The 71,383-nt window shown below is 49.8% G+C and overlaps 2 protein-coding genes across 2 annotated transcripts in view; one reads left to right on the top strand and one right to left on the bottom strand.

Moving 5' to 3' along the window:
* Positions 1-13,278: 13,278 nt before the first annotated feature.
* On the top strand, positions 13,279-29,225 carry LOC147125402 (uncharacterized). The gene is made up of 2 exons (XM_086002526.1): positions 13,279-17,563; positions 25,072-29,225. Exon 2 carries the CDS (start codon positions 25,086-25,088, stop codon positions 27,438-27,440), a length of 2,355 nt encoding a protein of 784 aa, XP_085858652.1. The 5' UTR covers positions 13,279-17,563; positions 25,072-25,085; the 3' UTR covers positions 27,441-29,225.
* Positions 29,226-59,799: 30,574 nt separating this feature from the next.
* Positions 59,800-71,383, bottom strand: part of LOC147125400 (glypican-4-like) — a 263,841-nt gene continuing 252,257 nt past the window's right edge. The window contains exon 4 of the mRNA XM_085995209.1: positions 59,800-60,272. Within this exon, the coding sequence (XP_085851335.1) occupies positions 59,800-60,272 (473 nt within the window). The remainder of the gene's footprint in view (positions 60,273-71,383) is intronic.

Below are 71,383 nucleotides of genomic sequence, written 5' to 3'. Positions count from 1 at the left end.
CTGGGAAATGGGGGAGGGGATGAAAGAACAAAGGGGAGGTCTGAGAGGTGAAGAGACATTAAGAGATATTCAAGACGAAACAAGATAGTAATAGGACAGGTAAAGAGACAAAAGATGGCTCTAGATGAAGTGTGAAATGCGCTGGCAGAGTGAGAGACAGCTGCCATGTGGGAGAAAAAAAAAGGAAAAGGCACAAACCGAAGGTGTGGATAAAAAATATATAAAAATATAATAGGGGCCGAGGTTATGGTCTGAAATTGTTGAACTCGAGATTGAGTCCAGAAGGTTGTAAAGTGCCTAGAGTAAAGTAATATCCCAGGAGGTGGAGGAGCCTCGGCCTTTGCAATTGTCCAACATGTTTGAGATTTCTGCGGCCTATATGGATGAAAGCGGTAGCTGCAGGGTGGATGAGCAAACTGACCATGGCACTGAGGTACAGGAAGCCATTCAAGCGGGGGGGGGGCTTAATAGGAATGTAGTGGTAATTGGACAGCATAGTCAGGGGGATAGATACAGTTCTCTGCGGCCAAGAGCGAGAGTTCAGATGGCTGTGTTGCCTGCCTGGTGCCAGGATTCGGGACATCTGCTCTGGAGTGGTGAGGAACATGCAGTAGGAGGGGGAGGAGCCAGTGGCCGTGGTCCATGTAGGTACCAATGACATAGGTAGAACTAGGAAAGAGGTTCTGCTGAGAGAGTATTAGCAGCTAGGAGCTAAATTAAAAAGCAGAACCTCAAGGGTAATAACCTGAGCCATGAGCAAATTGGCATAGGGTAAATAAAATTAGAGATGAATATGTGGCTCAAAGACTGGTGTGGGAGAAATGGGTTTCAATTCCTGGGGCACTGGCACCAGTACTGGGGAAAGTGGGATCTGTATCGTTGGGACGGTCTTCACCTGAACCGTGCTGAGACCAGTGTTCTGGCGAGTCATATAACTAGGGTGGTAGAGAGGGCTTTAAACTAAATAGTGGGGGCATGGGATCAAATTTGGAAGATGTGGTAATTCAAAGATTAGAGACAAGGCAATAAAAAAAGGTATTAATATGGGAAATGATAAACAGACCGTGACAGGAAGGGATAGAGAGTACAAATCTAAGAGTAAATCAACAGATAAGGCCAGAGGTTACAAAGATAATAAAAGGACAAAACTAAAGGCTCTGCATCTGAATGCACGTAGCATTCGAAACAAAACAGATGAACTGATAGCGCAAATAGAAATAAATAAATATGATCTGATCGCCATTACAGAAACATGGCTGCAGGATGACATAGATTGGGACCTGAATATTGAAGGGTACATGATATTTAGGAAGGTGGGAAAAGGTGGAGGGGTGGCTCTGTTAATTAATGATAGTATTAGCACAATAGAGAGGGATGACCTAAGTTTAGGAAACCAGGATGTAGAAGCGGTTTGGGTAGAGATGAGAAATAATAAAGGCAAGAAGTCACTTGTGGGAGTGGTGTACAGGCCCCCTAACAGTAACCACATGGTAGGATGGAGTATAAAGGAAGAAATAATGGGAGCTTGTCAGAAGGGTACGGCAATAATCATGGGGGATTTTAATCTGCATATAGACTGGAAAAATCAGATGAGCAAAGGTAGCATAGATGAGGAGTTCATGGAATGTTTTCGGGATAGTTTCTTGCAACAGCACGTTCTGGAGCCAACCAGAGAACAGGCTATACTAGACCTGGTATTGTGCAACAAGATAGGATTAATTAATGACCTCATAGTGAAGGTGCCCCTAGGTAGCAGCGATCATAATATGATTGAATTTTACATTCAGTTTGAGAGAGAAGAGTGGGTCCAAGACTAGTATTTTAAACTTAAATAAGGTCAATTATGAGGGCATGATAGCAGAGCTAGCTAAAGTGAGCTGGAAAATTAGGTTAAGGGATAGGTCAATAGAGTTGCAGTGGCAGACATTTAAGGGGATATTTCAAAATACACAGAATATATACATTCCAACAAGAAAGAAAAATTCCAAGGGGAGGACCCACCATCCGTGGTTAACTAAAAAAGTTAAAGATAGTATCAAATTTTAAGAAAAAGCATATAATTGCGCAAAGATGGGTGGCAGGTCAGAAGATTGGACAGAATATAAAAAACAGCAAAGAGTGACTAAAAGATTAATAAGGAGAGAAAAATTAGAGTATGAGAGAAAGCTAGCTAGAAATATAAAAACAGATAATAAGAGTTTCTATAGATATTTTAAAAAGAGTTAACAAAAAGTGAGTGTTGGTCCTATAAAAAGTGAGTCTGGGGAATTAATAATGGAAAATAAGGAGATGGCAGTTGAATTGAACAGGTATTTTTCATCGGTCTTCACTATAGAGGTTACAAGTAACATCCCAGAAATAGCTGTAAATCAGGAAATGGAAGGGAGGGAGGAAGTCAAGAAAATTACAATCACCAGGGAAGTAGTACTGAGCAAATTGTTGGAGCTACGGGCTGACAAGTCTCCGGGTCCTGATGGGCTTCATCCTAGGATCATGAAAGAAGTGGCTAGTGAGATAGTTGATGCGTTGGTTTTAATTTTCCAAAATTCCCTAAATTCGGGGAAGGTTTCATTAGATTGAAAAATAGCAAATGTAACGCCTTTATTCAAAAAGGGAGGGAGACCGAAAGCAGGAAACTACAGACCAGTTAGCTTAACTTCTGTCATAGGGAAGATGTTAGAAGCTATTATTAAAGTCATTTAGAAAAGTTCAAAGTAATCAGGCAGAGTCAACATGGTTTTGTGAAAGGGAAATCATGTTTAACCAATTTATTGGAGTTCTTTGAGGAAGTAACGTGTGCTGTGGATAAAGGGGAACCGGTGGATGTACTGTACTTAGATTTCCAGAAGGCATTTGATAAGGTGCCACATCAAAAGGTTATTGCGGAAAATAAAAGCTCATGGTGTAGGGGGTAACATATTGGCATGGATAGAAGATTGGCTAGCTAACAGGAAACAGAGAGTAGGCATAAATGGGTCATTTTCTGATTGGCAAGATGTAACGAGTGGTGTGCCGCAGGGATCAGTGCTGGGGCCTCAACTTTTTACAATTTATACAAATGACTTGGATGAAGGGACCGAAGGTATGGTTGCTAAATTTGCTGATGACACAAAGATAGGTAGGAAAGTAAATTGTGAAGAGGACATAAGGAGGCTACAAAGGGATATAGATAAGTTAAGTGAGTGGGCAAAGATCTGGCAGATGGAGTATAATGTGGGAAAATGTGAAGTTTTCCATTTTGGCAGGAAGAATAAAAAAGAAGCATATTATCTAAATGGTGAGAGATTGCAGAGCTCTGAGATGCAGAGGGATCTGTGTGTCCTAGTGCATGAATCTCAAAAGGTTACTATGCAGATACAGCAAGTAATTAGGAAAGCTAATAGAATGTTACTGTTTATTGCGAGGGAAATCGAATACAAAAGTAGGGAGGTTATGCTTCAGTTGTACAGGGCATTGGTGACACCACATCTGGAGTACTGTGCACAGTATTGGTCTCCTTATTTAAGGAAGGATGTAAATGCATTGGAGGCAGTTCAGAGAAGGTTTACCAGACTAATACCTGGAATGGACGGGTTGTCTTATGAGGAAAGGTTGGACAGGCTAGGCTTGTATCTGTTGGAGTTTAGAAGAATAAAAGGTGACTTGATTAAAACATATAGGCCTAGAAATTGGGTTGGGGCGCCAAAGTGGTGCAAAAGTCGCCTGAGCGCAGGATTTAGCGCAGCGATCGGAGTGATACCGATCGCCAGAAATTCAGTTTCATTGCCCCTCGAGGGACACGGGGCGGGGCTCGAGGCGCTCAGCGTCCCTCTTAGGGCGCTGAAACTGATTATCGCAGCGCAACGTGCCGCAGCGCCACATGCTGCGGCACGGCACGCTACGGTACTGCAGGCCTTCCTCCCACTGTTAAGGGGGAGGTGCCTGCAACAGCACGATCCCCGCTCGCGAGTGCCGGCAAATGAGCCCGGCACCAAGGAGAAGTGCCGGGCTCTCGGGAAACAGCCGGCAATGCCGCGGGGGGGGGGGGGGGGGGGGGGCGGTTAGGAGGCCGGGGACGGAGGTGCTGGCAGGCGGCCGCCGAAAAAGCGGCCGCCCCGCACCTCCACCTTAACTTGCGCCGCTGCCGGCACAGTAAAGCCCCGTGTACCGGGCGCGGGTAGCGAACGGCGCAACTGCTACCAAATATCGCGAACGGGGCACGAATGGGGCGCTGCGCACACCGATGACGTCATCGGTGGCGGCGCAGCACAAATGCCTAACGCCACCATTAGCGCCCCTACTGAATATCGCGGGAGATGCAGCCAGTGGCGCTACAGCCACTGACTGCCTCTTTAGGCGCTAACAGGTGGTGCTACTCACCCAATTTCTCCCCCATAAGATCCTGAGGGGTCTGGACAGGGTGGGTGTGGAGAGGATGTTTCCTCTTGTGGGAGAATCTAGAACTAGGGGTCACTGTTTAAAAATAAGGGGTCGCCCATTTAGGACAGAGATGAGGAGGAATTTTTTCTCAGAGGGTCGTGAGTCTTTGGAACTCTCTTCCTCAGAGGGCAGTGGAAGCGGAGTCTTTGAATATTTTTAAGGCAGAGGTAGATAGATTCTTGGTAAGCAAGGGGGTGAAAAGTTATCTGGGTAGGCGGGAATGTGGAGTAATCAGATCAGCCATGATCTTATTGAATGGCGGAGCAGGCTCGAAGGGCCGAGTGGCCTACTCCTGCTCCTAATTCCGTATGTTCCAAACTGACCCAGCACTTTTTAGAGTGACTACTTTACAACTAGCTGTTTTCTCACTGTAGAGATTTGCAGTTTCTCCTCTCTGATGTGTTAAAATATTCCTATAACCCTGCCATACTAATGTACTGTTCGTCTTTAAAGAGACAACTTAATGTGAAGTAGAAATGGTACAGATAGTTGGTCCAATTAATTTACTTTTCCCAGAATCTGAGTTTTGAAAGGAAACTAGAGGGTAAGGAAAAATAAAATCACCTCAATGTGCAACAGAAAATAGAAATTAATAAATCATTCCCTTCTAATATCCCCCATGACAACGCAAAAGGTCAGTACCAAGACTCCACAGGTGTACCACCTAGGAAAGACAAGCTGCTTCCATGCTTCGGTCAACACCACGAGACAGTGTAGCAGCAGATTGGCCAAGTAGAGTTGATTGGCAATTTTCTATCGCCCGTGAGGAACTGACTGGCCTCCTCTCACAATCCCCGAGATTGGGAATTAATCTGTGAACTGTGGATATAAAGCTGTGCCCCAACCACACCTGGAGTACTATGTACAGTTTTGGTCTCCTTACCTAAAAGTGGGTGCAACTAAGGTTCACTAGACTGAATCCTGGGATGAGAGGGTTGTCCTATGAGGAGCGATTGAGTAGACTGGGCCTATACTTTCTGGAGTTTAGAAGAATGAGAGGTGATCTCATTGAAACATAAGATTCTGAGGGGAATTGACAGGGTAGATGGTGAGAGGTTGTTTCCCCTGGCTGGAGAGTCTAGAACTAGGGGATAGTCTCAGGATAAGGGGTAGGCCATTTAAGACCGAGATGAGGAGGAATTTCTTCACTCAGAGGGTTGTGAATCTTTGGAATTCTCTGCCCCAGAGGGCTGTGGATGCTGAATCATTGAGTATATTCAAGGCTGAGATCGATAGATTTTTGGACTCTAGGGGAATCGAGAGATATGGGCAGGACAGTGGAGTTGAGGTCAAAGATCAGCTATGAAGTTAATGAATAGCAGAGCAGGCTCGAGGGGCCATATGGTCTACTCATGCTCCTATTTCTTATGTTCTTATTAACTTAAAATTTAGCAGCACTAATTGTATCAAACATGGCGCATAACAGGATCCCTCAACTCATCTGTATGGGAACTAAAAATAAACATGGGCAGCTTTAAAATGAAAATCCGATAGCTCAGTTTACCAGGAAGTAGCAGAGTCAAAGACCAAGCAAGTTCCAGGGCATGCTCTGTATGTCAGTGAGTTGGCTGATTTTTGGTAGAAAGACACTGGGGCCATTGCAATTACCATTCGGCAATGTGACTGGGACCTCATCACATGGACAATCTGCAGCGCGAGTATCCATGCCTTGCCACACCAGCCTTATGGATAAAGGTCACTTGGGTAAAGCTTGGAAGGTGTCGCGCACCCAATGAATTTTGCCCCACCAATGGACCTGTGCCCCAGAGTTAAGGCCTTAGGGTGGAGGAAAGAGTAGAAAAAGGACAAAGAAAAATCTCTGAAGAAAACTACTTGCATATCTAAGGAACAAAGCAAAAACAGATTGAGGCAATATGATAGATATGTTTAAAATTATGAAAGGATGGGACAGGGTAGATAGAAGCAGACCGCTTTCAGTAGTTGAGGGGCCAGAGATACAAGATTAAATGCAAGAGATTTAGAATAGGAGGGCAGGAGAAACTTCTACAGAGTTGTGAGGCTGTGGAATTCACTTCCCGATTGAGGCAGAAACTGTGTTAACATTTAAGATTAGACTGGATAGGTGGAAGAAAAAGCAGTTGAAGGGATATGGGGACAGGTCGGGTAAATGTGATTAGCACTATTTGCTTCAGTGGAGGGTAAACACCGACATGGACTCGTTGGGCCAAATGGCCTGTTTCCATGTTGTGACTTGTATGGATTTCTATGCAAAACAAAACCCAAGAGGAATTTATCAGTGCAATAAAACCCTTTCATGTGTACCTGGCAGGAAGCCAGCCCCACTTCACTCTGATTGCGGTTTCATGAACACAATGTGCTAACTGCGGCTCTGATGGATCTTCACAAGCTTCCTGCAGTCACTTGGCAAAGCAAATGGCAAATTAAAATAAAGAGCACTCAAAAATTAATAAATCTAACTTTTTTCCTGGAATTAGATTTTGTACAGAATTACAGGTTCACTTAATCTTTCAAATTAAATCTATCACTTCAAAATGGGGTCAAAATGTCAAATTTAGTAAAGAGGATTATGCTGCTTTAAGATAGCTTGAGGAGTCCAATCACTGCAATGGCACAGACAAGTGAACAAAGCAAGCGGACCATTTGAAGACAAGTTTCATCACACAAGAGGGATCTTCTTTGATGTTGAATATCAGCTAAACATTAAAAGGTATTGGTGCCAATTAATTAAAATGTGTTTACTTTATATATACACACAATGTCAGAAAGTGATTAGTTGGGTTTATCCAATAGTCTAATTTAACAGTTGAATAAAGTTTAATTTGCGAACATTTTGGCTTTGATGCTCCAAATTAAAGTTTTAGAGCAAAGAGATCCTGTGAAAGAGTTGAAGTCTAGTAACCCAGAATACATCCCATTCGGACTGGTTGGCTTTTCCACTGTGAGCGGTGCCAATCTTTTAAGTACCTCCTCTTTGTCTATTTTTATCCTATTCAATTTCTCTACTACCTCCTCCTTTACTGTGACATTGGCAGCACCCTTTCACTTGTTTTGTGAAGACAGATGCAAAGTACAAATGCACACCCCAACACCGAGTTTGTAAGAGTTCCATGCAATACTTTTATCAAAGGTTTTTTGGAGGCCTGGGCATATTGCAACATATTCTTTTCTTCCCCTTGCCCCAACCCACCAATCAATTTGGAAAGTCACCTCTTCAAAAGTGCAACAGCACAGTCAACAAATGCATCCAGTAGAAGGAAGAAAACCTTCAATATGTCGCTTACATAGACATTTTTACAAGTTCTCAATAAGATGAGCTTGGAGAGGGTAGGGGCACTTCGGGGGGGGGGTTAAATCAGGTAGCGATGGGGACTCAAGGCTATAGTGGGAGGCACTGGGGGAAGTTTGGGTTTGTGGGCAAGGAGAAGAAGGGAAGAAGCAGAGGCAGCCAAATGCATGGTCTCCATCTTGAAGAAATCCATGAGTTACTTACACTTATTGTTAGAGGCACAGGTGGAGGGGAGCAGAGAGAGAGGCGGAGTGGAGCAGAGAGAGAGGCGGAGGGCAGAGAGAGAGGCGGAGGGCAGCAGAGAGACAGGCGGAGGGCAGCAGAGAGAGAGACGGAGTGGAGCAGAGAGAGAGGCGGAGTGGAGCAGAGAGAGAGGCGGAGGGCAGCAGAGAGAGAGGCGGAGGGCAGCAGAGAGAGAGGCGGAGGGCAGCAGAGAGACAGGCGGAGGGCAGCAAAGAGAGAGGCGGAGTGGAGCAGAGAGAGAGGTGGAGTGGAGCAGAGAGAGAGGCGGAGGGCAGCAGAGAGACAGGCGGAGTGGAGCAGAGAGAGAGGCGGAGTGGAGCAGAGAGAGAGGTGGAGGGCAGCAGAGAGAGAGGCGGAGGGCAGCAGAGGGAGAGGCAGAGAGGAGCACAGAGAGAGGCGGAGGGCAGCAGAGAGAGAGGCGGAGGGCAGCAGAGAGAGAGGCGGAGTGGAGCAGAGAGAGAGGCGGAGGGCAGCAGAGAGAGAGGTGGAGTGGAGCAGAGGGAGAGGCGGAGGGCAGCAGAGAGAGAGGCGGAGTGGAGCAGAGAGAGAGGCGGAGTGGAGCAGAGGGAGAGGCAGAGTGGAGCAGAGAGAGAGGCGGAGTGGAGCAGAGAGAGAGGCGGAGTGGAGCAGAGAGAGGGGCGGAGGGCAGCAGAGAGAGAGGCGGAGTGGAGCAGAGAGAGAGGCAGAGTGGAGCAGAGGGAGAGGCGGAGTGGAGCAGAGAGAGAGGCAGAGGGCAGCAGAGAGAGAGGCGGAGTGGAGCAGAGAGAGAGGCGGAGTGGAGCAGAGAGAGAGGTGGAGGGCAGCAGAGAGAGAGGCGGAGGGCAGCAGAGGGAGAGGCGGAGGGCAGCAGAGAGAGAGGCGGAGTGGAGCAGAGAGAGAGGCGGAGGGCAGCAGAGAGAGAGGCGGAGTGGAGCAGAGAGAGAGGCGGAGGGCAGCAGAGAGAGAGGTGGAGTGGAGCAGAGGGAGAGGCGGAGGGCAGCAGAGAGAGAGGCGGAGTGGAGCAGAGAGAGAGGCGGAGTGGAGCAGAGGGAGAGGCAGAGTGGAGCAGAGAGAGAGGCGGAGTGGAGCAGAGAGAGAGGCGGAGTGGAGCAGAGAGAGGGGCGGAGGGCAGCAGAGAGAGAGGCGGAGTGGAGCAGAGAGAGAGGCAGAGTGGAGCAGAGGGAGAGGCGGAGTGGAGCAGAGAGAGAGGCAGAGGGCAGCAGAGAGAGAGGCGGAGTGGAGCAGAGAGAGAGGCGGAGTGGAGCAGAGAGAGAGGTGGAGGGCAGCAGAGAGAGAGGCGGAGGGCAGCAGAGGGAGAGGCGGAGGGCAGCAGAGAGAGAGGCGGAGTGGAGCAGAGAGAGAGGCGGAGGGCAGCAGAGAGAGAGGCGGAGTGGAGCAGAGGGAGAGGCGGAGTGGAGCAGAGAGAGAGGCGGAGTGGAGCAGAGAGAGAGGCGGAGTGGAGCAGAGGGTGAGGCGGAGTGGAGCAGAGAGAGAGGCAGAGGGCAGCAGAGGGAGAGGCAGAGAGGAGCACAGAGAGAGGCGGAGGGCAGCAGAGAGAGAGGCGGAGGGCAGCAGAGAGAGAGGCGGAGTGGAGCAGAGAGAGAGGCGGAGGGCAGCAGAGAGAGAGGTGGAGTGGAGCAGAGGGAGAGGCGGAGGGCAGCAGAGAGAGAGGCGGAGTGGAGCAGAGAGAGAGGCGGAGTGGAGCAGAGGGAGAGGCAGAGTGGAGCAGAGAGAGAGGCGGAGTGGAGCAGAGAGAGAGGCGGAGTGGAGCAGAGAGAGAGGCGGAGTGGAGCAGAGAGAGGGGCGGAGGGCAGCAGAGAGAGAGGCGGAGTGGAGCAGAGAGAGAGGCAGAGTGGAGCAGAGGGAGAGGCGGAGTGGAGCAGAGAGAGAGGCAGAGGGCAGCAGAGAGAGAGGCGGAGTGGAGCAGAGAGAGAGGCGGAGTGGAGCAGAGAGAGAGGTGGAGGGCAGCAGAGAGAGAGGCGGAGGGCAGCAGAGGGAGAGGCGGAGGGCAGCAGAGAGAGAGGCGGAGTGGAGCAGAGAGAGAGGCGGAGGGCAGCAGAGAGAGAGGCGGAGTGGAGCAGAGGGAGAGGCGGAGTGGAGCAGAGAGAGAGGCGGAGTGGAGCAGAGAGAGAGGCGGAGTGGAGCAGAGGGTGAGGCGGAGTGGAGCAGAGAGAGAGGCAGAGGGCAGCAGAGAGAGAGGCGGAGTGGAGCAGAGAGAGAGGCGGAGTGGAGCAGAGAGAGAGGCGGAGTGGAGCAGAGAGAGAGGCGGAGGGCAGCAGAGAGAGAGGCGGAGGGCAGCAGAGAGAGAGGCGGAGGGCAGCAGAGAGACAGGCGGAGGGCAGCAAAGAGAGAGGCGGAGTGGAGCAGAGAGAGAGGTGGAGTGGAGCAGAGATAGAGGCGGAGGGCAGCAGAGAGACAGGCGGAGTGGAGCAGAGAGAGAGGCGGAGTGGAGCAGAGAGAGAGGTGGAGGGCAGCAGAGAGAGAGGCGGAGGGCAGCAGAGGGAGAGGCAGAGAGGAGCACAGAGAGAGGCGGAGGGCAGCAGAGAGAGAGGCGGAGGGCAGCAGAGAGAGAGGCGGAGTGGAGCAGAGAGAGAGGCGGAGGGCAGCAGAGAGAGAGGTGGAGTGGAGCAGAGGGAGAGGCGGAGGGCAGCAGAGAGAGAGGCGGAGTGGAGCAGAGGGAGAGGCGGAGTGGAGCAGAGAGAGAGGCGGAGTGGAGCAGAGAGAGAGGCGGAGTGGAGCAGAGGGTGAGGCGGAGTGGAGCAGAGAGAGAGGCAGAGGGCAGCAGAGAGAGAGGCGGAGTGGAGCAGAGAGAGAGGCGGAGTGGAGCAGAGAGAGAGGCGGAGTGGAGCAGAGAGAGAGGCGGAGGGCAGCAGAGAGAGAGGCGGAGGGCAGCAGAGAGAGAGGCGGAGGGCAGCAGAGAGACAGGCGGAGGGCAGCAAAGAGAGAGGCGGAGTGGAGCAGAGAGAGAGGTGGAGTGGAGCAGAGAGAGAGGCGGAGGGCAGCAGAGAGACAGGCGGAGTGGAGCAGAGAGAGAGGCGGAGTGGAGCAGAGAGAGAGGTGGAGGGCAGCAGAGAGAGAGGCGGAGGGCAGCAGAGGGAGAGGCAGAGAGGAGCACAGAGAGAGGCGGAGGGCAGCAGAGAGAGAGGCGGAGGGCAGCAGAGAGAGAGGCGGAGTGGAGCAGAGAGAGAGGCGGAGGGCAGCAGAGAGAGAGGTGGAGTGGAGCAGAGGGAGAGGCGGAGGGCAGCAGAGAGAGAGGCGGAGTGGAGCAGAGAGAGAGGCGGAGTGGAGCAGAGGGAGAGGCAGAGTGGAGCAGAGAGAGAGGCGGAGTGGAGCAGAGAGAGAGGCGGAGTGGAGCAGAGAGAGGGGCGGAGGGCAGCAGAGAGAGAGGCGGAGTGGAGCAGAGAGAGAGGCAGAGTGGAGCAGAGGGAGAGGCGGAGTGGAGCAGAGAGAGAGGCAGAGGGCAGCAGAGAGAGAGGCGGAGTGGAGCAGAGAGAGAGGCGGAGTGGAGCAGAGAGAGAGGTGGAGGGCAGCAGAGAGAGAGGCGGAGGGCAGCAGAGGGAGAGGCGGAGGGCAGCAGAGAGAGAGGCGGAGTGGAGCAGAGAGAGAGGCGGAGGGCAGCAGAGAGAGAGGCGGAGTGGAGCAGAGAGAGAGGCGGAGGGCAGCAGAGAGAGAGGTGGAGTGGAGCAGAGGGAGAGGCGGAGGGCAGCAGAGAGAGAGGCGGAGTGGAGCAGAGAGAGAGGCGGAGTGGAGCAGAGGGAGAGGCAGAGTGGAGCAGAGAGAGAGGCGGAGTGGAGCAGAGAGAGAGGCGGAGTGGAGCAGAGAGAGGGGCGGAGGGCAGCAGAGAGAGAGGCGGAGTGGAGCAGAGAGAGAGGCAGAGTGGAGCAGAGGGAGAGGCGGAGTGGAGCAGAGAGAGAGGCAGAGGGCAGCAGAGAGAGAGGCGGAGTGGAGCAGAGAGAGAGGCGGAGTGGAGCAGAGAGAGAGGTGGAGGGCAGCAGAGAGAGAGGCGGAGGGCAGCAGAGGGAGAGGCGGAGGGCAGCAGAGAGAGAGGCGGAGTGGAGCAGAGAGAGAGGCGGAGGGCAGCAGAGAGAGAGGCGGAGTGGAGCAGAGGGAGAGGCGGAGTGGAGCAGAGAGAGAGGCGGAGTGGAGCAGAGAGAGAGGCGGAGTGGAGCAGAGGGTGAGGCGGAGTGGAGCAGAGAGAGAGGCAGAGGGCAGCAGAGGGAGAGGCAGAGAGGAGCACAGAGAGAGGCGGAGGGCAGCAGAGAGAGAGGCGGAGGGCAGCAGAGAGAGAGGCGGAGTGGAGCAGAGAGAGAGGCGGAGGGCAGCAGAGAGAGAGGTGGAGTGGAGCAGAGGGAGAGGCGGAGGGCAGCAGAGAGAGAGGCGGAGTGGAGCAGAGAGAGAGGCGGAGTGGAGCAGAGGGAGAGGCAGAGTGGAGCAGAGAGAGAGGCGGAGTGGAGCAGAGAGAGAGGCGGAGTGGAGCAGAGAGAGGGGCGGAGGGCAGCAGAGAGAGAGGCGGAGTGGAGCAGAGAGAGAGGCAGAGTGGAGCAGAGGGAGAGGCGGAGTGGAGCAGAGAGAGAGGCAGAGGGCAGCAGAGAGAGAGGCGGAGTGGAGCAGAGAGAGAGGCGGAGTGGAGCAGAGAGAGAGGTGGAGGGCAGCAGAGAGAGAGGCGGAGGGCAGCAGAGGGAGAGGCGGAGGGCAGCAGAGAGAGAGGCGGAGTGGAGCAGAGAGAGAGGCGGAGGGCAGCAGAGAGAGAGGCGGAGTGGAGCAGAGGGAGAGGCGGAGTGGAGCAGAGAGAGAGGCGGAGTGGAGCAGAGAGAGAGGCGGAGTGGAGCAGAGGGTGAGGCGGAGTGGAGCAGAGAGAGAGGCAGAGGGCAGCAGAGAGAGAGGCGGAGTGGAGCAGAGAGAGAGGCGGAGTGGAGCAGAGAGAGAGGCGGAGTGGAGCAGAGAGAGAGGCGGAGTGGAGCAGAGGGAGAGGCGGAGTGGAGCAAAGAGAGAGGCGGAGTGGAGCAGAGGGAGAGGCGGAGTGGAGCAGAGAGAGAGGCGGAGGGCAGCAGAGAGAGAGGCAGAGTGGAGCAGAGAGAGAGGCGGAGGGCAGCAGAGAGAGAGGCGGAGGGCAGCAGAGAGAGAGGCAGAGGGCAGCAGAGAGAGAGGCGGAGTGGAGCAGAGAGAGAGGTGGAGGGCAGCAGAGAGAGAGGCGGAGGGCAGCAGAGAGAGAGGCGGAGGGCAGCAGAGAGAGAGGCGGAGGGCAGCAGAGAGAGAGGCGGAGGGCAGCAGAGAGACAGGCGGGTGTTATCTTTACCCTCCAGGACGATCCTGGAGTAATCAGTTTTGGCAGACGGTGGGGCGGGGGGTGGGCAGGAGAGGACGTTGAAAACAAAATCTGTTGCCACTGCATAGCTGCTCAACCTTCTCACTGTCTGGTTAATATTTACGGCCGCACTTTGTGCAGCGCCAACCTGCTATAACTCTCTGTAACTCCACTCTGAAAGTCCTTAGACTGAACCAGCAGTATCAATTACAGTCAGATACTGAGTGCGGTTTCAACAGAGTGCTGCGAGTTGGGCGAGTCAGAGTTAGGTGAGGAGTGGAAGGAGGAGCTCCCTTGCTTCGCCTTTGTTTTTCCTAACTTTTTACCCTGTAGGAAGAGGCCGGTTTCGGGAGCAGCAGGAGAGTAGTGAGTATTTAAACTCACTTTCACAGGCTTTTTCTCAAAGGCCGGTCAATCTCGCAGACCAGCGGCGGTGTTCCAGAGCCACGCCACGATTCAAAAAGTGACGTGGGCAAGAGGAAGCAGCTGATTGGGTGAGTACGGCCAGGTGAGTAATTATACTACTCTATAGCTTGACAGTTAAGGTTAATAGTTTATAAAGTTTAGAAGGTCTTAATTTTTGTGGTTATAGTTTCTAAGGTCTCTGTTGTGTATCGGGGAGTGCGAGTAACCAAGGACCCTTGAGTATATCATTTAATTGTAATGTAATTGGTGGTATTGATTTAAGTTAATTTAAATTAATTGAAGGGTAAGTCATGAAAGCACAGCTCGGCCCCGTAGCATGCTCCTCCTGCACTATATGGGAAATCAGGGACACTTCCTGTGTCCCTGACAACCATGTGTGCGGGAAGTGTATCCAGCTGCAGCTACTGGCAGACCGCATTGCGGCGCTGGAGCTGCGAATGGATACATACTGGTGCATTCGCGATGCTGAGGACGTCGTGGATATCACGTTTAATCAGTTGGTCACACCGCAGGTAAAGGCTGCACAGGCAGGAAGGGAATGGGTGACCGCCAGGCAGAGTAGTAGGCGCAGGCAGGTAGTGCAGTGGTCCCCTGTGACCATCCCACTCTCAAACAGATATACCAATTTGGATATTGTTGAGGGAGATGGCTTATCGGGGGAAGGCAGCAGCAGCCAACTTCCTGGCACCGTGGGTGGTCCTGCTGCACAGGACAGGAGGAAAAAGAGCGGGAGAGCCATAGTGATAGGGGATTCTATTGTAAGGGGAATAGATAGGCGTTTCTGCGGCCGCAAACTTGGCTCCAGGATGGTATGTTGCCTCCCTGATGCAAGGGTCAAGGATGTCTCGGAGCGGCTGCAGAGCATTCTGGAGGGAGAGGGTGAATAGCCAGTTGCCGTGGTGCATATAAGTACCAACGATATAGGTAAAAACCGGGATGAGGTCCTAAAAGCTGAATATAGGGAGTTAGGAGGTAAATTAAAAAATAGGACCTCAAAGGTAGTAATCTCAGGATTGCTACCAGTGCCACGTGCTAGTCAGAGTAGAAATAGAAGGATATTTCAGATGAATACATGGCTAGAGGAATGGTGCAAGGGGGAGGGATTCAAATTCCTGGGACATTAGAACCAGTTCTGGGGGAGGTGGGAACAGTACAAACTGGACGGTTTGCACCTGGGCAGGAACAGGAATGATATCCTAGGGGGAGTGTTTGCTAGTGCTGTTGGGGAGGGTTTAAACTAAAAAGGCAGGGGGTTGGGAACCTGTGCAGGGAGACAGAGGAAAGGGAAACAATGATGGAAGCAAAAGACAGGAAGGACAAAAGTGGCAGTCAGAGAAATCAAGGGCTTAAATCAAACATGGCCACAGTAAATAATAATTCTAAAAGGTCTAAGTGTTAAAAAAACAAGCCTGAAGGCTTTGCGTCTTAATGCGAGGAGCATTTCTAATAAGGTGGATGAATTAGCTGCGCAAATAGATGTAAACGGATATGATATAATTGGGATTGCGGAGACATGGTTCCAGGGTGACCAAGGCTGGGAACTCAACATCCAGGGGTATTCAATATTCAGGAAAGACAGGCAAAAAGGAAAAGGAGGTGGGGTAGTATTGCTGGTTAAAGAGGAGATTAACACAATAGTAAGGAAGGATATTAGCTCTGATGTGGAATCTGTATGGGTAGAGCTGAGAAATATCAAGGGGCAGAAAACGTTAGTGGGAGTTGTATACAGATCCCAAACAGTAATGCTGAGGTTGGGGATGGCATTAAACGGGAAATTAGAGACACGTGCAATAAGGGCACAGCAGTTATCATGGGTGACTTTAATCTACATATAGATTGGGCTAACCAAATTAGTAACAATACTGTGCAGGAGGATTTCCTGGAATATATACGGGATAGTTTCCTGGACCATTATGTCGAAGAACCAACTAGAGATCAGGCCATCTTAGGCTGGGTATTACATAATGAGAAAGCATTAATTAGCTATCTTGTTGTGCGAGGCCCCTTGGGGAGGAGCGATCATAATATGATAGAATTCTTCATTAAGATGGAGAGTGAAGTATTTGACTCAGAGACTAGGGTCCTGAATTTAAATAAAGGAAACTATGATGGTATGAGACGCGAGTTGGCTAGGATGGACTGGGGAACGTTACTTAAAGGGTTGACGGTGGATAGGCAATGGCAAACATTTAAAGATCGCATGAATGAACTACAGAATTTGTTCATCCCTGTTTGGCATAAAAATAAAACAAAAAAGGTTACTCAACCGTGGCTAACAAGTGAAATTAGGGATAGCATAAGATCCAAGGAGAGGACATTTAAATTGGCCAGAAAAAGCAGCAAACCTGAGGATTGGGAGCAGTTTAGGATTCAGTAAAGGAGGACAAAGGGATTAATTAAGAGGGGGAAAATAGAGTATGAGTAAGCTTGCAGGAAACATAAAAACTGACTGTAAAAGCTTCTATAGATATGTGAAGAGAAAAAGATTGGTGAAGTCAAGCGTAGGTCCCTTGCAGTCAGAATCAGGGGAATTTATAATGGGGAACAAAGAAATGGGTTAACAATTAAATACATACTTTGGTTCTATCTTCACAAAGGAGGACACAAATAACCTCCCAGAGATGTCGGGGAACATAGGGTCTAATGAGAGGGAGGAACTGAATGAAATCAGTATTTGTAGGGAAATGGTGTGAGGGAAATTGACAGGATTGAAGGCCGATAAATCCACAGGGCCTGATAATCTACATCCTAGGGTACTGTAAGATTCGATATTTTTCATTAACTAATCACACAAGAAAACAGGATTAATAATACAGCTTTATTGACCAAAAGAAGCTTATACAGAAAAACCTTGGAAAAAGGGCATACAAAATGGCCGCCGGACCTCGTGATCAGTTTCTGGGACCATTTGATTTATGTTACTGCAAGCCAGACAGGCTTGTGGATTGAGGACAGTAAGCCCGCGAAAGCCAGTATCGGGAAACCGAAACTCAGGGAACTGAGCATACATATTTTAATTGGATTCTAAGTACAAAACAGTTCCAGGTAACAGGATGGGGCCCATCAAGAAATGGGCGGACAATAGAATGAACACTTAAACCCATTTACTGTACAAAGGAAAGACCGTTTAACAGCCATCAAGGGCAATCTCCAGACCGATCAATATGCGAACCGAGTTACGATGACAAAGTAAAAGACATTATCGGCCAGGAAGGCCAGTTAAGCTATCACCGGCTCCCGTTACAAGACAAAGTGCCCCTGCAGAGATTTCTGCCCGCCAAAAATATTACAAAGACTGGACTATGATCTGGCGGGAGATAAGACTGTCCCAAAAGGGTGTAACTATGGATTTGAAAAGTCCATCAGGGCGAATTTTCGTAAGGACACAGGCTGGACGCTTCGCTTCACGATCCAGGCTTCACGCTTGGAGAACACGTTTCAGCAATTGCGATTCAAGAAATTCGGGACGGACTCTTCGGTTAAACACTTCGGTTTCGGAACGTGGTCGGTGTTCGGCCAGGCAAGGCTCGGCCACGACGAGGGTGGCCCGGGTACTTTTGTCGGGAGATCATCGACGACCCAGGCCGAAGGAGAAGACACCCTCTGGAAAACCGCCGAGCCAGGCGGGAGCGGGAAATAAAAGGACACTCCGGGCCTAGCACTCCAGTGCCTCAACATCCCATTCGGTAAATGTGCATCCATCTCTACAACATCACATCGGTGGCAGAGTCTCCTATGTGCCAGTTCTTCAACTTCGTGTCGACAACGGATTCAGTCATGACGAGCGCTCATCAAGGCTGTGTCCACTGCCTCATCGCCTGAGAGAGAGAAAAACAAGCTGCGCCAGAAGTTTCCAAATCCACGTGACGACGGAAAGCTGTACCAAAAGGCTGCGAACCCCCTCTTTTGCGAATCTGAAAGTGGTGAGCATGATTCCGAGTTCCTCAGGTCGAAACTTAGTCTAGGTCTAGGGGAGGGGGTAAGGGTAATCGTAATGTGTTTCCCCTTTTACGATGTGCCGTGTCATAGAGTCATAGAGTTTTACAGCACAGAAAGAGGCCCTTCGGCCCATCGTGTCTGCGCCGCCCATCCATCCCTGTCCAGTCTAATCCCATTTTCCAGCATTTGGTCCATAGCCTTGTATGCAATGGCATTTCAAGTGCTCATCCAAATGCTTCTTGAATGTTGTGAGGGTTCCTGCCTCTACCACCCTTTCAGGCAGTGAGTTCCACATTCCAACCACACTCTGGGTGAAAAAGTTCCTCCTCAAATCCCCTCTAAATCTCCTGCCCCTTACCCTGAATCTATGCCCCCTTGTTATTGACCCCCCTACTAAGGGGAAAAGTTCCTCTTTATCTACCCTATCTATGCCCCTCATCATTTTGTACACCTCAATCAGGTCCCCCCTCAGCCTTCTTTGCTCCAAGGAAAACAACCCCAGCCTGTTTAGTCTTTCTTCATAGCTGAGGCGCTCCATCCTGGTGAATCTTCTCTGCACCCTCTCCAAAGCAATCACATCCTTCCTATAGTGAGGCGACCAGAACTGCACACAGTACTCCAGCTGTGGCCTCACCAGCGTTTTGTACAGCTCCATCATAACCTCCCTGCTCTTATATTCTATGCCTCGGCTAATGAAGGCAAGTATCCCATATGCCTTTTTAACCACCTTATCTACCTGTTCCGCTGCCTTCAGAGATCTATGTACATGTACACCAAGGTCCCTCTGACCCTCTGTACTTCCTAGGGTCCTACCACTCATTGTGTATCCCATTTCCATGGAATTAAGTTTATAGATATGTGCATGCTTGTAGTTGCTTTAATTTGTGCTTATGACATGTATTTCTTAATGCTGCAAACTGTTTAATAATAAAAGCATCCATTTCGTGCTATTCAACCTGGTCTATTGAGTCTTTCTCTGCACTACAGTTCCCTGCACCTAAGTCCAAGGTCTAGAACCGTAGGGGAGAGTGGGTCGAACCACTCAAGGGTAATTATTGCACGAAGCCTGGTAGGAGACCAGAACGAGCAAGAGAAACCCCCTACAGAGATGGCGACCGCGGCAGGACCTTGGCAGCAGGAATGTAGCGTATTAGATCAAGGTTTGAATAAACGAAATGTGATGGATGAGAGGATAGCGGATTATGTTTTTGGGAAGGTAAACCTTACAAAACAGTGGATATCTGACCTATTGAGAGATAGGCGCCCGCTAGACGCAGCCATCAAGTGGACAGAAAGTAAAGAGCATAAGAAGTCGGTAGAAAAGGCGGTCTGGCTGATGTGTTACAAGAAGCAAGTCCAGCTTTTGGACCAGGTCGTTGTGGCACAGACAGCCCAGATCAAAGGGCTGCTCACAGAAATAGAGGAAAGGGTTGCGGGAAGTCAGAAACTGATTCAATCGCTTAACGCGCTGAATCAGGAACGCCAATCCGTAACTCACCGCCATGAGACCCGGATAGAGTATTTGGAATGTCAGGTCATTGAGGCCAAGGCCATTGAAGGTAGGATGAGAGAGAGGTGTTTCCGCCTAGCTAAGCAGGTAGCGACACAGGAGGAAAGTATCTTGGGGGGCTATGGCAGCTTATAAGATGGCCATGGAGGATAGGTCTGAGAACACCGATCATAGCGCTTGCCACAGGGAGCTAGAGGACCTGAGAACGGCCCTAGCAAAGGCAACCGGCTTGGTGTGTCTCATAAACCCGCCAGCGAGCCAGTTACTGTTAGCCAAGGAATCCAAAAGACCAATTCCACAGGAGGCAGTTAGGGTACCAACCCCCGAGCCCTCAGCACCTCCCGCCTATACCGAGTCTTGGACTCCGGGGGAGGAACCGGAGAAGTCAGACACAGGGGTTCTTGAGGTAGAGCAACACCAGGTAGTAGAGTCGGGGCTGGCGCCGATGTGTCCCACGCGACACCAGAGGCTCGGTCCGAACGAAGAGAATGGTGATGACGGACCCCTTGTGAATCAGATCATAATGCCCCATAGCGCACGACAGCTAAGGGAAATGATCAGTAGCATCCCAAAACTCTCCGAGTCAGGAGATCCCTCTGTGCATTTTCGGGACGTGGAGCAAACCGCAGCAGTTAACGACTGCGACGGGGCCGAACTGTCCAAAATGCTCCGGTTCTCCCTGGACAGCTCGCTCCTCCAGTGTCTCCCTGACGAGAGCAAGAGAGGGCGCAAAACGTACGAGGAAATACGGGATGAGATCCTGGAGATTATAGGGGAGGGTGACGGAACTCCATTCCTCCGATTGGAAAGGACGGTACAGCTCGAGGGAGAACCCCCACGGGTTTTCGCCGGAAGGTTGTGGCCAGTGTACCGGCGCAGCTGCCCGGGAGGACCGGACCGGAACGCGCTAAATGATGACCAAAGGGCTCATTGGCTCCGGTGTCTGGTTGCCAATTGCTTGCCGCCGGTGAGGGAGCAGGCCAAAGCATGGTTTGACCCCACTAATCCCCGCTCCACGGAGGAAGTAGTACTTGATCAGCTCACGATAAGTTACAGGAACAACAAGAGTAGGGATGTGCCTTCCTCAAAAGGAAAGGTGCATGAGGCGAGGCCTGCAGCTCCTGCTAAAAAGGAATGGCATCAGGAGGGGAATCGCGCCCCCCAAGCCAAGAGCAGTTGTTACGGGTGTGGAAAGGAGGGTCATTGGCGCCGAGACTGTAAAAATCCCTGGAAGGATTTAAAGGGAAAAACTCCCCCAGCCCAAGCGCCCGTCCGGGAGAGGGGAGCCGATGTGTCGATCCATCCTGATACGATCGAGTCGGTTTTAGAGGCAATGCGGTCTCTAATGACCTTGCAGAGGAAAGTGGCAGTCGTCAACAGCCCTGTTGCTTCCCCAACCCCAACTGAAGCGCCCAAATGACTGAAGCCCGCGCAGCCCGTCTACCTGTGTCCGCTCCGCTATGACGCGTGGAGGAGACCCGTTGTGGAGATGGAGGTGGAGAAGGAAAAGGGTAGTTACCTGTTGGATACGGGAGCATCATGCACCGTGATCCACACAGCTAGGCCTTTTGCCTCACCTCTATCTACCCAGACTCCATTCTCAGTAGCGGGTTTCACAGGCAGAGAACAGGCTGGCGCGTACTCCATCCCGCTCTCCATTCATTTGGGAGCACTCCACACCACATGGACGTGTATCCTATTGAAGTGGAATGAGGGGGGTGGGAAAGGCATCCTCGGGGCTGATTTCTTGGTGGAACACGGAATCCTCGTGGACCTTAGAAATCACTGTCTCTGGGGAGCCGAGAATGGGTTGGGCAAGGTAGTTGTAATCCCAGGAAGAGGAGAAAAGGGGACCCTGTGCACCATGAAGCCGTCAGGGGGTTACGACCTCGGACTTCTGGTCGCGGACGTCCCAACGGACTTGCAAGCGTTTGTGTCGGACAATCTGACCACGTTTGCCACCCACAAGCACGACTGTGGAAGGGTCACCGGGTTTGAGGTCAGCGTAGACGGGGACCCCATGATCCGACCCCAGAAGCAGTATAACTTCCCCAAGGAGGCAGAACCCGACATGGAGACAGCAATATCTTCCTTGGTGCAGCAGGGCGTGTTGAGACCAATAGCCACTCACGTGAACTCCCCATTGTGGCCGGTAAAGAAGCCGGACAATTCGTGGAGGGCCACGGTGGACTATAGAGTCCTCAACAGTAACATCCCAGCCTGCGCGCCCACGGTAGCAGCAGTTGCCGACCTGATAGGGAGTATTCCAGCATCCGCGACCACGTTCACGGTGCTGGATATCTCTAACGGTTTCTGGTCCATTCCACTGCGGCGGGAGGATCAGTACAAGTTTGCCTTTACTTTTAAAGGACAACAGTACACCTGGAACTGCTTGCCACAGGGTTTTCACAACAGCCCCAGCATTTTCCATCAATGCATGGCGGGAAGTTTAAAAGAATTTAGCCAGCCCAATCAGATAGTGCAGTATGTGGACGACTTACTCCTGTTCACGGACTCAAGGGAGGAGCACAGCCCACTATTAGCCGAATTATTGGAGCTACTGGAAAGAAAGGGTTTTAAAGTAAACCCAAAGAAAGCACAGATCGGCCAGCAGGAGGTGAAATTCCTGGGTCTGGCCATCCGTGCTGGAGAAAGAGCCATAGATAAAGCTAGACGGGAATCGGTGCAAGATCTACCGATCCCTAACACAGTAACGGGTGTAAGGTCCTTTTTGTGGTTGACCGGGTACTGCAGGGATTTCATCGAGGACTATGCAGCCACAGCAGCCCCGCTACTCCGACTCTTACACAAGGGAGTCGAGTGGTCTTGGGATGAGGGGTGTCAGGCAGCATTCGAGAAGTTGAAAAGGGATCTGCAGACCGCGCCAGCCCTAGGGGCCATAGATGGGGGGGAGGAGTTTTTCCTGGAGGTAGCCGCTAGTGGGGACAGCCTCAGCGCCGTGCTGCTTCAGGAGCGACACGGCAAGCTGAGACCAGTGGTCTATTCCTCCAGGGTGCTTACGGATGTGGAGAGGAGTTTTTCCAATTGCGAACGGCATCTCCTGGCCACGCATTGGGCTGTGAACAGATCAGTGATCTTCACAGGAACCTCTCCCATCACTCTCCTCACCCATCACACCCCCACAAAGATGCTTCTGGATGGAAGGATTAAGGATGGGACTGTAAGCAGCGCCCGGATTGTGCGCTGGACCCTCCTCCTTTCCCAGATGGATCTCAAAGTTAAAGGTCTCTGCGAGCCGAAGCTCGCAGCCAACATGGTATATCCCGGAACAGCCCATCGGTGTTCCGTCGAAGGGGTATGGGAGGTTAACATAGGTTTACGGGCCGGGATACACCCCACAGGCCGCGAGATCTATGTAGACGGTTCCAGCACGGTATCTGCTGGCGAACGACTCACAGGGTGTGGAGTTTATGACCCTACGGCAAATATTGCCTTGGCAATTAGGCTCCCCAGCACTATGAGCGCACAGCAGGCTGAACTGTCCGCGGTGGCGTACGTGGTTACCCACCCCGAGATCTTCCCAACCCCATACACGATTTGCTCGGACAGCATGTTCACGTGCAATTCGTGTACGGAATACCTCGCCATCTGGTCCCGCCGCGGATATACCTCCGCGGACGGACGGCCTTTAACAGTTAAGCCCTTGCTGGAAAAGATCCTGGCAGCTGTGGGGGAGGAAGGGGAAGTGTTCATCCATAAGGTGAAGGCTCATTCCACCACAGAACCCCGCAGTCAGGGCAACCAGCAGGCGGATGCGCTAGCCAGGGAGGGTGCCCGCAACGGCATTTTCTGGGACCCCTATGGACCCGGACCTGTGGCAGCGATCCGAGATGGGGAGAGAACTCCAGGGAACACAGGGGTGACACTACCCCTAGACCTAAAGACCGTCCAGACCCTGGATCCCGCCCTAAAAACAGTCCTCAAAGCTATTACTGAGGGCAAACAGGTAGAGGGTCCGTATAGTACGGCAGTTCTCTCAGTCAAGGAAGGCATGCTGTTTCGAGAGGAACAGTGGGTTGTGCCGCAGCAGCACCGGAGGGAATTCCTTCAACTGGCCCATGAGGGTCCAGGGGCAGGACACCCCGGGCCTGAGGTTACCTGGCAACGGGTAGAGCAGGCGGGATGGTGGCCGGGACTTAGGGACGATGTCCGCGAGTTCTGTGCAAGCTGTCTTGTGTGCGCTGCAAACAACCCAGACCCCCAGAAAAGGAAGGTGCCCATGGGGCACATCAGGAGGGTAGAGGGACCATGGCAGTCGATTCAGGTCGACTACATAGGGCCCCTGCCCACCGCCCAGGGCGGCTATAAGTATTGCCTTGTCCTGGTGGATGTGTTCACCAAATGGGTAGAAGCTTTCCCGTGTAGAACAGCTACGGCGCTGGGTACTGCCAAGATCTTGATCCGGGAAGTGTTCTCACGGTGGGGACTCCCCCGTTTTGTTGAGTCCGACCAAGGGAGTCAGTTCACCGGTCAAGTGATGCAGAACACCCTCATGCTCTTGGGCATTGAAGGGAAGTGGCACGTAGCGTACAATCCCCAGTCATCCGGGATTGTTGAACGCATGAACCGGACCCTCAAGGAAAAGCTGAGGAAAGAGACAATGGGCTCGCCCCAGAAATGGGTGGAGGTCCTGCCTTTAGTCCTCATGGGGATCCGGGCCAGCCAGTCCAAAAGTACAGGGTACTCCCCGCACTAATTAATGACTGGAAGGATCATGCGAACACCCACCCATGTACTAGCCCCGGTGCTCACTGAGGGCCAGCTCCAAGAGGTGAAGCGAGACAAGTTCGTCCAAACCCTTTTGGAGCGCCTGAAGCAGATTTATGGGCAGGCGGCTGGGAACATGGGGAGACAGCATCAGGGAAATCGACTGTTGCTGGAACCTCGTAAGCAACAAGAGTGGGAAGTCGGAAACCAGGTCATGGTTAGGAACTATGCCTGGGTGGGGAGTTTTGAACCACTGTACATGGGGCCTTACAGCATTGTAGACAAGGCCAGCCCCATGGTTTATGCAGTGAAGGTGCCCCGACGTACTAAATGGTTTCACATTAACCAGTGCAAACTGTTTAAGTCGGGTGCACAAGGGCCAACAACAGTGGCCAGGTCTGAGGACAAAAATCCTCAGCCTGCGACAGGGTCACAGACCACACAGGCTGGAACAGTGGCCTGCGTGAAGGGAGGAGTCATCCCATTGGAGTGGGAGGTCTCCCCTCTGATTTGGGATTCGGACGAGGAGGAGCCCGAACGGCTCGGCCCCGCCCTTGACCCGATCACGGAGGAGGATGAGTCAGAGGACGAAGATCCCGCCCTCAACTCAAGCTTAAGGGAGGTAGGGATTGGGGGCGGAGACTCACTACCTGTAGGGACAGGTGAGGTGGAGTCGGATGCCACAAATCCCGGCCCCGGGGGGGCGGAGCCTAAGGGAAGGGAGCCGGAGCCGGCAGCTGTGGTGGAACCACAGGCTGTGACGGTGAAAGTCCCAACCCCCGGTCCGTCAGCCCTGGGAGCCTCACCCAAGGCAGCCCCTCGTAGGTCGACTCGAACGCCCCAGCCCAGAAAGCAATGGCCCAATTCTCCCTATCTTCCCCAGCCTCGGTACAGAGCAGCCCGAGAAAGGCACGATTCCCGTTCAGCAGCGACAGGCTGCGGGGGATCAAAGCCGAAGGTCAGTGCAGCCCCGCCACAGGAAGTGGCACGCTGCAGCCCTCACAGGAATTAGGTAGGCCGCCCGAAGGAGGGCGGCGCTGTATATAGGTGTTAGGTAATGATAAGTTAAGTTAGGTAATTGTAATGATAGTTTAAGGCATGTAAAGTTTAAGATGATGGGATGTTTAAAAGATAGTTTTCGAAATTTGCCCAGTATGTGTGTTTTGTTTGGAAGCGGGGTCAAGGGATCCGCGCATCCGTTTAATTAAGCCAGCACCTGTTGGGAGCCTGGCTACATCATCTTATCGATTACAGAAACCAGGGATACGATGGAGAGGATTCTCGTGATGCTCGCGGCGATCGGGTGCGGGCTGGCCTACCGGGGCCGCACGAAGGACGTTATCGTGTTCGGATGTTCCGGGGACACAGCCCCCATCGCGACGGATGGGACGGGGAAGCGAGAGGTTGAGGAAACCGCCACCTACTTCCACCAAGGGAGATGGCCAGGATGGCTGGGGACGAATTCTTCGGAATACTCCAGCAATTTCGGTTTTGCCTACCAAGAGACTTCATTATCGTGCCCTCGGGTGAGGATCCTTGCACCCAGAGTCAGCGTTACCGTGGGAAAGAGGATCTGTTTGGTGTGTAATGGGAACGTACCGCTAAGTAGATGGTGGTGGCTACGAAAGCTGGGGAAGGACATGAAGAACTCTACTATCGAGTGGGAGCGACTGGGTAACAATACCCATCGGACAATTACGGGGACTGACGGACAATTACGTGTGTGTTGGGACAAATGGTGGGAACCAGATGAAGGGATATATGTCTGTATGTGGGGTTCGAAACGCGTTTGCCCCAAGGGCGTATCCATCTTTTTCCAGAGGCAGTGGCAAGATGAAGGAAAGGGGATGAGATGGGATGTCAGCACTCGGGCGTGCGGAGCCCCATACTCCCCGATTCCAGTCAACGCCACTGAACTCATCACCCGCCCACGAAAGCCCCTGCCCACGATTCCGGTAGCGCTGGCCCAGAAGGAAGGGTGCCCCACCACCACAAAGGGACCCGGGAACAGTCTAGTATTGGTACCCACCGGTCAGGTGCTGTACCAAGGGGTACACTACGCGGTGGCCTCAGTGATTTTAAACCTCACTGAGGTACGATTGCCTGAGTGGTGTCCCAGGGAAACGGAACAGTTGTACCAGGTACTGTTAACCCGAATGTTCAGACAATTTTACGAGTTTGACTTTGCCGACATCGACAAGGCCAAATTATACACCACACCACAGGAAGTTTTGGAGCGGGTGGGAAGGCAGAGAAGGGGTACTGTAAATGACATTTTCACTGCTTTTAACACCGGAACGTCTGTTGTCAACGCTCTAGACAACGTGGAGCTGCAGACACAGATCAATGGTTTAAAAACACAATTGAGGAACATACTGACAAGCGAAAATAAGGTTGTGGGTTCTGAGCTGCATGAAGACCAAGCCATGACACTACACTTAAAGGAAATAATTGCTGAGCTGGAGAAACATGCTAGGACGGTAAATGCGCTCATTAAGGAGGATCGGAATGCATCCGATCAGGCTGCGCAGAACGAGGCTTGTGTGCTATACGGGGCGTGGTTACTGGGCGAGGGCCGCAGTAATCTGGAGGATTTAAAACAAGGTTTGGTCCCGTCCTGGATCAGCAACAAGCACTTGCAAGCGCTCCACCCGTTTGAGAATGCATTAAGTCCGTGCCAGCTCAGACTAGCTGCAGAAGCGTACCCAGTCCCAGTGGACTGCGGACGCTCAAACCACACTATCATGGGAATAGTAGTAAGGATGCCGGTGTTGGGTCCCACAGCAAAGCCCGCCCCGGTATACAGGGTGGAGAACATTGGAGTCATTCAGGGGGGTGCGCACATTCGTTACGCAGTGGTCCCGCCTTATGTCATCAGATGGGAGCGTACGATGACAGGCACCGACCTCTCGGGGTGTCGTAGCCGGGGAGCACACATCATCCTGTGCCCCCAGCATTTGAATGCCTTTTTGAAACCACAGTGCGGGTTCAGAGCCGCGAGCGCGAAGCCGATAAATTGCACCATGGAGGCAATGGCAAAGGACCATGTGCCCCCGCAGGTGGCATATATCGGAGGTGGGACATACTGTGTCACCACTGCAGCGCCTCACTACCGCCACGGACAGCACGAGTGGTGTCCGGTCAGTGACAGCAGTTTCTGTTTCAAACCCAGGGCTGAAGTTCAAGTGGCACAACAACGGATTGTCCCCATTCCTGCACCCTCCACCGTTCACCTCACTGTAAAAGAAAATTTCACGGACTTGCAGCGATTCATCGCGCATTTTGGATATGTCATTCCCCATCTCCCCGAACACCTCACCAAGATTTTAAAAGCCGTTATAGTTTCACAGAAGCATTTCTACACACTGGAGCAGAAGACATTAGAGATAGGGAAAGACATATTGGACATAGTCACCCCACCATGGTGGGACGTGTTCACCAATATAGAGATCCCGGCCTGGATTAGAATAGCATCCCACATCCTAGTAGTGTGTCAGGTTTTAATTGTAATATTTTTATTGTTCGTGCATTGCAAGAGAGGCAAACGCCTCCAGAGGCACAAGAACACAGGAGAATGGAGAGAACGCTATGTACGAGTAGGGGAAGAGGACACCCCAGTGTAAGCGGCTAGTATTAAGAGTTAAAGCGGCCCTCCATTTTTGGATTTCAGCCACTGCATGATTTAAGTGTGTAATACGGTAATGTTATAGCCGTTGGTGAAGTTTTGTTTGTTTGATTAATAAAAGGTGTATGCAGGTGGTGCAAGGGGCATTGGCCCCCCTTCACATCTGAATAACTGAATGTGTTATAGTATAAGGTAACACTGCCTATGATTGTCCAACTGTACACAAGGTAATTTTCTGAGATGGGAACTGCATGTGTCGTGGGGGTCATGGATAGTTAATTACTGGGAATGTTTGGACGTGAGGAATCAGGGAAAATTTGCTCACCAAGGATTATTGATACTTTAAGCAAGCTATCAGTATCACAGGGAGGACTGTAAGATTCGAAATTTTTCATTAACTAATCATGCAAGAAAACAGGATTAATAATACAGCTTTATTGACCAAAAGAAGCTTATACAGAAAAACCTTGGAAAAAGGGCATACAAAATGGCCGCCGGACCTCATGATCAGTTTCTGGGACCATTTGATTTTTGTTACTGCAAGCCAGACAGGCTTGTGGATTGAGGACAGTAAGCCCGCGAAAGCCAGTATCGGGAAACCGAAACTCAGGGAACTGAGCATACATATTTTAATTGGATTCTAAGTACAAAACAGTTCCAGGTAACAGGATGGGGCCCATCAAGAAATGGGCGGACAATAGAATGAACACTTAAACCCATTTACTGTACAAAGGAAAGACCGTTTAACAGCCATCAAGGGCAATCTCCAGACCGATCAATATGCGAACCGAGTTACGATGACAAAGTAAAAGACATTATCGGCCAGGAAGGCCAGTTAAGCTATCACCGGCTCCCGTTACAAGACAAAGCACCCCTGCAGAGATTTCTGCCCGCCAAAAATATTACAAAGACTGGACTATGATCTGGCGGGAGATAAGACTGTCCCAAAAGGGTGTAACTATGGATTTGAAAAGTCCATCAGGGCGAATTTTCGTAAGGACACAGGCTGGACGCTTCGCTTCACGATCCAGGCTTCACGCTTGGAGAACACGTTTCAGCAATTGCGATTCAAGAAATTCGGGACGGACTCTTCGGTTAAACACTTCGGTTTCGGAACGTGGTCGGTGTTCGGCCAGGCAAGGCTCGGCCACGACGAGAAGACGACGAGGGTGGCCCGGGTACTTTTGTCGGGAGATCATCGACGACCCAGGCCGAAGGAGAAGACACCCTCTGGAAAACCGCCGAGCCAGGCGGGAGCGAGAAATAAAAGGACACTCCGGGCCTAGCACTCCAGTGCCTCAACATCCCATTCGGTAAATGTGCATCCATCTCTACAACATCACATTGGTGGCAGAGTCTCCTATGTGCCAGTTCTTCAACTTCGTGTCGACAACGGATTCAGTCATGACGAGCGCTCATCAAGGCTGTGTCCACTGCCTCATCGCCTGAGAGAGAGAAAAACAAGCTGCGCCAGAAGTTTCCAAATCCACGTGACGACGGAAAGCTGTACCAAAAGGCTGCGAACCCCCTCTTTTGCGAATCTGAAAGTGGTGAGCATGATTCCGAGTTCCTCAGGTCGAAACTTAGTCTAGGTCTAGGGGAGGGGGTAAGGGTAATCGTAATGTGTTTCCCCTTTTACGATGTGCCGTGTGTTTCCCATTTCCATGGAATTAAGTTTATAGATATGTGCATGCTTGTAGTTGCTTTAATTTGTGCTTATGACATGTATTTTATAATGCTGCAAACTGTTTAATAATAAAAGCATCCATTTTGTGCTATTCAACCTGGTCTATTGAGTCTTTCTCTGCACTACAGTTCCCTGCACCTAAGTCCAAGGTCTAGAACCGTAGGGGAGAGTGGGTCGAACCACTCAAGGGTAATTATTGCACGAAGCCTGGTAGGAGACCAGAACGAGCAAGAGAAACCCCCTACAGTACTTAAGGAAGTGGCCCTAGAAATAGTAGATACATTGCTGGTCATCTTCCAAAATTCTATAGACTCTGGAACAGTTCCCATGGATTGGAGGGCAGCTAATGTAACCCCAAGATTCAAAAAAGGTGGTAGAGAGAAAACGGGGAATTATAGACCGGTAAGCCTGACATCGGTAGTGGGGAAAATGCTAGAGTCCATTATAAAAGCTGTAATAGCAGAGCACTTGGAAAAGAGTGACAGGATCGGACAAAGTCAACATGGATTTGTAGTGTCCGGGTATCAATAATACTCGGACTGCAGGAGAACAATAAAACAGGTATTTACTGAACAGAGGGGAACTCAAGACTGAAATACAGAAGCCTGCTATGGCTTTATATACAGGGGTGGTCACTGCCAGTAATGCAGTATAGAATCAGTTCTTCTCTTAAAGGTACATACACAACAATTCCTCCCCTTTTAAACAGTACATAACATTCATTTAACAACTAAATAATAACTAATTACAATTACAATTTTCTCTGTACTATATACATCAACTGAAATAATCATTTATAAGTTCAGTCTTTGAGGAGGCTTCCTGATCCTGACTGGATAGCGCCTTTCTCGAGTATCCTGTTCTTGCGGCGGAGTTGATTCTGGCTCATTGTCATTGGTTGGTTCGTCAGCTTCCAATACCACTGCTTCTGAGGTAGACGCAATGTGTACTTCGGGTTGATTACCAGGTGCACCTGCTCGTGGTATGGGTTTGGCTTGTTCCTGTGACTCTAGAATCTGGTCAGCATGGCGTCTCACGATGCTCTCTCCAACGTCCACTGTGTACATTAGTGGTCCCTGCTGGGTGCATATCGTTCCTGGCTGCCATTTTTCTGTTCGGTAGTCGCGGGCCGAGACTGGTTGCCCTATCTTGAAGCTCCTGGTTGGCTTCTCATTGATGTGCTGGAATTGCTTATCCTCAACATCTCGTCTTATGTTTGGTTTGAGCAAATCCAGGCGACATCTTAGCCTTCGGTTGAAGAACATTATGGCTGGAGCTTGGTTGGTGACTGCATGTGTCGCATTCCGGTAAGCAAACAAGAAATTATCCACCTTGTGTTGTAGTGGTATGTCGTCATTATACATTGCCTTTATTGCCTTTTTAAAGGTCTGAACAAACCTCTCAGCCAATCCATTTGTGGCTGGATGATATGGGGCAGATGTGTAATGTTTCACCCCATTATTCCTCAGAAACCTCCGGAAATCCTCGGACACAAACTGTGGCCCATTGTCGGAGCAAATCTGTCCTGGCAAGCCATTCCTGGCGAAGATGGTCCGTAGGACTGCAATAGTTTTCTCCGTGATGGTGGAGGACATTTTGATGACCTCTGGCCATTTCGAATGGGCGTCCACAGCGATTAGGAACATTGAGTCCATAAATGGACCAGCAAAATCAATGTGTACCCGTTGCCATGGAGATGAGGGCCACTCCCATGGATGTAGCGGGGCCTGTGGTGGAGTGTTTTGGACCTTCTGGCATCCTGTGCATCTCTTGGTCATATCCTTGATTTCTTTATCGATTCCCGGCCACCACACAAACACCCTGGCTAGGCTCTTCATTTTTACCCCTCCCAGATGACCCTCATGAAGCTCATTGAGCACTCTATCTCTCAACTTGGGTGGAATTACCACTCGGGATCCACACATCAAGGTCCCCCAGCACACTGACAGCTGTTCTCTCCTTGGCGAGAATGCTGGCAACAGTGAGTCGCCATGTGCTGGCCATCCCTTCACCGTCAAATCATAGACCCGAGAGAGTGTCGGGTCATTTCGGGTTTCCTTCTCTATACTTGAGTTTGTAACAGGTAGACATTCGACTATGGTCGCATGGAATATCTCAACAGGGTCCACTGCAGGTGCTTCCTCTACCGTAGGCAACGGTAGGCACGACAGCCCATCAGCGTTTCCATGCTGTTTCGTACCCTTGTACTTGCGAGGTGAGGCCCGATCAGAGCATCGGACCTGTGAAGGGGCAGTGACCGGCGGCAGTTAAAAGCGGCGGCAGATTCAAATCGGCGGCAGTTGCGAGGTGAGGCCCGATCAGAGCATCGGACCTGTGAAGGGGCAGTGACCGGCGGCAGTTAAAAGCGGCGGCAGATTCAAATCGGCGGCAGTTGCGAGGTGAGGCCCGATCAGAGCATCGGACCTGTGAAGGGGCAGTGACCGGCGGCAGTTAAAAGCGGCGGCAGATTCAAATCGGCGGCAGTTGCGAGGTGAGGCCCGATCAGAGCATCGGACCTGTGAAGGGGCAGTGACCGGCGGCAGTTAAAAGCGGCGGCAGATTCAAATCGGCGGCAGTTGCGAGGTGAGGCCCGATCAGAGCATCGGACCTGTGAAGGGGCAGTGACCGGCGGCAGTTAAAAGCGGCGGCAGATTCAAATCGGCGGCAGTTGCGAGGTGAGGCCCGATCAGAGCATCGGACCTGTGAAGGGGCAGTGACCGGCGGCAGTTAAAAGCGGCGGCAGATTCAAATCGGCGGCAGTTGCGAGGTGAGGCCCGATCAGAGCATCGGACCTGTGAAGGGGCAGTGACCGGCGGCAGTTAAAAGCGGCGGCAGATTCAAATCGGCGGCAGTTGCGAGGTGAGGCCCGATCAGAGCATCGGACCTGTGAAGGGGCAGTGACCGGCGGCAGTTAAAAGCGGCGGCAGATTCAAATCGGCGGCAGTTGCGAGGTGAGGCCCGATCAGAGCATCGGACCTGTGAAGGGGCAGTGACCGGCGGCAGTTAAAAGCGGCGGCAGATTCAAATCGGCGGCAGTTGCGAGGTGAGGCCCGATCAGGGCATCGGACCTGTGAAGGGGCAGTGACCGGCGGCAGTTAAAAGCGGCGGCAGATTCAAATCGGCGGCAGTTGCGAGGTGAGGCCCGATCAGAGCATCGGACCTGTGAAGGGGCAGTGACCGGCGGCAGTTAAAAGCGGCGGCAGATTCAAATCGGCGGCAGTTGCGAGGTGAGGCCCGATCAGAGCAGTTTAAAAGCTCACCTTTCGCGGGCTTTTTCTTTCACAGCTGGTGCAGTCGGGAGAGCAGGAGGCCAGTAACTCTTATATAGGTGGAGCTGTTGCTAAACCCGAAACACTACAGTGTAGTGTCTCCCACCCTTCCACCTCCTCTAACCTTTTAGGGGAAGTTGAAAAGGTAGGTTCAATTTATTTTATTTCAGGAGCCTAACCTAGGTGGAAAAGGTTCCAGGACAGGAGGCGGCAGTGAAAATACAACACCAGAAAACAGGTAGGTGACTGGTTGGTGAGTACTTTCACAAACTTATTCTAAGTAGAATTCAATAATTAAGCTAAATCGTAGTAAATAAAAGGGTATTGTAAGGGTTAAGTCATGGAAGGGCAGCTCGGACCCGTGTCATGCTCCTCCTGTGCCATGTGGGAAATCAGGGACACTGTCCCTGACAACTATGTGTGCAGGAAGTGTGTCCAGCTGCAGCTCCTAGCGGACCGCATGGCGGCGCTGGAGCTGCGAATGGACTCACTCTGGAGCATACGCGATGCTGAGGATGTTGTGGATAGCACATTCAGTGAGTTGGTCACACCGCAGGTAAAGGCTAGCTCAGACAGTAAATGGGTGACCAAAAGGCAGGGTAAAGGCAGGAAGGTAGTGCAGGAGTCACCTGCGGTCATCTCCCTCCAAAACAGGTTTACCGTTTTGGGTACTGTTGGGGGAGATGACTTATCAGGGGAAGGCACCAGCAGCCAGGTTCAGGGCACCATGACTGGCTCTGCTGCACAGAAGGGCGGGAAAAAGAGGGATAGGGCTATAGTGATAGGGGATTCAATTGTAAGGGGGATAGATAGGAGTTTCTGTGGCCGAGACCGAGACTCCAAGATGGTATGTTGCCTCCCTGGTGCAAGGGTCAAGGATGTCTCGGAGCGGGTGCAGAGCATTCTGAAGGGGGAGGGGGATCAGCCAGTTGTCGTGGTACATGTAGGTACCAACGATGTAGGTAAAAAGAGGGAGGAGGTCCTACAAGCTGAATTTAGGGAGTTAGGAGCTAAATTGAAAAGTAGGACCTCAAAGGTAGTAATCTCTGGATTGCTACCAGTGCCACGAGCTAATAAGTTTAGAGAGAGTAAGATAGATAAGTTAAATACGTGGCTTGAGCAGTGGAGCAAGGGAGAGGGATTTAAATTCTTGAGGCATTGGAACCAGTTCTTGGGGAGGAGTGACCTGTACCAAGGGGACGGTCTACACCTGAACTGTGAGGGAGCCGATGTCCTCGGGGTAATATTTTCTAGGGCGGTTCGGGAGGATTTAAACTAATTTGGCAGGGGGATGGGAACCTAGGTAGTGGAAAAGAGGGAAGTCATATGAAGTCAGAAATAGATGGTAGAAAGGTGAGAAGCAATAAGCAAAGGAGAGAAACACAAAGGGCCAAACTAATTCATAATGAGAGTGTGAAAAAAGCAAGCCTGAAGGCTTTGTATCTTAATGCTAGAAGCATTAGGAACAAGGTGGATGAATTAGTTGTGGAAATAGAGGTAAACAAGTATGATTTGATTGGGATTACAGAAACGTGGCTGCAGGGTGGGCAAGGCTGGGAACTTAACATCCAGGGATATACAATATTTAGGAAGGATCGGCAAAAAGGTAGGGGAGGTGGGGTAGCATTGCTCGTAAAGGAGGGGATTAATGCAATGGAAAGGAAGGATATTAACTCGGATGAAACGGAATCTGTATGGGTAGAAATGAGAAATAGCAAGGGGAGGAAAACGTTAGTGGGTGTGATATATAGGCCTCCAAATAGTAATATGGAGGTGAGGGAAGGCATAAAAAGGGAAATTAGAGAAGCGTGCGATAAGAGCACAGCTGTCATCATGGGTGACTTTAATTTACATATTGATTGGACTACCCAAATTAGTAAAAATTCTGAGGAGGAGGAATTCCTGGAATGTTTTCGGGACGGTTATCTGGACCAATATGTCGAGGAGCCGACTCGAGATCAGGCCATTTTAGACTGGGTATTGTGCAATGAGAAGGGACTTATCAGCAATCTTCTTGTACGAGGCCCCTTGGGTCAGAGCGATCATAATATGATCGAGCTCTCAGTTGAGATGGAGAGTGAGGAAATTGAATCAGAGACTAAGGTCCAGAACTTAAATAAAGGGAATTACGAGGGTATGAGACGGGAATTGGGTAAGATTGATTGGGTGGTGTTTCTGGGGGGATTGACAGTGGATAGACAATGGCAAGCAGTCAAAGATAGAATGGAAGAATTCCAGAACATGTTTATACCGGTTTGGCATAAAAATAAACCTAAAAAGGTGACTCAACCGTGGATAACGAGGGAAATTAGGGACAGCATAAAATCAAAAAAAAGGGCATATCAACTGGCAAAAAAAAGCACCAGACCGGAAGATTGGGGGCAGTACAGGATACAGCAAAAGAGGACAAAGGGATTAATCAGGAAGGGGAAAATAGAATACGAAAGTAAACTTGCAGCAAACATAAAGACAGACTGCAAAAGCTTTTATCGGTATATCAGGAGGAAAAGACTGGTAAAATCCCAAGTCGGTCCCTTGCAGTCCGATTCGGGAGAATATATAATGGAGAATAAGGAAATGGCAGACCAATTAAACTCATACTTTGGTTCTGTATTCACAAAGGAGGACACAAATAACCTCCCAGGAATATCGGCAAACATAGGGACTAATGAGAGGGAGGAGCTGACAGAAATTAGTATCTCTAGGGATATGGTGTTGGGTAAGTTGAGGGGACTGAAGGCCGACAAATCCCCGGGGCCTGATAAACTACATCCTAGGGTACTTAAGGAGGTGGCCCTGGAGATAGCAGATGCTCTAAGGATCATCTTCCGGAACTCCATTGACTCGGGAACAGTACCCGTGGATTGGAGGGTAGCTAATGTTACCCCAATATTTAAAAAGGGGGGTAGAGAGAAAGCAGGGAATTATAGACCAGTAAGCCTTACATCGGTTGTGGGCAAAATGCTAGAGTCCATTATTAAGGATAAAATAGCGGAGCACTTGACAAATGGGGAAAGGATCGGACAGAGTCAACATGGATTTACAAAGGGTAAATCGTGTTTGACTAATCTGCTGGAATTTTTTGAGGAAGTAACTGGTAAAATAGATGGGGGAGAGCCAGTGGATGTGGTGTACCTTGACTTCCAGAAAGCCTTCGATAAGGTTCCACACAAAAGATTATCATGCAAAATTAAGGCTCATGGGATTGGGGGCAAAGTATTAACGTGGATAGAGAACTGGCTGGCGGATAGAAAACAGAGAGTTGGAATAAACGGCTCGTTTTCGGAGTGGCAGGCAGTGACCAGCGGGGTGCCGCAAGGATCTGTCCTGGGACCCCAGCTGTTCACAATATATATAAATGATCTGGATCAGGGAATTGGATGCAATATTTCCAAATTCGCTGACGACACTAAACTAGGAGGAGGGGTGGGCTCTGATGAGGATGTCAGGAGGCTACAGTGCGATTTGGACAGGTTGGGGGAATGGGCGGATACGTGGCAGATGCACTATAATGTGGATAAATGCGAGGTTATCCACTTTGGGGGTAAAAACAGGAGGGTAGATTATTATCTAAATGGCAATAGATTGGGAGATGGGGAAGTGCAGAGGGACCTGGGTGTTCTTGTGCACCAGTCACTGAAGGAGAGCATGCAGGTGCAACAGGCGATTAAGGCGGCAAATGGTATGTTGGCCTTCATATCAAGGGGGTTCGAGTATAGGAATAGGGATACCTTACTACAGCTGTACAAGGTGCTGGTGAGACCGCATCTGGAGTATTGTGTACAGTTTTGGTCGCCCCATCTGCGGAAGGATGTTCTTGCCATGGAAAGAGTGCAACGGCGATTCACCAGGCTGATACCTGGAATGGCGGGAATGACCTACGAAGAGAGATTAAATAGTTTGGGCTTGTACTCACTGGAGTTTAGAAGATTGAGAGGGGATCTCATCGAAACATATAAAATTATGGCAGGCCTGGACAGGCTGAATTCAGAGAGAATGTTTCCAATGGCCGGGGAGCACAGAACCAGGGGCCACAGTCTAAAAATAGCGGGCAAATCATTTAAAACAGAGATGAGGAAGAATTTCTTCACTCAAAGAGTGGTGAGCCTGTGGAATTCCCTGCCACAGAGGGCTGTGAAGGCTAATTCAATAAATATTTTCAAGAGAGAATTGGATATATTTCTGAAGGCTAAGGGGATTAAGGGTTACGGAGAAAAGGCGGGGACGGGGTACTGAACTGGTAAGATCAGCTATGATCTCAGACGAAGATCAGCCATGATCTCATTGAATGGCGGAGCAGGCTCGAAGGGCCGAATGGCCTACTCCTGTTCCTATCTCTATGTTTCTATGTTACTCTATGTCGTACTGATGTGCCCCTAGAAAAAGTGACCATCTTTGCAGCCATTGCGACGTCATCATTGGATCGCCCTTGTTTGGGTTAAAAATGGAGACCAGGGGCTGATGATCAGTCAGTAGGGTGAATTTCTGCCCGTGCAGATAGTGATTGAACTTCTTCACCCCCCACACCAGGCTGAGGGCCTCCCTGTCAATCTGGGCGTAGTTACGCTCGGCTGAGGTTAACGAGCGCGACGCAAAGGCTATTGGCCTCTCTGAACGTTTAAACACTCCAGACTCTCCAGCTCTGCTTCAATGGCTGGGCGGATCGCGTAAGGTACCGGTCTGGCCTTAAAAAATTTTGGGTTTGCGTTATCTTCGATTTTTATCGTTGCCGTTACTCCTTTTAGAGTCCCATGTCCTTGTTGGAATACCTCTTTTGCGTCAGTTAGAATTTTTGACAGTCGTCCAGGTGTGACGTCATCATCCTTTTTATCAGTCACAGTTAGCGCCTGAATGGAATGCCAATCCAATTGTATTTTTCGGATCCATTCACGTCCCAATAATGGTGGTCCTCCATCTGGTAGTATATATAGATACAGTTTCTGTGTTTCCTTGCCGTTGTATTCAACTGGCACCCTTCTTTTTCCTCTGGGGTATACTATTTGCCCCGTGTATGTCTTCAATACAATGGACGTGTCCTTCAAGGGTATGTGTGAGAATAGCCGCTCATAGTCTCGTCAATTCATGACAGTTAGGGCTGATCCTGTGTCCAATTCCATCTTTACTGGGGACCCTGCTATCGTGAGGGTGACCCAAATGGTTTGGTGATCCTCCTTTGCGATCACGTTGTGTAACTTTAGACAACTTAGTCTCCTGCTCCCGGAGTCCTTATCACTCTCCTGATCTTCCGAACTACTGTCTGTCAATTTCTTTACTTTCTTGTACTTTTCCTCAGTAGTTCTTGTAGTGTTGGTTTTCTTTCCCGACCTGCAGACTCTTGCTATGTGTCCCATTTTCCCACATTGCCTGCATACTTTGTCCTTAAACCAGCAGTCCTTCTGATCATGGGTTGTTGTGCCGCAGCGATAGCACTTTTCTGCTCCATACGCCATTTCGTTCGCGCTGTATTCCTGTGGTTTCTGTTGTATTTCCGCAGCTCCCCGTGCTGCTGCGTCGTAGGATACTGCCACGCTGAAAGCCTGTTCTAGCGTCAGGTCCTTTTCCGAAAGTAGTCGTTTCTGGGTTCCTTCACTCTGGAGCCCGCAGACAAACTTATCCCGTAAGGTGTCTGCCAGTCCTGCTCCGAACTGGCAGTGCTTCGATAACTTGCGTAGTTCCGTAAGATAGTCAGCATTGCTCTCATCTTTGTGCTGGTTTCTTTTATGGAACTTGAATCTTTCTGCTATCAGCAGCGGTGTAGGGTTTAGGTGTTCCTGTAAGATATTAACAATCTCTTCAAAACTTTTCTCCATTGGTTTAGCTGGGGTAATTAAATTCCGCAATAGGCCGTACGTTCTCGCGCCCATCAAATTTAATAATACCGACGCCTTCTTTCCATCGGCCACTTCATTTGCCTCGCAGTACACTTCAATTCTTTCCACATACGTGGTCCAGTCTTCTACCTTGTTGTCGAAAGCAGTGATACTGCCACTCTTCGGCATCTTGAGTGATTTAAAATGGCGCCTCCCGCGCTTTTTCTTCTTCCCCAATGGAATAAAATGGCGCCTCCCGCACTTTTCCTTCTTCCCCAATGGAATAAAATGGCGCCTCCCGCGCTTTTCCTTCTTCCCCTTGCTGCCACGCTGCTCCTAGCGTTCTGCAGGGTAATGGCGGCGACCCGCGGCCCAGCTCTCCACAGCCTCCCCTGCAACTCTCCGATGGATCCCTGGGCGTTGCCCACGGTCGACGCCCGCCGTTCTGACTTCGACCTCCAAGAAGGTTCTCTTCAGGGGAAAGATCCCCGTGAAGTGATGCAGTACTGCAGGTGAGTTCGAACCTGCCCGTCGCCAGTGTAGTGTCCGGGTATCAATAATAGAGGGCTTCTTTTCATGGGACACTGGCACTAGTACTGGGACAGGAAAGAGCCGTACCAAAGGGACAGGCTCTACCTGAACCGGGATGGGACCTGTGTCCTAGCGGAAAGAGTAAATAGGGAGGTGGCAAAAGCATTAAACAATAAGACGGAGAGAGGGATCTACAAGAAATGAAACAAGCCTAAATATCAACAAAACAGGAAAGGAGAGCATAGGAAAGAATAAAGTAAGGGAGGACATTGATGGCCAAGGAATAAACAGAGTTATAGAACAAAAGTGTAAAATGATGGTTAACAATAAAGTGAGAGGAACTGCTGTTAAAAATTAGTTAAACTGCCTGTACAGCAATGCACACACTGTCTGTAATAAAACAGAGAAACTGGAGGCAATGATATGTTGCAAGGAACCAAACATAGTAGGGATTACGGAGACATGGCTTCGGGATTCTCGTTCATGGCTGCAGAGGACGAAGTCATACCTAGCACAAAGGAAGATGGTGGTGGTGGGAGGTGAATCATCACAGCCCCAGGTAACAGAAAGAGTAGACAAGGGTAATGTAGTAGATGTAATTTATCTAGATTTTCAAAAGGCCTTTGATAAGATACTACAGGAAACTTTGGTTTATCCGGATGTTGTATGTCCGGAAACCTCGATCTAACGGCAGAAATCAGCAGCCGTTTTGGTTAGGTTTTTTTACTTCTCCTAGCATTTTTTTAACAGTCAGGCTCTGGAAAGCATCTCTGTAGCTTAGCAACAGCTTCAGAGACGTTTCCAAGGTACGGGCCGAGTGTTTACAAGCTGTTGCTAAGCAACAGTGTTTGTTGTCAGATACGGAGATGAAAACCTCTGTATCCTTCAACATTAGTGCTGGTCTATCCGGAAGTTTTGATAGAACGACAGCAGCTCGGTCCCGTCGGTGTCGGTTATCGTGAAGTTTCCTGTACATAATAGACTAATGAATAAGGTCAGAGCATGCAGAGTCAGGGGACAAGTAGCAGAATGGATAACTAGCTGGCTTCAAGACAGAATGCAGAGAGTAGGGGTAAAGGATAGCTCAAAGTGGCAGAAGGTAGGAAGTGGTGTTCCACAAGGATCAGTGCTGGGACCACTGTTCACAATTTATATTAATGATTTAGACTTTGGAACCAAAAACACAATTTCTTAATTTGCAGACGACACCAAAGTTTGGAGGGGTGGGGGGGATAGTCAATACTGTGGAGGTCTGCAACAAATTACAAGACATTAATAAACTTGAAGAATGGGCATACAATTGGCAAATGAATTTCAACACAATTTGATGAGAAAAATAGGGGGGGGGTCACATATTACTTGGAAAATACGGATCTAAGTGGGGTAAAAGAGCAAAGGGATCTCTGAGTACAAATACACAAATCACTGAAAGTAGCGACACAGGTTAACAAAGCCATAAAAAAAAGCAAACCAAGCACTAGAGTTTATTTCTAGAGGGATTGAATTGAAAAGTAGAGAAGTTCTGCTAAGCTTGTATTGAACCTTGGGTAGACCACACTTAAGAGTACTGCGTACAATTCTGGTCGCCATATTATAAAAAAAGAGGCACTGGAGAGGGTGCAAAAAAGATTTACAAGGCTGATACCAGAAATGCGAGGGTATACCTATCAGAAAAGGATGAACAGGCTGGGTCTCTTTTCTCTTGAAAAAAGACTGAGGGGTGACCTAATAGAGGTCTTTAAAATTATGAAAGGTTTTGATAGAGTACATAGAGAGAGAGAGAGAGAGAGAGTGTTTCCACTTATGGGGAAGAGCAAAACTAGAGGCCATCAATATAAGATAGTCACCAAGAAATCCAATAGGGAATTCAGAAGGAACTTCTTTACCCAGAGTGTGGTGAGAATGTGGAACTCGCTCCCACAGGGAGTGGTTGAAGTGAATAGTACAGATGCATTTAAGGGGAGGCTAGATAAGCATATGAGGGAGAAGGGATTAGAGGGTTATGCTGATAGATTTGGATGAGGAAAGGCGGGAGGAGGTTCGAGTGGAGCATAAACGCCGGCATGGAGTGGTTGGGTCGAATGGCCTGTTTCTGTGCTGTATATCCTATGTAATTCCATGGTATATTTCCAAGTCAGGATGTGTGACTAGGAGGAGAACTTTTGAGGTGATGGTGTTCCCATGCGCCTGCTGCCCTTGTCCTACGAGGTGGTAGAGGTCACAGGTTTGGGAGGTGCTGTCGAAGAAGCCTTGGCAAGTTGCTGCAGTTCTTCTTGTAGATGGTACACACTGCAGCCACGGTCCACCGATGGTGGAAGAAGTGGTGGATGGGGTGCCAATCAAGCAGGCTGTTTTGTCCTGGTGTCAAGCTTCTTGAGTGTTGTTGGAGCTGTACTTATCCAGGCAAGTGGAGAGCATTCCATCACACTCCTGACTTCTGCCTTATAGATGGTGAAAGGCTTAGAGGGTGCAGAATTCTTAAAGTGCATCCAGGAGAGCTTTTTGAGCCAACATGTAGAAAGTCCTACAAGAGAGGGGGCGGTACTGGACCTAATTCTGGGGAATGTAGCCGGGCAAGTGGTGGAAGTATCAGTAGGAGAGCATTTTGGCGACAGTGACCATAATTCGGTGAAATTTAAGGTGGTCATGGAAAAAGACAAAGACGGCCCGGAAATAAGGGTTCTAAATTGGGGGAAGGCCGATTTTACTATGATAAGGCAGGATCTGGCCAAAGTGGACTGGGAGCAGCTACTTATAGGAAAATCCACATCAAAACAGTGGGAGACTTTCAGAAGGGAAATAGAGAGAGTACAGCGCCAACAAGTTCCTGTAAAGGTCAAGGGTGGGACCAACAAGCAAAGGGAACCTTGGATGACAAGGGAGATACAAAAATGCATTAGAAATAAAAGGGGGGCTTTTGGCAGTTACAAAAGACTAAAGACGGAAGAAGCCCTAGGAGTATAAAAAGTGCAGGGGCATACTTAAAAAAGAAATTAGGAGGGCGAGGAGGGGCCATGAAATAACACTGGCGAGCAAAATAAAGGAAAATCCTAAGATGTTTTATAAGTATATTAAGGGCAAGAGGATAACCAGGGAAAGGGTAGGGCCCATTAGGGACCAAAGTGGCAATCTGTGTGTAGAGCCAGATGATGTAGGCGGGATTTTAAATGATTTTTTTGCATCTGTGTTCACTATGGAGAAAGACGATGCAGACATAGAAATCGGGCAAGGGGACTGTGACATACTTGAACATATTAGCATCGAGAGGGAGGAGGTGCTAGCAGTTTTAGCAGGCCAAAAAGTGGATAAATCCCCAGGCCCGGACGAGATGTATCCCAGGCTGCTGTGGGAGGCAAAGGAGGAGATTGCAGGGGCTCTGACACAAATTTTCAGAACCTCTCTGGCCACAGGGGATGTACCAGAGGACTGGAGAACAGCTAATGTAGTACCATTATACAAGAAGGGTAGCAGGGATAAACCAGGGAATTACAGGCCAGTGAGCCTAACATCTGTGGTAGGGAAATTATTGGAAAAAATTCTGAGGGACAAAATTAGTCTCCACTTGGAGAGGCAAGGATTAATCGGGGATAGTCAGCATGGCTTTGTCAAGGGTAAATCATGTCTGACAAATCTGATTGAATTTTGCGAGGGGGTGACTAGGGAGGTGGATGAGGGAAATGCTGTGGATGTGGTTTACATGGACTTCAGTAAAGCTTTTGACAAAGTCCCGCATAGGAGACTGGTCAAGAAGGTAAGAGCCCATGGGATCCAGGGTGCCTTGGCACGTTGGATCCTAAACTGGCTGAGTGGCAGGAGGCAGAGGGTGATGGTCGAAGGTTGCTTTTGTGACTGGAAGCCTGTGTCCAGTGGGGTACCTCAGGGATCGGTGCTGGCTCCCTTGTTGTTTGTGATCTACATGAATGATTTGGATGAGAATGTAAAAGGGATGATCAGTAAGTTTGCAGATGACACGAAAATTGGTGGGGTGGTAAATTGCAAGGAGGAAAGCCTCAGGCTACAGGACGATATAGACGGGTTGGTCAGTTGGGCGCAAAAGTGGCAAATGGAATTTAACCCTGAAAAGTGCGAGGTGATGCATTTTGGACGGACAAATAAGGCAAGGGAATACACAATGAGTGGTAGGACCCTAGGAAGTACAGAGGGTCAGAGGGACCTTGGTGTACATGTACATAGATCTCTGAAGGCAGCGGAACAGGTAGATAAGGTGGTTAAAAAGGCATATGGGATACTTGCCTTCATTAGCCGAGGCATAGAATATAAGAGCAGGGAGGTTATGATGGAGCTGTACAAAACGCTGGTGAGGCCACAGCTGGAGTACTGTGTGCAGTTCTGGTCGCCTCACTATAGGAAGGATGTGATTGCTTTGGAGAGGGTGCAGAGAAGATTCACCAGGATGTTACCTGGGATGGAGCGCCTCAGCTATGAAGAAAGACTAAACAGGCTGGGGTTGTTTTCCTTGGAGCAAAGAAGGCTGAGGGGGGACCTGATTGAGGTGTACAAAATGATGAGGGGCATAGATAGGGTAGACAAAGAGGAACTTTTCCCCTTAGTAGGGGGGTCAATAACAAGGGGGCATAGATTCAGGGTAAGGGGCAGGAGATTTAGAGGGGATTTGAGGAGGAACTTTTTCACCCAGAGGGTGGTTGGAATGTGGAACTCACTGCCTGAAAGGGTGGTAGAGGCAGGAACCCTCACAACATTCAAGAAGCATTTGGATGAGCACTTGAAATGCCATTGCATACAAGGCTATGGACCAAATGCTGGAAAATGGGATTAGACTGGACAGGGATGGATGGGCGGCGCAGACACGATGGGCCGAAGGGCCTCTTTCTGTGCTGTAAAACTCTATGACTCTATGACTCTATGGTAGAAAGGCTTTGGGGAGACACTCGCCACAGAATACCCAGCCTCTGACCTGCTCTTGTTGCCACAATATTTATGTGGCTGGTCCAGTTAAGTTTCTGGTCAATGGTGACCCCCAGGATCTTGATGGTGGGGGATTCGGCAATGGTAATGCTGTTGAATGTCAAGGGGCGGTGGTTTGACTCTCTTGTTGGAGATAGTCATTGCCTGGCACTTGTGTGGCGCGAATGTTCCTAGTCACTTATCAGCCCAAGCCTGAATGTCATCCAAGTCTTGTTGCATGCGGGCATGGACAGCTTCATTATCTGAGGAGTTGTGAATGGAACTGAACACTGTGCAATCATCAGCAAACATCCTCACCAATGGCCTACTCCTGCTCCTATTTCTTATGTTCTGACCTTATGATGGAGAGAAGATCATTAATGAAGCCGCTCAAGATGGTTGGGCCTAGGACACTGCCCTGAGGAACTCCTGCAACGATGTGCTGGGCCCAAGATGAGTGGCCACCAACAACCACAACCAGAGTGTCTCTCCTAGTCTTGGCATCCCCAACCCTAAACCTAACATGCTAACTGTAATCCCGATCCCTAACCCTGATCCATAACTTGAAACACCAACGTAATCCCTAACCCCTAACTGTAACACCTTAACCATTGTTCTAATACCCATCACTAATCCGTAAAGTTTGTGGCCTAGAAATTCAGTTGGCGCCGCGCCAGGGCTTTAGCGCCGGAAAGTTAGCGCCGGCGCTAAGTCCCCCTGCGCGCGCCAAAAATTCAGTAGCGCCGCGCCCAAACGGCTGCCGGCGCTACTGAAGGGTGTTTGCGCCTGAAAATGGGCGCTACCTGCCGCATTGCGGCGCTATTCCGGCGCTGCGGCGCCCGATGCGGTGCGGCAGGCTCGGGAAGTGCAGGCCTCCTCCTTCAGTTAAGGAGGAGCTGCCTGCACCCGCCCGCTGGCCGGTAAAATCTTCACAAAAATGAGCCCGGCACCTCGGGGAAGTGCCGGGCTCGCAGCCCAGAAGCATCTGTTCCGCGGGGGGGGGGGGGGGCGGTGGAGGAGTCCGGGGAGGGAGGTGCGGGCAGGCGGCCGGCGGGAAAGCGGCCGGCCGCCGCGCGACCTTAATGCGCCGGCGCAAACTCCTGTAAGACTCGGTTGCCAGTCTTAGTTGCGGCTGCCACGGGCGAGGCGGCCGCAACTCAATTTCGGCGCTGGGGCCCGTCACCACGGCAACCGGGACGCTGCGCACACCGATGACGTCATCGGTGCCGGCGCAGCGCAACCGGTCTACCGCCGATGGTAGGGCCCCAGGGAATTTCTGAACCGGCTGTAAGTCCAGCGCAATGACCTCTAGCGCCGCAAAATGGGCGCAAAGCCCACTCAATTTCTAGGCCTGTATGTTTAATTGTATAAGTTTTGAAATCCCTCCATGTCTTCGCTCAACCCCACCCCCCCACCAATCAATAACCTCCTCCGACCCTCCGCGATCTCTGCGCTCCTCCAATTCTGGTTGCTTGCGCAGCCCCAATTTTAATTGCTCCACCATTGGTGGTCATGCCTTCAGCTGCCAAGGCCCTAAGCTCTGGAATTCCCTTCCTAAACCTCTCCATCTCTCATTCCTCCTTCAAGACTCTCCTTAAAACCTACCTCTTTGACCAAGCCGTTCTAATATCTGTTTATGTGGCTCGGTGGCAAATTTAGTTTGATAACTCTCCTGCGAAGCGCCTTGGGACGTTTTACTATTTTAAAGGCGCTATATAAATACAAGTTGTTGTTGTGTGTTACAGGGGTCCGTGGAATTGTAATAACATGGGACGGGGCCTCAGCAGCTAAAAAGGCTGAGAACCCCTTGCGTAAAACATTCCGGGACAATAGCCACACACCAAACTGACCCAAGCATTGGGAAAAAGAAGTAAATGTGTCCTATGGAACGGTGAGCTAAATGAGTGTGGTGGGTTAAACATTTAGGCCTAGAAATTCAGTATAGCCACTTTTGGGGCGGTAAAGTCGGGCGGCCGCTAAAGTTTGCGCCCGGCGCAAAGTCGCGCCCCCTTCGCCGATATTCAGTCGCATCGCCCCAAGAGGTTGCTGCTGCGCTAAAACAGGCGATGCACGACTATCTTTAGGCGCTATGCCGGCGGTGCTGAGCGATACCCCCGAGGCCGGGCGCAGCGGCGGTGCGGCGACTTCTTGATTGACGGCAGACACTCTGGCGCCGGTCAGCTCTTAAAGGGGGAGGGTCGATTTGTTTGCCTGCCACGCCCTGCACACTGCAGCCCTCAACCTAGGCCTGACCACTTCAGCTTCACCTGCACAACGCCCAGCGCTATGGAGAAGGCCAGGGAGAGAGCGCAGCACTTCAGCGACGGTGACCTGAGGCTGCTGGTTGGCGGAGTGGAGCGCAGGCGCCATGTTCTGTTCCCAGAAGGTGGCAAGAGGCCGCTGCCCAGCGCCTACCGGAAAGCCTGGAGGGAGGTCTCCAACAGGGTGTCTTCCAACAGCGTGGTTGCCAGGACTCCTGTGCAATGCCGGAAGAAGTTCAACGACCTCACTCGGGTTGTCAGGGTGAGTACCCTTTCCAGTGTCCTCCTCACCCTTGCATGTGCACCTCACTTTATGGGCAAAGGGACCTGAAAGCCCTAATGGCCAGCCCTCATCCAGCAGCTATGGGACTGGCATGAAAATCACTTGCACATTCAGCACTTTACACACTGTACAAGCTATTCGACCATGGGAGGCATTGCAGACAAGATCGGGGCTACACACTGTACAAGCTATTCGACCATGGGAGGCATTGCAGACAAGATCAGGGCTACACACTGTACAAGCTATTCGACCATGGGAGGCAGTGCAGACAAGATCAGGGCTTCACACTGTACTTAGAGGCCGTCCTTTCTCTTGCAGGCCAAGGTGGCGCACAACCGGCGCAACCGAACTGAGACCGGGGGAGGCCGTCCTGACCTCAAAGAGCTCTCCGACCTCGACCAGCGTGTGGAGCGAATTATGGCAGGCCAGCTGATTGGCCCCGGCGCCAGTGGAGATGCCGACCCTGTTCTGGGCACCAATGGTAAGGGCATCACCTTTTGGACCTCTCTCGTTCCACTTGCGCATGAGATCAGCATCCTTTGCCACTGTCCGACCAATGCGGTGAATGGCAGCACTCATGCCTCCCTCGCTGCCGCCCTGTCCTCAGTCTAAAGCTACTCTTGTGCCTTCCTGCTTTCAGATGGTGAATCGTCAGGGGAGGAGGTGGGCCCTCAAGCTGCCACTGTCAGCCCTTCGGAAGACGAGGAGGAGGAAGAGGAAGCCGGCCCATCAGTGCCATCCTCAGCCGCGCCAGCCCATGGCGATGTAGGGGACACGTCTTCCCTGGAGGGGAGCCGGGGGGAAGGGTCGGAGGAGAGTGAAGCTCCGGGGCCCAGCGGCCTGCAGCAACGCGGGAGGGGTGGGGAAGCTCGGCAGACTTCTCCCCAGAGGGTGAGTGCGGCCTCCAGTCCTGCGACGGTCAGCGCAGAGGAGGTGCGGCTCCTGGAGGAAATGGCCGTCCAGGCTGAGCGCAGGCACAATGAGCTCATGGCTGCAGTGGCAAGGATGCCTGACTCCATTGAGTCTTTGTCAAGGAGTGTGCAGCAATTTGGAGCAGCACAGGCCAGGAGTCTGCAGGACTTCGCGGCAGCACAGGCGGCTTCGAGCCAAGTGCTCAGTCGTGCCGTCCATTCACTGGCTGTTGTCATGCGGACACAGACCAGGGCCACACGGGCACTAACTGCTGCCACCCTCGCTGGATCAGCCAGGCATCGCCACGGCACCCGCCGCGCAGCAGCAGCCCAGCAGTCTGTCCTTCAGCTGTTTGCTGCGCATGCTGCAGTGCTGGCCCGTGCGAGTGCCAATGTATCAGGCGACCAGCGAGCACCTGCAATCTGCCAGGTTGGCACCATTCCTGCAGCCGACACTGCCACTCCGCCATTGCAGCTGCCACGAGCCGCTGGGCAGACTGCTGCCGCCCAGCCAGAGTTGGAGCAGTCAGCAGCCGGCCACTCCAAGGCCAGAGCTGGTGCAGGCCGACCCCCAAGGGCATCTGCCGTCACGCCATCTGCCCCTCAGCAGCCTTCCCCCAGCCTTGCTGCAGCCACTGGGCTCCCATTGAGGAGGAGCTGCAGGGCGGGCAGGGGCCAGGCAAGGATGCGAAAGGCATCGCCTTTGCAGGGCAAAAAGTAGAAGGTATGCTCAAATGCCTGTTGTGTTTTTGTAAGGCCGAGACTGGTGTCTTTCTTTCTTTTTGTAAGGCCGAGACTGGTGCAGTTGTGTTTTTGTAAGGCCGAGACTGGTGTCTTTCTTTCTTTTTGTAAGGCCGAGACTGGTAGTTTTGTGTTTTTGGAGGGGGCTTCTCCACATGAGGATGTAATGTGGGAAGGGCAGAGGTTTTCAATAAATTATTGTTGTTAAATTGCACTGTGCATGTTTTTTTTGTAAAGTCCTGGTTGCCCTGCTCGGCTGAGGGCTTGTGGAGCGGCTACATTCATCTGCTGACATTGGCACAAGCCATTCCCTGAGAGGGGGCCTAGAACCGACATTCAATAAGCCGGCGACGGGCGGCCCTTGCACTTTCTGCCTCCCTCCTGTGCTGGTCCTCCTCCTCCTCAAGTGGTCCTCCAATCTCTGGTGGCAGTGGCTGAGTCCTGCGGATAGCCAGGTTGTGCAGCATGCAGCAAACGACCACGAAATGGGAGACTCGCTCCGGCGAATATTGTAGGGCTCCACCGGAACGATCCAGACAGCGGAACCGTTGCTTCAGGACGCCGATTGTTTGTTCGATGATGTTCCTGGTCGCTTGATGGCTATCGTTGTATCCCTCTTCAGCAGGGGTGCTGGGCGCACGGAGCTGGGTCATCAGCCAGGTACACAAAGGATAGCCTTTGTCCCCGATAAGCCATCCTCGTGGGTGAGGCTGGGCCTGGAACATGTCTGCCACAGAAGTCTGTCGCAGGATGAAGGCATCGTGGCTGCTGCCTGGAAAGCGGGCATTGACAGCTAGGATGAGCTGCCTGTGGTCACACACCAGCTGGACGTTCAGCGAATGGTAGCCCTTCCGGTTGCGGTAATCCTCTGCATTCTCCAGAGGTGCCCGCAAAGCCACATGCGTGCAGTCAATTGCGCCCTGCACCATGGGGAAGCCCGCGAATGCTGCAAAGCCCATTGCGCGCTGTTGCTGCTCGGCAAGGGCCATGGAGAAGGAGACGAACTGACGTCTCCTTTTGAAAAGGGCATTGGTGACCTGGCGGATGCAGCAATGCACGGCGAACTGGGAGATGTTGGCAATGTCCCCAGCAGCAGATTGGAAGGAGCCGGTGGCATAGAAGTTGAGAGCCACCGTCACCTTCACTGCCACCGACAGAGACGTCCTGCTCCTCAGCTGTGGCTGCAGATCACCGCCAAGCAGGTGGCAGATCTCTGTGACCACCTCCCTTCGGAATCGCAGCCTCCGAACACACTGCTCTTCAGACATGTTGAGATAGGAGAACTGCTGGCGGTATACCCTGGGTGGGTAAGGCCTCCTTTGCCGACGCCTGTTGCCCCCTCTCCGTCTAGCCAGGGCTGCCACTCTCTCACGGCGTCTGTGAGCCCTTTGGATGTAATTGAGAAAGCCAGCGTTTACACCCATTGCAGCCCCCATAATATGCTGGCAAACAATGAGATGTCAATGAAGGCAAAGACAAGTGGAAAGCTGTGGCCTGAAGCCACAAGTACCTGTCTGAGTGATGAGCCAAAGCAGAAAGCTCTCTACCTTGGTCTCTCTGCAAAGATCCGTCTCTCAAGAAGGAGTGCTGCGAAATGGCAGCCTTTTATAGTGCAGGAGGAGTGCCCTTTAATTTGCGCCCCCCGCGCCCCGCATCGACTGGGCACCGTTCCACTGTAACAGTCGCTAGGGGCGCCAAGCGCACAATGGGGCGAAGCGACTGAATTTCCGGTTTGGGGCGCACAAAGGGCGTTGCACGAGGAAATGACGTCAGGATCTGCGCGCGCAAAGACTTTGTGCCGCCGCTAAATCTTGAGTGAAGTTGGGGCGAGGCGCAGATCGCGCTGCGCCCGGCCGCTAGCCGCCTAGCGCCCGACATCTACTCCTCCTAAGGCGCTACCGGCTGGCGCAACCAACTGAATTTCTAGGCCTTAATTTCTCTCTCTTTGTTTCAACGATGGAAACAAAGATCTGTGAGATCAACACTGGGACAGAAACGTAGATTTATTGCAGCTGCACTGACTAGAGGTAGAAACTGCACCATGGGAAGTTATATTCGGATCCATTCTGTATTTGGAACAATATAACGGTCTGGAGGCAGTTTCTCCAGAGATTTGCAAAAAGAAGCAATTTCAGGAGAATGTCAACAACAGCCCAAAACACCAAGGACCATTGCAGGGCTGGCACAGACTTCTTGTTAGTTAGGATGCCTTTTGCATCTTTGTGCCGTTCTCATCTTCGGATATATGCATTTATCTGTTTGATCATTACTTGTCTACTCTTTATCAAAGAGATATTAATAGATTTAATGATGTACAAAACTGTGGCAAATGGATTTCAATGTTTGCAAATGTGAGGTTATCCACTTTGGACCTAAAAAGGATAGAAGAGTACTTTCTACATGGTGACAAGCTAGAAACAGTGGAGGTCCAAAGAGACTTGGAGTTCCATGTACATAGATCATTAGAAAGTCATGGACAGGTACAGACTGTAACCCATTTATTTCAACAAGGGGGCACTGAGGCAAAGTGTCCAACTCACCGCTGTCTGGGTGAGATCAGCTGAGTCAAGGCAGACCTAGGATCTAACCCGAGGCCACGCTGGTCTGTCTGATCAGCCGAGAATCGTATACCCTGTAAATCTCCAATTCCTGATCAATTTCTCACAAACATGCAACAGCAGAGCTCCTGCATGAGTCCTGGTGACAAACTGCTTCATCACCACTTGGGGAATGGGGAGAGGAGGAGGAGGAGGAGATCATTATCATAGTAAAATATCCAAAAGCGCTTCACAGAAGCATAATCAGACAAAATTTGACACCAGGCCAAAGAAGGAGACATTCGGACAGGCTTGGTCAAAGAGGTAGGTTTTAAAGTGCGTCTTAAAGGAGCAAAGAGAGGAGAGAGGTGGAGAGGTTTAGGGAGGGAATTCCAGAGCTTAGGGCCTAGGCATGAAGGGTTGTAGGGCTGAAGGAGGTTACAGAGATCAAGAGGGGTGAGAACATGGAGCAGGAAGGTGCAGGAACAGGCCAATGCTTACTGGTGCTTAGACTGAAGACAGCAGCCACGGGCTTAACAGTCCCCTTCTGTGCCAAAAACACACAGGCTGCTTACTTAGTTTTATCTTACAAATTGTAGTTTTCAGGTGACGTCATTCGGCTTGCGCGCGTCCTTCATTCGGTTTTATCTTACAGATTACAGCTTTCCTGTCGCTGCTGTCGCTCTGCGCTTTCTCTGCTGTCTCTCACTGCCCTTTTAATATTTTTCCTGGGGTGTTTTAATGCTGTGCTTCATCCTGCTGCACCAGTCCCCTTGTGATAATGGGTTCAGTTTCCTAATCGCCCGTTATGCACATGTCCGTCTTCAGCATTTTCAAAAATCGCGGGACGTGCGCGCGGCTTGGTAGACGCCGAAGAGACTGAAGATCCCAGTTTTGACGTTGACCACTATAATCTGTACATAAGGCTACTACAGATGTAAAATTGTCTCTGACAAAAAAACAAATTAATCATTTTAAGCAAGGAAATTTAGTGAGCGAGCAGTTTTCATCCAAGTCAATAAAAGGCATTAAAATAACAGGACAGATGATCAAAAACTTGATCAGAGGTAGGTTTTAAGGAGCATCTTAAAGGAGGAAAGAGAGGTAGAGGCAGATAGGTTTAGGGAGGGAATTCCAGAGGCAGCTAAAGGCACGGCCACCAATGGCGGAGTGATTAAAATCAGGGATGTGCAGGAGGCCAGAATTCAAAGAGTGCAGAGATCGCGAAAGGTTGTAGGAGATTAGAGATAGGGAGGGTCAAGGCCATGGAAAGATTTGAAAATAAGGAGGAGGATTTTTAAATGAACATGTTTCTTGACAACGAAACTGCAGGAACCGAATTTCTCGTGCCTGCGAAGTTCCAATTTAATGCTGTGACATCATATTCAGCGACTTCAGCCTCTTCCAAGCCACGCATGCGTCCTACGATTTTCAAAGTAAAAATACGTAAGCAGCGTAAAGATGGCGGCAGTGCTGTTTAAGTTGTGGTACGGAGTGCGTGTGCGTGGAGAGCATGTGTGCGAGCGTGATTCAGTGTGTGTGTGTGCGTGCGCGCAAGTGTGGTGTATGTGTGGCCGATTCAGTGTGTGTGAGAGAAACAATGGGCGTGATCTTGCCAGCCCTGGGGAGGCGGGTATGGAGGCGGGACTGCCAGGAAAACGACAGAATCTGGGGGCAGGTGCCCAACCCACCCCCAAGCCATCTTGCCAGGAGGCGGGTAGCCAACCCGCGCTGGGTCTCGTCTCCTTGGAGGCGGGAAAGGGATTAGTGCCACTTATCTGCCTGTTAACAGGTAGTTAACAGGCAGATAAAAGGATTATCCCCATTTTACCCACACAAGTGTGGGCTTCCCGAAGGCTCTGAACCCCGCCAGGGTCACCAAGGTGTGGGGGTCAGAGGGGTGCAAAAGTGCGCTGTGAAGGTAAGTGATAGGTGCAAATGAGGAGAGGTGAGTATGTGAGGTAAGTGGAAAGTGTTAGTAAAAGTTTACTTACCTTTGTTTCTTCCTGCAGGCTTCAAGAGTTGGGGATGCGGAGAGTCTCGCATCTCTGCGGCAGAGATGACAGAATGGCCACTTCATTCTCCAAAGCAGCAAGCATCTAATTTCTGCTAAATAAAGAGGTTTGATGAATCTTGAATTCAAGAACTCATCAAACTTCAGAGAATGGCAGTGTTTGACAACTTCACAGAGCTGTCAAACGATGACAATACATCTGTCAAAATTTTTGACGTTCTCTGCAACCAGCATTCCCTTAATTGGCATGCTGAGCCCACTGGGCGGGCTTATCAAGGTCAATCAAGGGAAAATAGCGTAGGTTGGCCAGAAGTTGATGGAGGCGGGACTGAAACCCAACCCAAAAGCTCCCCATTGGCAAAATCCAGCCCGATGATTCAGTGTGAGAGAAAGATAGTGTGAATGTGTGTGAGCGCGAGAGAGTGTGTGTGCGTGAGTGTGTGTCAGAGAGTGAGAAAGAGAGTGAGAGAGTGTGAGAGGGTGTGAGTGAGAGAGAGAGTGTGAACATAAGAAATAAGAGCAGAAGTAGGCCATACGGCCCCTCGAGTCTGCTCCGCCATTCAATAAGATCATGGGTGATCATTGACCGCAACTCCACTTTCCCGCCCGATCTCCATATCCCTTGATTCCCCTAGAGTCCAAAAGTCTATATCTCAGCCTTGAATATACTCGAAGACTCAGCATTCACAGCCCTCTGGGGCAGAGAATTCCAAAGATTCACAACCCTCCGAGTGAAGAAATTCCTCCTCATCTCAGTCTTAAATGGCCTACACCTTATCCTGAGACTATGCCCCCTAGCTCTCGACACTCCAGCCAGGGGAAACAACCTCTCAACATCTACCCTGTCAATCCCCTTCAGAATCTTGTATGTTTCAATGAGATCACCTCTCATTCTTCTAAACTCCAGAGAGTATCGGCCCAATCTACACAATCTCTCATCATAGGACAACCCTCTCATCCCAGGAATCAATCTAGTGAACCTTCGTCGCTCCGCCTCCAAGGCAAGTATATCCTTCCTTAGATAAGGAGACCAAAACTGTACACAGTACTCCAGGTGTGGTCTCACCAAGGCCCTGTACAATTGTAGCAAGACTTCCTTATTCTTATACTCCAACCCCCTTGCAATAAAGGCCAACATACCATTTGCCTTCCTTATTGCTTGCTGTACCTGCATGCTAGCTTTCTGTTTCTTGCACGAGGACACCCAAATCTCTCTGAACAGCATTTGAAAGTTTCTCACATTTAAAAATATTCTGTTTTTCTATTCTTCCTACCAAAGTGAATAACCTCACATTTCCCTACATTATACTCCATCTGCCACCTTACTGCCCACTCACTTAGTCTATCTATATCCCTTTGCAGACTCTGTGTTCTCCTCACAGCTTACTGTCCCACCTAGCTTTGTATCGTTAGTAAACTTGGATATATTACACTCGGTCCCTTAGATTCATAACAGCACAGAAGGAGGCCATTCAGCCCATCAAGTCTGTGCCAGCTCTCTGTAGAGCAATCCAGTCATTTCCATTCCCCCACTCTATCCCCGTAGCCCTGCAAGTTTATTTCCCTCAAGTGCCTATCCAGTCTCCCCTTGAAAACATTGAGTGTCTCCGCTTCCACCACTTCCGTCGGCAGCAAATTCCAGGTCATCACCACGTGCTATGTAAAAAATGTTTCCCTCACATCCCCCCTGTATCTCTTGCCCAAAATCTTGAATCTGTGTCCCCTAGTCCTTGTACCATCAACTAGTGACAACAGTCTTTCCCCGTCTAGCCTATCCAAAGCCGTCATAATCTTGTACACCTCTATCAAATCACCCCATAACCTCCTTTGCTCTAATGAAAACAAATCCAGCTTCTCCAACCTGTCCTTGTAGCTAAGATCCCCCATCCCTGGAACCATTCTGGTAAATCTCCTCTGCACCCTCTCAAGGGCCTTCACAATCTTCCTAAAGTGTGGTGACCAGAACTGGACGCAATACTCCAGTTGTGGCCTAACCATCTAGGTCATTAATAAAGATTGTAAATAGCTGAGGCCCCAACATTGATCCTTGCGGCACCCCATTAGTTACAGCTTGCCAACCTGAAAAAGATCTGTTTATCCCTGCTCTCTGTTTTCTGTCTGTTAACCAATCCTCTATCCATGCTACAGGAAACTTTGAGTTATCCGGAGGCGAACCATCCGGCAAGCTGGAGCCACCAGCAAAAATCAGGAGCCGTTTTTTATTCTTTTCGTTTCTTTTCTTTGCTTTTTTTTCCCCAGTCAAGCACTGCAAGGTCTGTAGCTATAGCAACAGCTTTAGCTACAGACGCTTGCAGCTGCACCCGACTGTTTAGAAGCTGTTGCTAAGCAACAGTGTTTGTTGTCAGATACGGAGGTGAGAATCTCCGTATCTTTCAACATTAACTCTGGAGTGTCCGGCAGTTTTGAGGGAACGGCAGCAGCTCGGTCCCGTCGGTGCCGGATAGCACAAAGTTTCCTGTATTATATTACCCCCAACCCCATGAGCCCTAATCTTGTGTAATAACCTTTTATGTGGCACCTTATCGAATGCCTTTTGGAAATCCAAATATACTACATCCACTGGTTCCCCTTTATCTACCCTGCTAGTTACATCCTCAAAAAACTCTAATAAATTTGTCAAACACAATTCCCCTTTCATGTTGACTCTGCCTAATCATGTTATGATTTTCTCAGTGCTCTGATACCAGTTTCTTAACAATGGATTCCAGCATTTTCCCAACGGCTGATGTCGGGCTAACTGGCCTGTAGTTCCCTGTTTTTTCGCTCCCTCCTTTCTTGAAAAGCGGTGTTACATTTGTGACCTTCCAATCCGCTGGGACCATTCCAAAATCTAGGGAATTTTGGAAGATCAAAACCAATGCATCCACTATCTCTTCAGCCACCTCTTTTAGAACCCTAGGATGTAGGCCGTCAGGTCCAGGGGATTTGTCGTCTTTTAGTCCCATTAGTTTCGCTAGTACTTTTTCTCTACTTATATTAATTACGTTAAGTTCCTCACCCTCATTAGACCCTTGGTTCCCCACCATTTTTGGTTTGCTTTTTGTGTCTTCGACTGTGAAGACAGATACAAAATATTTGTTTAACATTTCTGCCATTTCCTTATTCCCCATAATAATTTCTCCCGTCTCAGCCTCTAAGGGACCAATGTTTACTTTTGCTACTCTCTTCCTTTTTACATACTTGTAGAAACTGTTACAATCTGCTTTTATATTTCTTGCTAGTTTTCTCTCATATTCTATTTTTTCCCCTTTTTATCAATTTTTTGGTCAACCTTTGCTGGTTTCTGAAACTCTCCCAATCCTCAGGCTTACTATTATTCTTTGCAACATTATAACCTGCTTCTTTCAATCTACTGCTATCCTTAACTTCTTTAGTTAGCCACGGTTGGATCACTTTTCCTGTGGAGTTTTTGTTTCTCAATGGAGTGTATTTTTGTTGCGAATTATGAAATATGTCTAAATGCTAGCCACTGCTTATCTACCGCCATACCTTTTAATCTATTTTTCCAATCTACCTTAGCCAACTCGCCCCTCATACCTATGTAATTGGCTTTATTTAAGTTTAAGACTCGTGTGTGTGTGTGTATGTGTGTGTCAGTGAGTAGGTGAGTGAGTGAGTATGATTCAGCGTGTGTGTGCGCGAGAAAGAGTGAGACTGTGTCTGTGCGGATGATTCATTGTGTGCGCGCGCTTGTGGGATGTGTACGTGGATGATTGAGTGCGTGAGTGAGGAGCGTGCATGTGTGATTCATTGTGCACGCACGCGCAAGGATGATTCAGTGTGCGTGTGTGTGAGGATGATTGTGTGTGCGTGGATGATTCAGTGTGTGCGTGAGAGGATGATTCAGTGTGTGCGAGTGCATGGATGATTCAGTGTGAGCGAGCGCATTGATGATTCAGAGAGGTACCACCAAAGCTGCCTCTACAAGATCCTGCAAATCCATTGACAGAATAGGTGCACCAACGTCAGTGTTCTCGCTCACGCCAACGTCCCCAGCATCGAAGCTTTGACCACGCTCGATCAACTCCAATGGACGGGTCACATTGTCCGCATGCCCGATACGAGACTCCCAAAACAAGCACTCTACTCGGAGCTCCGACACGGCAAGAGGGCCCCAGGTGGGCAGAGGAAACACTTTAAAGGACACCCTCAAAGCCTCCTTGAAAAAGTGCAACATCCCCACTGACACCTGGGAATCCCGGCCCAAGACCGCCCAAAGTGGAGGAGAAGCATCCGGGAAGGCGCCGAACACCTCGAGTCTCTTCGCTGGGAGCAAGCGGATGCCAAGCGCAAACAGCACAAGGAGCGCACGTCAACCTAAGCACCCCACCCTCCCGCCCCTTCAACCACTGTCTGCCCCACCTGTGACTGTAGGTCCCGCATTGGACTCATCAGTCATCTGAGAACTCAGTTTTAGTGTGGAAGCAAGTCATCCTCGGTTCCGAGGGACTGCCTAAGAGAAGATTCAGTGAGTGCGCGCGCATGGATGATTCAGTGTGTGTGCGTATGATACAGCGCGCGCGCGCGTGTGTGAGAGAGAGTAAGCGTGTGCGAGGATGATTCAGCGAGCGCGTGAGAGCGCGCGTGCGAGAGGGTGTGAAGATGACACGCGCGCACACACAGACAGAGCTGTCAGCCTGCCGTGCAGCAGCATATCCTCGCATCTCGCTGTCTGATTCTGGAGTATCGGTGGCCTCGCTGTCGCATCACTTGCAGACCGGCCTCGCTCCGCATTTCAGTCACTTTTTCCGGAATAACTGCGCCGCCGCCACCTTTACGCTGCCTACTTTTTTTTTACTTTGAAAATCGCAGGGCGCATGCACATCTTGGAAAATGCTGAAGTCACTGAATATGACATCACAGCATAAACTGGAACTGCGCAGGCACAAGAAATTAGTTTCTTGCCATTTTGTGGTCAAATGGTCTTTATAAAATGGTCTTATTAACCTGTGCTGCTACTACTTGTGATCTGTACCCCTAGATCCCTCTGCTCCTGTACCCCATTTAGACACTTATTTTCCAAGGAGTGTATGTCCTCTTTATTCTGCTTACAAAAATGTACCACCTCACACTTATCTATATTGAAGCTCATTTGTCAATTACATGCCCATTCTGCAAGTTTATTAATGCATTCATTGCTTGAAGTGTCATTGGTCACATCTGTAAATGTCTGGTGACAACCCCTTGAATAAATTAGCCGAAATTGCTTTTTATTCCAGGAAAATTGCTTCAGAAAAAATTGAACTGGTTTCTGAAGTTTTATACAAAAATAACAAATTCAAGATGCTTTCACTGTCCCAAAAATAGCTTCTCTTTAGGAGGAAGGAGGGTTATCAGTAACTGCGCATTAATAGAGTGGAGGAGGAGATGCGATTACAAACAGCAAGTCCTGGAACGCTCGATCAATGGCCAATTTTGCTGTTATAGAATCACAGAATCTTACAGCACAAAAGGTCGTCATTTGGCCCTTTGTGCCTGTGTCAGCTCTTTGAGAGCTATCCCATTAGTCCCAATCACTGTGGCTACAGTGTGTCATCGACAAGATGCACTGCAGCAACTCGCTAAGGCTTCTTCGGCAGCACCTCCCAAACCCGCAACCTCTTCCACCTAGAAGGACAAGGGCAGCAGGCGCATGGGAACACCACCACCTCCAAGTTCCCCTCCAAGTTACACACCATCATGACTTGGAAATATATCGCCGTTCCTTCATCGTCACTGGGTCAAAATCCTGGAACCCCCTCCCTAACAGCACTGTGGGAGTACCTTCACAAGTACTGCAGCAGTTTTAGAAGGTGGCTCACTACCACCTTCTCAAGGGCAATTAGAGATGGGCAAAAAATGCTGGCCTTGCCAGCACCACCCACATCCCAGGAATGAATTAAAAAAAAATCCCCTGCTTTTTCTCCATGGCCTTTCAAATGTTTCCTTTTCTGTTAATGTTAAAAATTTCTAGAAGCACACATGGTCGCTAGGAGTTGCAATCTGCCAGTTTGACTCTCCAGTTAACAATTCTAGAACTCAAGTACTGAGGTCCAGACATCTAGTATAGGGAACCATTGTTAGACATTTCAAGCACCAAAAATACTGTTGCATTGGCAATCTTAATCATTTACCTGTAAATTTTGTAATTATATTAGAACCTTCATTTCTAAGTGTATAGCTTAGTGGAGAACCAAGATCTCGGCCAGTAGGATTTTCGAAATCTATTTGGAGCAGTCTGATTAATTCCCCTTCCTTCTCTTACCAGTAAACTACACAGACTACTCAGGCTTGATTTATTGTTTTCATATATTCTTAGTAGTTCCTCATTGGATATTTTCTGCTTTCCTCACATTTAATGTGTACATCTCCAAACTTTACAATGGCAGTTTATTATTCCTTCATTTGAGTAAATCAAATGAAGGAATAATAAATCAGGGGAAAAGAGAAAGCAAGTGCGCAAGATTAATGTCCAGAAACGTCCAAACTGTCTGGCCCTTTATACAGTTTCATGATCAACACTCAGTTTTCCCAGATATAAAATAGAATCCAATGCGTCCCTGACCCTAGATCTCTGCTCCACTGAGTTTTACCACACAGGTTATGTTTCTATTTTCTTTCCCTTATTCCCTAAAATGAACAAGCTCACGTTTATCTACTTGGAACTCCCTCACTCCTCCATGTCCTCATGTACGGTCATCAAATTGTCACATCCCTCTGTATCCATGGCTATATAAAAATGTATATATAATATGGAATGCTTTGTCACAGGGAGTGGTTAAGTCAGAGAACATTGCATCTTTTAAGTGAAAAGTGGATAAATATTTGAAGCAGAGGATGATGCAGGGCTATTGGGAAAGCAGGGAGCAGTGGGATAGTTTTGGATAGCTCTAGCAGAAAATGGCACAGACACAATGGGGTGAATGGGCTCCTCCCGTGATATAAACCCCCATTATTCTATAGGTCCCAATACTAATGCTGGTGTATACCACAAGTTGCAGCAGGCCAAGAAACAGCCAGTTACCCCTACTCTCAGCCATGCCCCTATCTATGCTGTCTTTGTCCCATTAATATCATGGGTCTGCATCAATAGAGCAAATCTCATACCCGGCACTTTATCAAACACATCTGAGCTATGGAACAGGAAGTCACTCAATGCAGTAAATACAGCTGAACTGAAGCATTGTAAAGAGGATCAGGTCAATTACTGAACTGGTAAAGTATGAGATTATCATTTAGAGCAAGAAACAAAAAGGTGAAAATGGTCAACTGGGATTCTGAAAACAGGAGAGTTGTGTGGGATTAGTTCTTATATCCCTGGAAAAGAAAGCTGCAACAAGACTATGGCGAGTAAGCTGGAGAGACCAAAGCCTGGACTACACTTTTGTTATGGTACAATACTGTAAGCTGCAGCACTGGATAAGAGACATTGTACAGCTTGATCAAAGCAAAATTTCTCTTTACTTACTGTGGACACTTTGCTCACTACATTTCGTGCCACACCGAGGCCTTGTGCAAAGATTCGAGCAGCGATAAATGCCCTCGTCACCTGAAGCTTCAGCTTGCGTGGTACGTCTCCAAACGGCTTCAGCTGCTCCGTATATTTGCTAACGCATTCCAGGTATTCTTCCGTGAAACGGTACTGAGGGTTGACCAACTGAAACATCCGCTCCAGGAGACGGTCCCAGAAGTCACTTAGCATGTCGTTCAGGTTTAGATTTCCAAACATGTAGTACTTCTTCAACTCCTTAAACAGGTCCTGAAATACCTCCGAGTTTTGCGTATACAGTTGACCATAAGTCCGTACAAACATGTCATTCAAGGATTTCTCTGCATTTTCCAACAGCTCCTTGAAGAATTCTGTGGAAAATGAGTGATCAAGTTTTAATGACATCCATTATTTGATGATTGGTTCAATTTAGTCAACAATTTCTAACATGAATATTCATACCCATTATAACAGACATAATTAGACAGTTAAAATGCCGTTCCAGTAATTGAGCTGCAGGAATCGACAAACAAGGACACACTGACCCAGGGATCACTCACTCACTCACTCCCTGGTCAGACTCCTCTTCTTCTTAGGTAGTCCCTCGGAACCGAGGATGACTTGCTTCCACATTAAGAATGAGTTCTCAGGTGACTGATGAGTCCAATACGGGACCTACAATCTGTCACAGGTGGGGCAGACGGTGGTTGAAGGGGCGGGTGGGTGGGTGGGGTGCTTGGGTTGACGTGCGCTCTTTCCGCCCACCCCCCCCCCCCACTTTAAGGGTCATCATTATGCTTAACGATTTTATAACAGCAACCGTCTTCCAGGTTACTGCCAACCCATGCAGAGGTGGTGAATGGCACATATTCAATGCAAGTTCCTTCTTTAACCCTTTTCCAATCATTACATGATGCACAGGAAGGACAGAAGGATCACTCCCTCCCTGATCAGACTGACCCAAGGATCACTCACTCCCTCCCTGATCAGACTGACCCAGGGATCACTCCCTCACTCACTGGTCAGACTGACCCAGGGATCACTCCCTCACTCACTGGTCAGACTGACCCAGGGATCACTCCCTCACTCACTGGTCAGACTGACCCAGGGATCACTCACTCCCTGGTCAGACTCCTCTTCTTCTTAGGTAGTCCCTCGGAACCGAGGATGACTTGCTTCCACATTAAGAATGAGTTCTCAGGTGACCTGATGAGTCCAATACGGGACCTACAATCTGTCACAGGTGGGGCAGACGGTGGTTGAAGGGGCGGCTGGGTGGGTGGGGTGCTTGGGTTGACGTGCGCTCTTTCCGCTGTTTGCGCTTGGCTTCCGCTTGCTCCCAGCGAAGAGACTCGAGGTGTTCGGCGCCTTCCCGGATGCTTCTCCTCCACTTTGTGCGGTCTTGGGCCAGGGATTCCCAGGTGTCGGTGGGGGTGTTGCACTTTTTCAAGGAAACTTTGAGGGTGTCCTTGAAGCGTTTCCTCTGCCCACCTGGGGCTCTCTTTCCGTGTCGGAGCTCCGAGTAGAGCGCTTGTTTTGGGAGTCTCGTATCGGGCATGCGGACGATGTGACCCGTCCATCGGAGCTGATCGAGCGTGGTCAAAGCTTCAATGTTGGCCTGAGCGAGAACACTGATGTTGCAGGATCTTGCAGAGGCAGCGTTGGTGGTACCACTCCAGTGCTTTGAGCTGCCTGCTGTACATGGTCCATGTCTCTGAGGCCTACAGGAGGGCGGGTATCACTGCTGCTCTGTAGACCATGAGCTTGGTGCTGGGTTTGAGGTCCTGGTCTTCAAACACTCTCTTCCTCAGGCGACCGAAGGCTGCACTGGCACACTGAAGGCGGTGTTAGACTTCGTCATCGACGTCTGCCCTTGTTGACAGTAGGCTCCTGAGGTATGGAAAGTGGGCCACGTTGTCCAAGGCCTTGTCATGGATTTTGATAATCGGGGGCAGTACTGTGTGGTGGGGGCAGGTTGGTAGAGGACCTTTGTCTTCTGGATGTTTAGTGTAAGGCCTATGCTCTCGTATGCTTCGGTGAATGTGTTGAGGATGGTTTGGAATTCGACCTCAGAGTGTGCGCAGATGCAAGCGTCGTCTGCATATTGTAATTCAATGGCAGAGGATGGGATGACCTTGGATCTGGACTGGAGGTGACGGAGGTTGAACAGTTTCCCGTTTGTTCTGTAAATTAGCTCCACTCCAGCGGGGAGCTTACTGAGGGTGAGATGGAGCATTGCAGCAAGGAAGATCGAGAAGAGCTTTGGTGCGATGACACAGCCTTGCTTGACCCTCGTCCATACATGAATTGGGTCTGTGGTGGATCCGTTGGTCAGGATCATGGCTTGCATGTTGTCATAAAGCAGGCGGAGGATGTTAACAAACTTTTGAGGGCAGCCGAATTTGAGGAGGACACTCCATAATCTCTCACGGTTGACAGTGTCGAAGGCCTTTGTGAGGTCAAAGAAGGCCATGTACAGCGGTTGGTGCTGTTCCCTGCATTTCTCTTATAGTTGACACGCGGCGAAGATCATGTCAACTGTGCCCTTTAGTGGGCGGAAAATGCATTGCGACTCTGGGAGGAGCTCTTCAGCCACTCACTCACTCACTAGTCAGACTGACCCAGGGATCACTCACTCCCTGGTCAGACTGACCCAGGGATCACTCCCTCACTCACTGGTCAGACTGACCCAGGGATCACTCGCTCCCTCCCTGGTCAGGCTGACCCAGGGATCACTCCCTCACTCACTGGTCAGACTGACCCAGGGATCACTCCCTCATTCACTGGTCAGACTGACCCAGGGATCACTCCCTCACTCACTGGTCAGACTGACCCAGGGATCACTCGCTCCCTCCCTGGTCAGGCTGGCCCAGGGATCACTCCCTCACTCACTGGTCAGACTGACCCAGGGATCACTCCCTCATTCACTGGTCAGACTGACCCAGGGATCACTCACTGGTCAGACTGACCCAGGGATCACTCCCTCACTCACTGGTCAGACTGACCCAGGGATCACTCACTCGCTCACTGGTCAGACTGACCCAGGGATCATTCACTCACTAGTCAGATTGACCCAGGGGTCACTCCCTCACTCCCTGGTCAGACTGACCCAGGGATCACTCCCTCACTCACTGGTCAGACTGACCCAAGGATCACTCGCTCCCTCCCTGGTCAGACTGACCCAGGGATCACTCCCTCACTCACTGGTCAAACTGACCCAGGGATCACTCCCTCACTCACTGGTCATGGTGTGGAGATGCCGGTGTTGGACTGGGGTGGACAAATGTAAGAAGTCACACAACACCAGGTTATAGTCCAACAGTTTTATTTGAAGTCACAAGCTTTCGGAGCGCTGCTCCTTCGTCGGGTGAAGTGGAGAGATGCATAAAGACACAGCTTATATAGTCAGAGAATAATGTCAGATGATTACAGGTAATCTTTCTAACTGCCATTTATCACACCTCGGCAGAGAGATAATCACAGCAATCAAAGGTGTGAATGGTGTCCAAACAGGTCAGTCAGGAAAACATTACATCAAAGAACAATGAGGTGGGGTCACAAGGGGTAAAATGTTGCAGATGCTGGGGGGCCAGAGGGGGCAGTATCGGAGCTTCAGGATTGCTTCGAACGCACTGATTGGGGCATGTTTGCCCACAATGACATCGAGGAATTCGCATCCACAGTGCTATTCTACATCAACAGCTGCGTCGAGGTCGTCACGACCCACAAAAATATCAGGTCATACCCCAACCAGAAACCCTGGATGAACGGAGAGGTCCGCTCACTGTTGAAAGCACGCGACGCAGCATTTAAATCTGGCGACGCGGCGGCTTACAGAGCAGCTAGGACCAACCTAAAAAAGGGTATCAGGACTGCCAAATGGAAACAGACACTGCGGATAGAGGATCACTTCCGCAACAACTCGGACCCCCGGCGCATGTGGCAAGGCATCCAGGCCATCACTGACTACAAGGGCAAAAACACCAGTCCCCCGGTCAGCGACGCCGCCCTTCCGGAGGAGCGTAACAACTTCTACGCTCGCTTCGACAGGGACAACAAGGAGCCGGCTACCAAAGCCTTGCCACCCCCGGAAGACCAGGTGCTCACTCTGTCGACCTCCGACGTAAGGGGCGCTTTACGCAGAGTGAACACACGAAAGGCTACTGGACCGGATAGCATCCCTGGACGGGTACTCAAGGAATGTGCTGATCAGCTGGCTGATGTCTTCACCGCCATCTTCAACCTGTCATTGGCCCAGGCAGTAGTCCCTACATGCTTCAAGACCGCCACCATCATTCCTGTGCCTAAACAAGCGGCTGTGACGTGTCTGAACGACTATCGACCTGTCGCACTCACACCCATCATAATGAAGTGTTTCGAGAGACTGGTCTTAGCCCACATCAAAGCCAGTGTTCCTGCCTCCCTTGACCAACACCAGTTTGCCTATCGGGCAAACAGATCAACGGAGGATGTAATCACAACTGCTCTACACTCGGCACTGAATCACCTAGATGGTAAGGAGACCTACATCAGAATGTTGTTTATAGACTACAGCTCAGCATTCAACACTATCGTCCCCAACAAGCTGGCCACCAAACTCCAAACTCTTGGCCTGAACACTTCCCTCTGCAACTGGACCCTGGACTTCCTAACAAACAGACCCCAGTCTGTCAAATTAGGCAACCACACCTCCCCCCCTCAACCCTGAACACGGGGGCCCCACAAGGATGTGTGCTGAGCCCCCTCCTCTACTCCCTCTTCACCCACGACTGTGTGGCTGTTCATGGTTCCAACACCATCATCAAGTTTGCAGATGACACCATGGTAGTAGGCCAGATCACCAACAACGATGAGTCAGCCTACAGGGAGGAGGTCCAGCATCTCGTGAAGTGGTGCGCCGACAACAACCTGGCCCTTAACACCAAGAAAACAAAGGAAATAATCGTGGACTTCAGGAAGTCCAAAGGCGGAAGTCACACCCCCATCCACATCAATGGGGCGGAGGTGGAAAGGGTGGCCAGCTTTAAGTTCCTCGGAGTCCACATCACGGAAGACCTCTCCTGGTCCCTCAACACCTCCTCTCTGATGAAGAAGGCCCAGCAGCGCCTATATTTCTTGAGGAGGCTGAAGGGATGTAATCTGTCACCCCCGATCCTCTCTAACTTCTACCGCTGCACTATAGAGAGCATCCTGACAAACTGTATCACGGTATGGTACGGCAGCTGTAGCTCCCATGACCGGAAAGCCCTGCAGCGGGTAGTCAAAACTGCCCAACGCATTACCGGCACCCAGCTACCGACCATAGAACATATATATCAGAAACGCTGCCTACGGAGGGCACGGTCCATCATCAAAGACCCTACCCACCCCAGCCACAGTCTGTTCGCCCTCCTACCATCTGGAAGACGCTACAGATGCATTCGCACCCGTACGACCAGATTTAGGAACAGCTTCTTTCCCAGGGCTGTCATCCTACTGAACTCCACAAATAAACACTAAAGCCTGCACATCTGCCGATGCACTTTATTATGGTCATATTTATGCTAATATATATGTACAAATGTATGTTGAAATGTTTAAGTGTCCTAATCCAAATTGTACACTCTCGGGAGCCGCAAGCCTACATTTCGTTGTACTGCACTTGTGCACTAACAATGACAATAAAAGTTGATTTGATTTGATTTTGTCTGTATGGAAAACAAAAAACATTTTCTTTGCTGGAAATCACAGCAGGTCTGGCTGCATCTGTGTAGAGAGAACAAGCCAACGACGACTCGAGCCTGGATGACCCTACGTCAGGTGGGGTTACATGTAGCGTGACATGAACCCAAGATCCCAGTTGAGGCCGTCCTCATGAGTGCGGAACTTGGCTATCAGTTTCTGCTCTACGATTTTGCGTTGCCGTGTGTCTCGAAGGCCGCCTTGGAGAATGCTTACCCGAAGATCGGAGGCGGAATGTCTTTGACTGCTGAAGTGTTCCCCGACTGGGAGGGAACACTCCTGCCTGGCGATTGTTGCGCGGTGTCCGTTCATCCGTTGTCGCAGTGTCTGCATGGTCTCGCCGATGTACCATGCTCCGGGGCATCCTTTCCTGCAACGTATGAGGTAGACAGCATTGGCCGAGTCACATGAGTATGTACCATGTACCTGGTGGGTGGTGTCCTCACGTGTGATGATGGTATCTGTGTTGATGATCTGGCATGTCTTGCAGAGGTTGCCGTGGCAGGGTTGTGTGGTGTCGTGGTCGCTGTTCTCCTGAAAGCTGGGTAATTTGCTGCGAACGATGGTCTGTTTGAGGTTAGGCGGCTGTTTGAAGGTGAGTAGTGGAGGCGTGGGGATGGCCTTAGCAAGGTGTTCGTCGTCATCGATGACATGTTGAAGGCTGCGAAGAACATGGCGTAGTTTCTCCGCTCCGGGGAAGTACTGTCCCGTGTTTGTCTTCTGAGGAGGTCTATGCGATTTTTTGCTGTGGCCCGTCAGAACTGTCGATCGATGAGTCGAGCGTCATATCCCGTTCTTACGAGGGCGTCTTTCAGCGTCTGTAGGTGTCCATCGCGCTCCTCCGGTTACGCAGCTGAAATTGGCAACTCAGGAATGTGTCCCGCCCCCACCGCCCAATGGGAGTTACCATGTGGGATAGCTCTGAGCCACATATCAGGAAAGTCGCTAGATCTACGCCGGGTCTGTGCCAATCAGAATGACATTGCCTCAGTGAAATGATCAGGTGAGGGAGGGAACAGGCAGCTCCCATCACCCCATCATGGTTTCACCACCCCAGTTCCAAATCCACAGGTATGGCAGTCAGATGGAAAGATTTGGGCTCAGTTGTAAAGACTCCATATGATCAATTAGCCTGCAGTCACATCATCCAAGGTCATACATGATGCATGGTCATTTGGAGCGGTACGAATGTAACTGTACCCCAGTAACAATCTAAAAACACACACACACACAGAAAGTTGCTTTGGATTCAAAGTCAAAGAATGAAGATCTGTTCAAATCCAAATTAAGTACTCCCATCTCTGACTTCTTCACACAGTGATTGCTGGATCTCAGATGGCCTCAAAGGGCAGGACTTTACCAATAGGGAACACAAGCCAAGTAGTAACTGTGCTTACAGCTCCCAGCAAGCAGTTCAAAACGACATAGCAGAGGCTTGGGGGGTGGGTCACTGCAAACCCTCTGGAATGCAGAGAACCTAAAAAATGTTTCATTTTCAGGGTGAGGAGAGAACTGAACTATCTAAATGCATCAAATTTGCAGGATTAGAACCAAATTATACTTCATAATAAAATAGTCAAATTGGCTATTAACTATGGGATGATTCCATTAATAACTCAATATTTTCCTCAGTTTCTGCTTCATTATCTCCAAATGCTGAATTTGTCTAGAAAAGAACAGAGGAGAAAGCTCCAGCAATAGAATTAAACTTTCAGCTCATCTAGTTTTAACAGGAGGGAGAAGGAAAAGCTGCAGTTCTGTTGCACTCAAAAGGACAGAGGAAGAGATAAACCGAATCCGTTCAGAAATAACAGGCATGGTTTGTATATTGCTATATACACACACAAATTCAAAATGTTTAGCCAAATTCCTTTAATGAGAGTTTAGTTCAGAAGAAACTTCAAAGCAGTTTCCTGCAACAGAGGCTTCGTAAGCTAGCTAGTAGACAGGACTATAACTCTCTAACCATTATAACAGACCTCAACAGGAAATACCAGCCATGGGAACTAGTGCTCGAGGTTCATTTGAGTTTAGACAGGGGACCATAAACCTTCAAAAATCAATCTTCCTTAGCCTGGGTCAACTGGGTTTCAAACCCAACAGGGACCAGGAGGAGCAAATTATCAAGTTAACAAAAATCCCTAAAAACAAAGGCCCCACTATGAACAGTATGAATGAATACAGATAGGTTAGAAATTGTTCACTTCCACAAGCTCAGAAGTAGTTTTAAGTCACTTAGACCATACTGGAATGTACAGATTGCAAGCTACCAAATCAAATGATATTAGCAAAGTGAAATTAGCAACTTAAAACAAGAATGAAATCCTGCATCTGCTCAGTGACGGAAACTCCCACAGCTGAACAACAACAAATTAGATCTTTAATCAAAATTTCAAGAACATGGTGCGAGGCTGTCTTTTTAAAATAATTCACAGGAATTTGCAATTTTCTGGCATCAGAATGTTGCAATTACTCCATCAGGAGGGGCAGCTGAGAGAGGGCGATACTGTTATAGTACATCGTGCGTGTACGCTACACAGCTGGATCGAGGGGTTTATCCTGACTGACCCTGATACAGTTGTATCGAGGGGAATATCATACCCTGTGCAATCACCAACACCTCCACCAATCGCAGCTTGCACCCCCCTTCACATCTGTGACAAAGCCTCCAGCCGCAACACTTCAACAGTCTGGAATTCCCTCACCAAACCCCAGTGCCCTGCTTGATTACTCCCCACTCAAAAATCTATGACTACACCTCGAGTCACTTCCCTTAAACGTCTCACAGGCATCTCTGTTCATGCTTTCCCACCCAGACACGTTCTAATACATTAAACACACCAATGTAAATGCAACCTGTTGCCTCACACAAGCTGCCCTACCGTTCAAGGCCAGGGAGCAGTGCATTTTAAAAGCATCTTCTGTAAACATGTTAAGATGGTTCCCCTACTTGCATTCCAACATTACAGATCAGTGGTAGAAGCTACCGAGGGCCTTCATCAGTTTCATCAATTTATCTTAGAATCTCATCATCTTGCCCCAGAAATGCAGGGTGAGATGAACAAACTATATAGTTCCAATTTCAAACTGGTGGTTCTGAGGCAGAAATACAAAATGTGAGCAGGATCAACTAGACAAGTATCCAGTTTTACTCTGTTCTGATGAAGGGTCCCAGACCTGAAATGTTAACTCTGTTTCTCTCTCCATGGATGCTGCCTGGCCTGCTGAGTATTTCCAGCATTTTCTGTTGTTAACCCAGTTTTACTCCTTCATTTATGACACACAGTTCTTTTAATTACCAATAAACTCAATGCCTCAAGACTCTAGTCTGGATCCAGTACTCTTCTGGATTCATAATATGCAGGCAGATGTCTCGTGGCTACAATGCTCGTTGCAGTTAATGCACAGGGACATTCTCACTGGAGGTTGTAATGTGAGTTTGATCTTTTTCTTTAATGTGCAACTGTGGAACAATAGAAATCCCCAAAAGTCCAGAAATTCACTGTTCTAGCAGCAGTCTTCATAGAATGAGCAAACAAAATCTCATACACAGCCAAATATAGTTTCTGGTACAGACATTCGAGAGGAGCTAAAAACCCAGAGGAAAATCTTCACGTCACTGAAAAATACTGAACAGTCTAGGGCAACTAGGGATGGGCAATAAATGCTGGCCTTGCCAGCGACGCCTACATCCCATGAACGAATAAAAAAATGTTTTAAGAACAATGTTAGTAGAATATTGAAGGGTTTGAGGAGAGGAGCGAGCGAGATTATTCTACGTGGGATATTAAAGGGTACAGGGAGTGATCAAGAGAGTGGGACTAGATTAGGTGGCATAGACTTGATGGGATGAATGGCCTGTTTGTGTGCTGGAACATTCTACGATTTGATGAACTGACTGCCAATCATGAATTCTTTCCAGTGTTCCCTTTTTAGCAAAATCAAAACTGGTGGAAAGGCAGGATTAGTTATTCCAGGAGTGCCACAAAGAAACAAAACAGACAAGGATTCACAACACGTCGATTTCCTTCAAAATGGTGCAGTGTCTAAAGTAGGTCAGTTGTAAAGTTTGTTTAAAAAAAGTGTGTTGTTACTGTGACCCTACTGTACTGCCGGAGGTTAGTAAAGGAACACCGCCTAATCACATTGCATCACACTCCAGAAGATTTATTCACCATAACCTGAACTGCACTCACTGGCATTTGCTAATGTGCTGGAGACATTTTTATATACAATCCTCCATCGACTTGAAACAAAACCTAGAAAATAGTCCAAGTACAACAGTCAAGTCTCTTGGAAATGCCCAGTGTTTTCTGGTGTGTCTGAGGCCTTCATCGTGTAATATGGAACCATGTCTTTGGCAGAGTCACGCACACATGGGAAAAGCACCGCACCCTGCAGCTGTTCTACAGCTGAGATGGATAACATAGAGCTCGAACCCGACAGATAAAGGGAATTTAGGCAAAATAAACCAAGGATCTGCATTCCTAGTGTGAAAGCTAAAACAAAAGAGACAGCAGACAGACACCAGAAAAGCATTCTGCTCAGCGCTTTTATCTAAAGCTCTTTGTTTTCATGGATTAAGCTTTATTTACCCGAGTTTCAAAACCAAATTGTTCTGAAACTTAAGACAGAACTTGAAACCAGAGCACATTCTAGAGTCTGGCGAGAGCTCCTGCTGCAACATTATTTTTCTCACAGCTTGCTGTGAGCTCATTGCTTCTCCACCCCATGAAGTGTCACGGACAAGATGACATTAATGCATCCACAGTGTATTCTGCAGCTGGGCTACACAACTTACTTCAAAAATTCAGCTAATTAAAATTAATTAATGGCATACAGCTCACTGAATTCCAACGCACTGCACCATTGAGTGGCAAAACTCCTAATTCAACAAAGTTACGTTCCTGATGTTAGTCAGAATGGGGCGATACTGGGCAGATGTATGGCGTTTCCCCCCACAACAGGGATAGAGATCGAAAAGATGGGGAGGTGGGGGGGGGAGGAAAGAAGAAAGTCAGTGACACCATTATCACACCCCACTTACACTGCCAAGCAGCAACTGTAGAGACTGGAAAGGAGCTCTATTTAACAAGGGGAGGGAAAGGATAAAACAGCTCAAATTCTGACTAGCAACCTAGGAGACACCTCATATACAAACGCAGTGTTACATGAGGGAGGAATGTTGGCCAGGACCTCCTTGCTCTTCAACAAAAACTATGAGATCTCTTGCATCCAGCTGAGATGGCAGGCAAAGTCTCAAAGACAGAAGCTCTGATAAAACTATACTCCCTCAGTGTCACACTGAAGGGACAGCCTACATTATGTGCTCAGGACCAAAGTGGGGCTTACATAAGAACATAAGAAATAGGAGCAGGAGTAGGCCAATCGGCCCCTCGAGCCTGCTCCGCCATTCAATAAGATCATGGCTGATCTGATCCTAACCGCCAATCTACTATCACAGAACCATCTCCTGAATCTAACAGAATTAGACACGAAATAGGAGCAGGATCAGGCTACACGGACCCTGGGCCCGCTCCGCTACCCACAGGGCCATGACCGATCCGAACCTAGACTCATGTCCAAATTCCTGCCCGCTCCCCGTAACCCTTAATTCCCTTTACTTCTAGGAAACTGTCTATTTCTGTTTTAAATTTATGTAATGATGTAGCTTCTACAGCTTTTTGGGGCAGCATATTCCATGGACCTACCACCCTCTGAGTGAAGTAGTTCCTCCTCATCTCAGTTTTGAAAGAGCAGC

The sequence above is a fragment of the Somniosus microcephalus genome, chromosome 1 (genome assembly GCF_052327205.1).
Source record: "Somniosus microcephalus isolate GS21.2 chromosome 1, FLI_Smic_1.0, whole genome shotgun sequence".
NCBI classification, from domain to species: Eukaryota; Metazoa; Chordata; class Chondrichthyes; order Squaliformes; family Somniosidae; genus Somniosus; species Somniosus microcephalus.
This window is presented reverse-complemented; position numbering and strand designations above follow the sequence as displayed.

Excerpts from the sequence above, each read along its gene's own strand:
- LOC147125402 (XM_086002526.1), top strand. The coding sequence starts at position 25,086 with ATGGAGAGGATTCTCGTGATGCTCGCGGCGATCGGGTGCGGGCTGGCC.